Raw genomic sequence first — 63,576 nt, 5'->3', positions numbered from 1 at the left:
GTATGGGGTTGCGGTTGAGATTGGGCCACGGGGGCCCGTGGCTCCTTTTTTGATTTAGGTTGGGTGGGAATCCTAGATGGTAATGCACGCTGTCTGCCTTCCTCTATCAACTTCCTCCCTGTATCCCAAATACTGCTTTTGGCCTGAATAGCTTCTCCATTTTAGAGTTAAATTATGACTTCCTGGGAGTTCTTTCAGGATTATTTCCATATATAAGGGGTCAGAGGTCAAGCAGGACATTTCCATGCATGCCAAAGCCAAACTTTGTTTCCCATCTTTAATAGCTTGGGCCAGTTTCTGGGTTTTAACAACCTCAGGCCCGGAGTAAGCCTCGTAGAGGAAAATAATTGCCCAAGAGTCATTCTCTGGTACAGAGCAGCCCCTGTTTATGTGAAAAAATCCAGTATAAACATGGTTACTTAGAAGCTCCTGGGAGACACCCTTTTCTTTACAATGGCTGTAAAACTCAAGGTCTGTTTCCTGTTCTTCTCTCTCTGGAATGAGATATATCAAATCTCTGGGACTTATGCCCTTTTTGATTTTGCATCGAATTTTGTAACAAAAGGGAGCTACTCTCATGCTGGATGTCATACATGGGATTAAAAAGTCCAGACTGAATGGGGTTTGCGAGTGTGGGAGATTCACTCCTATTTGTCTGAGGCGACAATTGTGGAGTGTGTTGGCCTCGATGAGAGTACATCAAAGCAGGTTTAGACCCCCCACTAAAGGATGACATCCCATGGGGATGTTCTGGGAGTCTATGAACCTGGTGGGGGTGTGAATTTACATGACCCTGTACCGCCTCATCTCTCCTAATGTTGCCTTCTCTAAAAACATCATAACCTGAGTCTAGCCTCTTTCCATGTCTTAGGAATTTTATGTTGGTCAAGGACCACAGATGCTGTTGGGGCTGCCCCTGTCAGCTTAACCTCTTCATTAGTTACTGGGTACCACTCAGCTAGCAGTCCCTCAGGCTCAACATTACCCCAATCTGTATCTATTTTATCGCCAAAGCTGGTTTGGGGGTTGTACGGGTAGCCATCTGAGGTGTACCATGTCGGGGGCTCTGCTGGGAGACCGTTGGGGTTATATTGACGCTGAACTAGGGGTTTAGCTCTTTTATTATCACCTCTAGCTATGGAAGCAAGCTCATGGGCGAACGTGACATTTTGCCGGCCCTTACCTGGGGGGAATTAGGGAACTTGGTGCCGTGGTCTCTCCACTGCCCTAGGTATTGAGGTTCTGCGCGGCGTAGTTAGTTTTCGTTCACTAATATCAGGTAAATTTGCTTCAACGTTGTTATTAGCAGGGCTGCCATAAGGAGTGTTATTATTAGGAGTGCGTCCCACCTGTCTCTCCCTGTGCTGTAGATCCTGGACTTCATCCTCACTCTCTGACTCCCCCTCAAGTGATCTGAGCAACCCATCATGAGCTTCACCTATCTTTACCCTCATGTAGCACTTCAAAGCTGGAGTGTCAACCAAAATTCTTAGCAGGGGTGGACAATCTTGGAAAGGTATGGATAGGGCTACTGCTTGTAACAACCTTTTAATCTGAATCCCCTGATAAGACTTCCCCTGTGTCCTACAATGGACAGTTATCACCCTACTAGATTCCTCTACTCCCCATCTAACGACTTTCCTAAAAGAGGACCTCAGTGATTGTGCCAAGACTGTAGGGTCAGGCTGCTGATTTTTGCTATACATACGATGTGCCACTACTGTGTGAGCGCAAGCGATGTAAAGTTTGTCTGCTCTATTGCCTGGAGGCACATCCTCAGCCTGCCCTTTCTGCAGCGGCCCCCCATGAGGACCCCTGTTGGTCATTATCACTGATCTTGCTCTCTGTGCATGGGCCACACCCAATAACCTCCTCACCTCTGCTTCGTGATTAGGAATGGCTGTCAGGTCTGGCTCATGAAACGTTATTAATGGTCCTAAGCCATACTTCCTCAACTTGGTCTAGTGCTTTAACCTCGATTAAGAATCTAGTGTCGCTTATCTTAAAGATGTCATCTTCCTGTATGGCTGGTGTGTATTCCTCATCAGTGAGGTGCTTGGAAATATGAGTCTTATAAAAAACATCCTTCTCTGCTAACATTAACTCAACCGCTGCCTCATGCTGAACAAGCTCCTGAGTCCATTGCCTGTAATCTTGACTCTCCTTAACACATAACTATGTTTAGGTGTTCTCCCTGTTCCCTCCATGCCTGGGTGAAAGCTTTAAGTGAGTCAAATGAGGCGTAACCAAACTCTCCACAACCAAAGGGCGTCATTATCACATAATTCTGTTGTGTTCTTAAAACCATCTCTCTGGCCTTAAGCATTGCTGCTTCATATCCTTGCCTTAACACCTGCACTGGGTTCTCTCTCTCAGTCTGAACTTGTGGATGAAGTACGGTATGCAGAACTGCTTTTATGTTAGGTATCTGGGACGATGTGGTCATAATTACTTCATTCGAGAAAACTCTGTTCCCCTCTCTCCCCTTAGCTGATATGATCCACTACATTTCCGACTAATGTAGATCCTTAAGTATGGAGGAAGAGCACCAATAATAGCTTTATAAATAAGGATGTGCCAGTGTTTCAGTCTACGGGATGTCAGGGAAGAGCATATAAGGTGCAGTGGTGCGTCAGGGTTTTGAGGTTTGTTATGAATCTCAGTGCCCCGTGGTAGACAGTATCCAGAGAACTGAGGCACTGAGACGATGCATTCATATAAATAACATCTCCATAGTCTAACACAGACAGAAATGTAGCAGAGACTAATCTCTTTCTGGCCTCGAAAGAAAAACAGGACTTGTTTCTAAAGTAAAAACCTAATTTTATTCTTAATTTTAATTAAAAATGTGAGGTTTAAAAGAAAGAGAATTGTCAATGATAATGCCAAGATATTTGAACTGAGACACAGATTCAATCTCAGAACCCTGTAAAGTGGTGATAGGAGGGAGGTTCAAGTGTTTGGTGTTTGCTTTCGAGATCATCATTCATCTTTTCAGCATTTAAAACAAGTTTCAATTCATGTAAATTACATTGTACAATGTTAAAAGCAGTCTGGAGCTGACAAAGAGCCTGATTTGGGGAGGACGCAGAGCAGTAAATTACTGTCATCAGCATAAAAATGGAAATTTGCATTTAAAACATTGTGATTAAGATTATTTATATAAATGATAAATAACAATGGCCCTACAACCAATCTCTGTGGCACACCCTTGGATACATTAGGAGAGCTAGAAGTTATACCTTCTGCCCTCACACACCGTGATCTGCCTGATAAATAGTTCTCAAACCAACAGACGGCTTGATATAGACCTATATAGAGACCTATACTATAGAGTCTTTGTGACAATAAGGCATGATCCACAGTATCAAAAGCCTTGGATAAGTCAATAGAAAGTGCTGCACAATGTTCTCTATTGTCTAAGAAATGTATAAAATCATTTACTACTTTTAAGGTGGCTGTTGTAGTGCTGTGTAAAACCACTTCGTAAAACCAGATTTAAGGTCAGATAAAATATTATTAGTCGCTAAAAAGTCCTTTAGTTGTTGACTTACCAATGATTCCAGCACTTTATTTAAGACAGACAATTTGGAGATGGGTCTGTAATTGTTTAGGAGAGTGGGGTCACCCCCTTTCAACAGTGGGAGAACAAAAGCAGATTTCCAAATAAGGGGAATTTCATTTGTCTCCAGGGATAGATTGAAAAGATAGGCCAGGGGCGAGGCGAGGACATCAGCTGCTAATTTTAGTATGGCTCCAGGTTGTCCGGACCTGCTGATTTTCTTGTGTCTGAACTTTTAAGGGCTTTATGAACCTCTGAGACTGTTACTGGATTAAAAGTAAAGGGTTGACCCTGCCAGACACGACCTTCAGAGCGAGCAGGGGTTCCTTAAGGTATGTTCTGAGATTCAAACAAGGAACCAGAAGCAATAAAATGTTCATTAAAACAACCAAGCCTTGTCAGAGATTTGAACAGAGTCTTTGACAATACAAGGTGGAAGCTCTATCACATTTTTATTTCCAGCTATTGATTTAATAGTTTTCCAGAATTTAATTAAGGGGATTATTTAAGTTATTTGTGGTTTCAGTTTGGAAATAATCAGATTTGGCTTTTCTGATTTTAACAGTGGACTGCATTTCGCAGCTGCCTGAAGAGCAGCCAATCCGACCCAAGACCTGTACTCCTGGCTTTTGAGCATTCCACATTGCGCTCGTGAAGTAAATCAGAGAGATTTGATGTGAACCATGCATTATCTCTGCCTTTTACTCTGTACTTTCTCAAGGGGGCGTGCCTGTCAATAATTATAATAAAACCATCATAACACAATTTCCAGATATTTTCAACATCGGAAATGAGATTGATTTTCTCCCAATCGAAGAGAAACAGGTCGTGAAAGAAACCTTGCTCCACAAAATGTTTCATATCACGCTTTATGATGACACAGGGTTTTGTCTTAGGGACTTTTGTATTCCTTACTGTAGCAATGACACAGTGGTCACTGGTGTCATTTGCAAATACAGAAGCAGTGGTGTATTTATGAGGAGTATTTGTAAGGATAAGATCAATTAAGGAGGATTTTTCAGGAGATCTCAGATTCTGAGTCTAGTGGGACTACCAACAATCTGAAAGAGATTTAAGGAATTGCAGTATTTTTTAAAGTCCTCTGATGCTGGACAAAAGCTGCATTAAAGATGGTAAAGCATCACTGACAGCTGAAGGTGGTCTGTAGCAACAAACGACAGTGATATGGAGAGCTTTTGATACTTCCAAGTCAAGAGCCAAAAGTTCAAATTGTTTTGTCAGTGATATAGAGAGAAAAATCTTTACATGAAACTTAGATTTAACAAAGACTGCAACACCTCCACCCTTTTTAGGTCGATCAGTCCTATATACATTGTAGCCATCAATATTAATATCCTTGTTTGGAATGGATTTGGTTAGCAGATATCACTATTAAATCAGCATCAGTTGAATGTGCCCAAATACAAATCATATCCATTTTAGCAATCAAGCTGCGCACATTCAAATGGATGAGACCAAGACCAGACCTCGATTTAAAATCTGCAGGAGTGTTAAAATTAACAACAGAATCTGGTCCAGGGTTAGGTTGCACATTTCCTGAAATCAACAATAACGGTACAATTAGACATCTACAGACAGACGTAGGTGGATTATTTGATGGCTCTCTCTTGGTGTTTAAACCGAATACAAGGTCAGGAACACGGCTAGCATGGATAATAAAGTTGTCTTATAGAGCCATGAGGCTGATCAGACGGGCCAAGTCCACAGACTTGTAACTATGAAATTGCATTTATGATAATATTTCTTACTTACTTTTCTTACTACTGTAAAGTACTATACCTTTTTTTTTTTTTAAATGTATTAATTACATAATGCATTATTATTGCATCTGATATATTTACTATAATAAAATAGGTTGAAAAGCAAATATAATTTTCACATATATGATCAAATCAAAGATTAATTTGCATTGCATTCTTCCTTTGAGGAGCTGAAAAAACGATTTTAACCAAAAATATGTTGACACTGTGAGGCACAAAACACAGATCTGATTTAATATTTAATAAGAAACAACAGCGCTGAAGGTTTTCATGGTGTATTTACATCATTTGAAGACACTCCTAAACCTAAAAGCAATGCATTGAGTTATGTTAAGCATACAAGTGACAAAATATGCAAGTAGTTATTCTCTATTTCATATTAATAACCATGTGACAGATGGCTATATATTTTATACCTTTAAATCATGTTTGTTGAAATATAAATGTATATACTAAAATCAGTAATTAATGCTTGTAATGAGCAAGAATTACCAAATAAATAATAAACAATCTTAATGTAAATATAAAATACAGAAGTATGGCCACCATTAAAACATTTATCATGGAGCAGCATGTCTATGTCATCATACATACTCATATGCTACGCTGCTGATTCTACATACATACATTTTAGGAAACCATGGTTGATTACAGAGCCCAATAATCGTTATTTTAATTAACTTTTTGTAGATCTGAGTCTAGAAGTGGTGACAGTCTTTGGCAGATTTTCACAAACTATATTCATGTTAGCAGACATTGTCAAAACTTTGTTTATTTTTTTAAATTACTCAATCATACAAAACACACAATCATACAAGTAGACTTCACATGTGAACACAAGCTGGGGTAGTTGAAGTGAATACTGTGTGTATGGCATTTATTTTTTTTCTATATTTAATTTAAGTTGAATTTGGAAAAATATCAATGTCTATCATACCAGAGATATCACTGAACAATTAAAGCATGTTAACCAAAATGCATTACTCAGGAACATATGGATGTCTTCAAGAGAGACAAAACGAGCCATATATTCAGTCTTTCATTCAGTACACACTTTGTAGATATTCTTGCATTTTAAGATGCAATCAGTAATATCCTACTGGTGACGGACGGCACAAGTAATTGAAGTGTTCTCTTGAAGAAATAGAGCATTGCTGGTCTTCATGCTAGTAGTTATTTTCTCTGATGGCACCACCTTATCGGAGTCAGTTTGCACTCTGAAAATGTGGATACCTGCCAGCATAGAGATACTTTCAAGCGTTATAGGAAATGTAGGATCCAGCATTGAGCTTGACTCATACTCTGTACTTAAAGTCAGGATATTGAGGCCTCTGATGTGTCAATGACTATTCTTTCTGTTTTTTTTGTGAGTCCCTAAACATTAAACATATAAATAGTAAACTTGAAATATGTAGATCAAATCCCAATATAGAATTTGTTAAAAAAAGAAAAGAACTACGGGGTTATGTTAAGCATATAAGTGACAGTATTAGTAACACTACAGAGCCAGACTTTAGTGATTGCACCTTTATCTAACAGTTATAATAATCGTTCACCAGCAGGATTCCGGATTAGAGAGTGATAAATAAAACCATCTTCTCAATCTCTCATCAAATGCAGGTAATGAGCCGATTAATCATTTATTCATGAACATCAGTCCAGGTGTTGAAGTTCAGTATCAGGTCAAATGACTGGAGAGGAAGCCACATAAACTGCTCATTATTCCATCACAGCATTTAAGGACATAACATGCACCTCGTAAAAATGTAATATCAAACTGTCGTGTCAGTGGGCACTTCCAACTGCAGGACGTTAAAAGCAGCCAGCAAGTTACTTTAGATTGTTAACTGGAAGATTAGGATGGTGAATATATGGCCCAGTATGCAATGTTGCAGTTCCCTTAATAAGCATACTAAACAGAAAGGCACCATTGATATTTTTTCTGCACTGAATTATACTGTCAACTGTTGCTACATACTAGTGTATGGCACTTTACCTACGAGACATGAGCACATTTGTACATTTTTTATAAAACTCTTTATTTACTACATCACTAAAATAAAAGTTTCATTTTTCATTTATCTTTACACAGCAAATAATTTATAGAAAATAAAGGTTTAATAGTGACTATTCCTTTTTTTCCTCAACATAAAAGGATTTGCAGCGATTTCTTTTTACTTTACACAGCAACTGGATCTTGTTTGGTGGTGGAACTGGATGACTTGTCTTGCAGGTCATCTTTTGGTGATGCTGGGTTAGTCCTGCCGCTGTCTATAGCCCTGAGCAACAGGGTTGTCGTGCTATCTGTCGTAAGGAAGGGTGTGTATTCCCCCTGAGGCTCCTCTGTTTCGATCACTAGCACTCTGTCCCCACTGGACTCCATATAATGCAGCACATGGCCATTAAGGACGCTATTGGTGCTGCAGTTGTTGATGTTGTTGTTTGTATTAAGTAGCTTTTCATGAGATGCTGAGAACATATGGCTGACAGCTGTGGTGTCATGGTCAGCTATGGTTTGGTCATAACCATTCTTCATAGTAAACAGTGGGCTAGGTGGTAAGCTATGTGCCACATGGCCATGGTTGTAGTGTGCAGAGGTCCTCTTCTGTTCATCTCGGCTTAAGGACTGACGTGTGTTAGACAACAGCAGGGGGCACTCCTCCTCACCAGAGGGACTTAAAGCCACTGAGGGGACAGAGATGGCCAGGCTGGACAGGGGGGCTGACATCTCTGATGGAGGAGACCCTGGAGTTGCAGGAGAGGTCCGTGACACCGGGGTAGTCATGGCAGATACAAACCTGAGATGGAAAAAGTAAACATGATAGAAGTGAAGTGAAGGAACACATACAATTACTGTATATCTAATGATACTGCATGGTGAGTAAAGGTAGTCATAATGTATGATGAGCCCCATCAGTCAACCTCTAGTTTAGAACTAGTCCAGAGTATCCACAAGACACTTATAATTCATTATCAGTCACATTGATAGTGTTTTATGACTGTTGATGTAATGCATCAGAAAGCATTATTTGTGTTTATGAGTGTAGTCATAAAGCATTATGAATTAATTATAATTCACTATGAATGCGCTATAGATGTGCTCTTCCTAGGAAGTGTTACTGTTTTTTTTTCTTTTTTTCACTCCCAGCAGAAATCTGAAAAGTGTGTTTGTTGGGACCAACAAGATGTTGCTGTCATGCTGCAAGTAAATGCGTTCTTTATTCTGCTCCATTTGAATGGCGTTTGCAAAGACTAGCAAACATCCATTTCCTGTTAAGGCAGACTGGAAGCATAATCACCAGAGAGTGAAAGAGCATGAGAACAGCAACATACATACATGTTGTGCTCTTTTTCTAAGCTCTTTCCCTGAAAGAGAGCAAATGCATAGGAGGATGCAGAGTCTTTAATCACTAAAAAATACCTTCAGTAACATCTTTACCACCATCCACATCATGCAGACCACTATAGCAAGTGACAACTTATTTTTCAGTCCTGATTGATACCACACATGGCATCTCAACACAAGTTCAGTGCTCTGTAATAGTTAAGTACAAACATGATTCTGTACAGTACTTTGTCCTTGTACTGAATGAAAACATGACATGCACCCATGTTGAACCTGGTTCTGGCAAACACAACAGTATGTATTGTAATTTTTATTTGTATTTTTTGCTTTGCGCATTCACATTCCCTCCTCCGCTGTGTTTCGCGAAGGGCGGGACCTCACTCACGACACACACACCTACTGTCAGAGATAGAGCAGAGGAAAGGAGAGGAGTGAACTAAAATTAATTTTTAGGGATTTCTAGTTCATTATCCTTTCTTTTCTTGTAAGAGATTTTTTTCATCTTCTAATTAGTGCTTTCTCTGCCTCCCAGTGAAAAAGAGGTTCTTGAGGAATCATTTAATTCCATAAAGGGCGCCCACTCTTGCTTGATAAATGAACTGAACTCAGAAAACACCATCTAGAGCAGGGGTCACTAACAGGCAGACGCGGTCGAAGTCCGGACCCAGACGCCGACCTTTACGGACCCGGACCGGTACTTCTATTTTAAGAGCGCATTTTATGTGTATTTTTTAGCTTTGCGCATTCACATTCGCTCCGCTCTGTCTCACGAAGGGCGCCGTTTCGCACACACCTACACACACAGACAGGGGAGGAAAGGAGGAAAGGAGAGGAGTGAACTAGAGAATCACCGCACGCAACCCCCCCCCCAGATACAGTAGATGCAGTTGGGTTGAATTCGGAGCACTGCCAAAAATAGCCAGCAAGAACATGGATTCTAAAGTTAAGTTGACTGCGGGGGATGATTAGTCTGAACAAAGAGAATGGATGCAGAGGCTGAGAAGGTTGGAAGTAAGTGGCAAGGGTTTTGCTGTGAGATTGGGTACCTGTTTTTGTGTGCATTGATTAGCATGAAAACATGGGAATGGGAGGTAGCAGGAAATAGCTGCGGGTAACCTTTTATTCAAAAAAGCTGATTCCTGATGTAGCGATTATTGGTGACTGCCTCTGGTTCTTTGTAACCAGAAGCAGGAACCGCAACTACTGCCAACTTGTGCAGCCCGAGAGGCCACCCACAGCCATGCTAAATCCCCGCCACTCAAATGTGATGAAGGCCAACATCTAACAACTCTTGAAAGATAAAGACTTGAGAAAAGACATTCTGAATCAAACTACCCACCCTTAGTCAAAGGGGGGATGAGATGTCCCAGCAACATGCTGAGAGAGAGAGAGAGAAAAAGAGATGGAGATAAATCCAAGCATCAGAGGCAAGATCCAAAGAACCGACAATGTCCAAAATGCCGAGGTCCAAACATAACCTGCTAACACTCTCGGCACTGCATCTGTCCATCAGAACTGGTTAGTACCGATTTTTGTCTGGATCAAAAGGACCGATCTACAGTTCGGGATCCTTGGTGAGTGGATTGTTTGTAAATTTGTAAGTAATCCAAGCTAGCTTTAGTCTGACTTTTAGATTAAAGCAAGTTTGTGGTTAAGCTCGGTCTGTCTAAGACAAACAGTACATGATTTGATTTGTTGATAAGTAGGCTTGACAGACCTTTTTTTCACTTTCAGACTTATGGTCCTGATCTGGCGTGGGGGGCATGGCTTCAACTGAGAGGGGCGTCTAAATGTGAGTGACAGCAAAACAAAGAAATCTGAGGACCTTCCTCAATCATGTGGCCTTCAGGAAACGTAGGTACCTCGAGAAGTATATTCAACACTTTCTATACACCATATTCCTGTGATTGGCAGTAAAAACACTGACACCAGTGACAAAGTTCCGTTAAGCAAGCTGTCTGAGACCGTACTTGGTACCAATATCAGTATAAGAGCAATAAGCTATGATAGAGTGTACAGTTCAACAGCCATACTTCAATGATGTTTCCAACTTCCACATAGCACTGTGAACGCAGCGTAATATTTGCTTGGTGATTGCGACCGCTCCACCAGGACAACCTGCTCGGTATTTTTAATAGATACTCTGGAAAAGGAACCTAAATATTATGATAATGGGTTATTTTTGGTAGCACAGGGACATTAACGGAAAATAAGTTTTTAGTTGGGGAATTTAGACAAAGCTGGAAATTAAGCATTGCATGAACTAGCTTTATGCTATTAGCTGTAGTGTTAGTGAATTTTACACTATTTACAGTGTCCAACTCAAGTTTCTTAACGTGTATTGTCTTTATTAACTGTGTTTGCCAGAGTGTTTAACGTTACTATAATTCGACAGTGGCTGCAGCAACACAGAGCTTTATAAATGTGCTCACACAGAATCTCTCTCTAAATATAATAATGCTCGGTAATAACTAATGTCAAGTTATTAGAATCACATTATCATAGAGTTAGTTTCCATAACATTGTTAGTTCATAACCTTTGTTAAACACAAAGCATGACTAAATATATCTCTATATACAGTATATGTAGATGTTATTTCACATCATCATCATCAAAAGGACATTTAAAAGTGTAAATTGACAGTGTGAGGCTGAGGCTACATTTTCCTCATATGACAGTCATGTTACTTGACAACATTGCCTGTTTTAGCGTGTTTGCAATGCTTCTTAGAGATTGCTCTGCTGTAAAAAGCGCAATGTAAAAAAAGATCATTCATTCATTAAGCCCACATGTCTGTGAGGCGTATAAGAAAAATGCAGCGCTTTCAGTTGACTTTTTAAAGGCATACTGCGCACTCGCTGCCACCGGTGTTTAACTTTTCAAAAAGCGCCAACTGCTAATCAAACAGCTGATTGCTGTGTGTGCTCCACTTAGAGGTTGTGTCTTTAGATGTATTATTCTATCTACAAGATACTTTATTCATCCTCTTGGGGAAATTCTGATTAGTTTTATAATACTTTAGTCTTTAGTCAGTGTAAACTGATTTGGGAGCAAAAAGTAATAATATAAAAATCGAATCCAAAGCGATAAGCAGACTTGCTTTCATTTATTGATAATCACCCACAGCCTTAGGACAATTTGTGTGACTGTAACCTGACGGCTCTGACGTGTCACGCGACAACATACGGCTCAAGAAGTTGACAAAGTGAATATATATAATAAGATTTGATATAAGTCGTGTGCTTTAAGAGCTGCAGACAGTATGCATTGCCTTGCGTTGCTTTGCTCTGGGTACTTTTATGTATGCTGTGGGTTATTAGATGTAAACATAAACCTATTTACCACTTTGAATTATGATCTTATATTTAGTTTTTCATTCTGTTATGGCCTCTCTGGGAACCATCACCTTATCGTGGTGGAGAGGTTTGTGTGTCCCTATGAACCTGAGAGCTGTGTTGTCTGGAGCCTAGTGCTCCTGGTAGGGTCTCCCAAGGCAAATTGGTCTCAGGTGAGGGGCCAGACTAAGAATGGTTCAAAAACGACTTCATGAAAGAAAGGGAAAGGAAAGGAGAGACCCTGCCCGGAGGAAGCCCGGGGCCCCCGTCTGGAGCCAGGCCCAGAGGGAGGGCCCGACAGCGAGCGCCTGGTGGCCGGGTTTGCCATGGAGCCCGGTCGGGCACAGCCCGAAGAAGCTACGTGGTGCCTCCCATCCATCCATCCTGTGGGCCCACCACTCATGGGAAAAAACGCTGGGGTCGGGTGCGCTGTCACACGGGTGGCAGTGATGGTCAGGGACCTCGACGGACCAGACCCGGGCAGCAGAGGCTGGCTCTGGGGACGTGGAACGTCACCTCTCTGTGGGGGAAGGAGCCGGAACTAGTGCGGGAGGTGGATCACTACCAGTTAGATCTGGTGGGGCTTACCTCCACGCACAGTCTTGGCTCTGGAACCACACTCCTGGATAGGGGTTGGACTCTATTCTTCTCCGGAGTTGCCCAAAGTGTGAGGCGTCGGGCCGGGGTGGGGATACTCACTAGCCCCCGGCTGAGCGCCGCTACGTTGGAGTTTATCCCGGTGGACGAGAGGGTCGCCTCCCTACGCCTTCGGGTTATGGGGGGGAAAACTCTGACTGTTGTTTGTGCCTATGCCCCAAACCGCAGTTCTGAGTATTCGGCCTTCTTGGAGACCCTGAATGAAGCCCTGCAGGGGGCTCCAGTAGGGGACTCCGTAGTCTTGCTGGGAGACTTCAACGCACACGTGGGAAACGATGGAGACACCTGGAGAGGCGTGATTGGGAGGAAGGGCCTCCCTGATCTAAACCCGAACGGTCGTTTGTTGTTGGACTTCTGTGCTAGTCATGGAATGGCCATAACAAACACCATGTTCGAACATAAGGATGCTCATAAGTGCACGTGGTACCAGAGCACCCTAGGCCAAAGGTCAATGATCGATTTCGTAATCGTATCATCTGATCTGAGGCCACATGTTTTGGACACTCGGGTGAAGAGAGGGGCGGAGCTGTCGACTGATCACCATCTGGTGGTGAGTTGGATCAAGGGGTGGGGGAAGACTCTGGACAGACCTGGTAAACCCAAACGGGTAGTGCGGGTGAACTGGGAACGTCTGGAGGAAGCCCCTGTCCTGGGGGTCTTTAACTCACACCTCCGGCGGAGCTTTTCAGCCATCCCTGTGGAGGTTGGGGGCATTGAACCTGAGTGGGCGATGTTCAAAACCTCTATTGCTGAAGCTGCGGTGATGAGCTGTGGTCTGAAGGTCTTAAGTGCCTCAAGGGGTGGTAACCCTCGAACACCGTGGTGGACCCCGGTGGTCAGGGAAGCCGTCCGACTGAAGAAGGAGTCCTTCCGGGTTATGTTATCCGGGAGGACTCCGGAAACAGTTGCAGAGTATCGAAGGACTAGAAGGGCGGCAGCTTCTGCCGTGTCAGAGGCAAAGCAGCGGGTGTGGGAGAAGTTCGAAGAAGCTATGGAGAAGGACTTTCGGTCGGCACCAAGGTGCTTCTGGAAAACCATCCGGCACCTCAGGAGGGGAAGCGAGGAACCATCCAAGCTGTGTACAGCAAGGGTGGGACCCTGCTGACTGAGAAGGTTATCGGCCGCTGGAAGGAGCACTTTGAGGAACTCCTGAATCCGACTAACACGCCCTCTATGGTTGAGGCAGAGCTGGAAGCTGATGAGGGATCATCGTCAATTTCCCTGATGGAAGTCACTGAGGTAGTCAAACAACTCCACAGTGGCAAAGCTGCAGGGGTTAATGAGATCCGTCCAGAAATGCTGAAAGCTTTGGGTGTTGAGGGGCTGTCTTGGTTGACACGCCTCGTCAACATTGCGTGGAAGTCTGGGACAGTGCCTAGGGGTTGGCAGACCGGGGTGGTGGTTCCCCTATTTAAAAAGGGGGACCAGAGAGTGTGTGCCAACTACAGGGGTATCACACTTCTCAGCCTCCCTGGTAAAGTCTACTCCAAGGTACTGGAGTAGACTTTACGGCCGGTAGTCGAACCTCTGATTGAAGAGGAACAATGCGGATTCCGTCCAACTCTTTACTCTTGCAAGGATCCTGGAGGGGGCCTGGGAGTACGCCCATCCAGTCTACATGTGTTTTGTGGATCTGGAGAAGGCGTATGACCGGGTCCCCCGGGTGATACTGTGGGAGGTGCTGCGGGAGTATGGGGTGAGGGAGTCACTTTTGAGGGCCATCCAATCCCTGTACGCCCAAAGCGAGAGTTGTGTCCGGATACTCGGCAGTAAGTCGGACTCGTTTCCCGTGAATGTTGGCCTCCGCCAGGGCTGCGCTTTATCACCAATCCTGTTCGTGATTTTCATGGATAGGATATCGAGGCTTAGTCGTGAAGGAGAGGGGTTGCAGTTCGGTGACCTGAGGATCTCATCGCTGCTCTTTGCAGATGATGTGGTCCTTATGGCATCATCGGTCTGTGACCTTCAACAGTCACTGGATCGGTTCGCAGCCGAGTGTGCAGCGGTTGGGATGAGGATCAGCACCTCCAAATCTGAGGCCATGGCTCTCAACAGGAAACCGGTGGATTGCCTACTCCGGGTAGGGAATGAGCCATTACCCCAAGTAAAGGAGTTGAAGTACCTCGGGGTCTTGTTCGCGAGTGAGGGGACAATGGAGCGAGAGATTGGCCGGAGAATCGGAGCAGCGGGGGCGGTATTACAGTCACTTTACCGCACCGTTGTGACGAAAAGAGAGCTGAGCCAGAAGGCAAAGCTCTCAATATACCGGTCGATCTTCGTTCCTACCCTCACCTATGGTCATGAAGGCTGGGTCATGACCGAAAGAACGAGATCACGGGTACAAGCGGCCGAAATGGGTTTTCTCAGACGGGTGGCTGGCGTCTCCCTTAGAGATAGGGTGAGAAGCTCAGCCATCCGTGAGAGACTCGGAGTAGAGCCGCTGCTCTTTTACGTTGAAAGGAGCCAGTTGAGGTGGTTCGGGCATCTAGTAAGGATGCCACCTGGGCGCCTCCCTCGGGAGGTGTTCCAGGCACGTCCAGCTGGGAGGAGACCCCGGGGAAGACCCAGGACTCGGTGGAGAGATTATATCTCCTCATTGGCCTGGGAACGCCTCAGGATCCCCCAGTCGGAGCTGGAGGATGTGGCCCGGAGAAGGGAAGATTGGGGTTCCTTACTGGAGCTGCTGCCCCCGCGACCCGATCCCGGATAAGCGGTAGACGATGGATGGATGGATGGATGATTCTGTTATGGATTTGTCGAGGATTTATTGTTCTTAACTTAAAATTGAGACACCTCTCTGAATTGAGGGGAATGTAATTTATATTTGGATCTGGTTCTGCTAGATATATTTACTGAAGTGTATTTGTTTAGTTCTAAATTACTATACACATTGCTTATTAAAACTTTATGTAATATATTTATGAATTATTTTATGTATTCCTCAGTGTGTTGGCCCCAATGATGTATCATTTTGGTGAACAGTATAGTGTGAGCCAGAAAGCATTGGCATCATATACTAAATATAATAAATATCAGCAATTGTGTATAATAGGCTACATTACTCCTAATAGCTGTATGTGTGCCTTCTTAAAGTTATTGTTGTCTTGTTTAAATTTATCAACCAATTACCTTGTACTTTAAGGCAAGTCCCTGTCGGAGTTGGGTGTGTCTCTGCACTTCTTTGGATGAGCACTTAAGTCTCTGCTGCCACCAGTGGCATTCAGACGACCTCGGCTGCCCTGTGTGGCACGTTGGCTATTCTCCGCCAATGACATCACCGAGACAGACTCAGTGTCAGACAGAACACTGTTGCTCCAGTCATTACTCCAGCTGCAGAGACAGGGAGGGGGTCGTTTACATGGAGACAGGTTTCAGACAGGCCTTTAGACCATGACATAAATATATTGTGGGTCAAATTTGTGTACCAGAGCCTTTCACTGTATTTCATTCCAGTTTGCTCACAGCCTGCATAAATTCAAAGTTGGATTCAATGATGCAGCAGTTATCATACTATATTGAGAGAAGTCTCTGCGAGCGTGTGCGTGCGTGTGTGTGTGTGTGTGTGTGTGTGTGTGTGTGTGTGTGTATGTGTGTCTGAGTTTTGGTTATCTGGCCAACCTTCAGACCTATCTACTTGACATTTGGCGTGTGTGTTGCTGAGGACTCGAGGTAGTGTAGTTCCCCACATGGAGTTATTTGTATTTGTATCAGTGGTTCTGAAGAAAAAATCAACAACCCGGTCTGCCCGCCTAGACTTTAGTTAATGCAATAGATATGAATCAAAATCCAACAGTGTAGCCACATCCGCTAACGGCCACTATGGGACGATGTGTCTTATTTTACAAAATAGCGCAAGTAATGTTCAGCCAATCAGGATTGAGCCTGCCAATATTTAAGAAAGTAGACCCAATAAAGATGCCGTTCTGTTCGATGGATGAGACAGCATAGTTATCCTGTTCTAATAATTATAATAATGTTAAATTATACAGTTAAGGATGACTTGGTCCACAGGAGGCACAGCAATCACCCAGGGGGTTTGAATCCTGGTACAGTACCTCCTGGTGAAACACACAAGACAATTGTGTGCATGTAGGGGCATTGTTGAAGTTTCATGTTAGCAGCTATTGGTCTGTTTCCAGCAAACGTCTTCTTGGAGTTTTGCTGTGACAGAACTAAGATTCACAGTTTGCCCATCCTGAGGCTGAAAATGGTTCAATGTAATTTCCTTTGTTAAAGCAAAATTCCTACTTCACCTTGCAATCCAACTGATGACATGCCATTGTTGTGGCTGGGTGACCTTCTCCAAATTATCATATACATTCTTTTATCCACTGACTTGGCAAATAAATGACAGAACAGATATTTATTCCAGCTATTATTGTATAAACATACAGAGACGTCCCATAGTGGCTGGGCTGTTCGGTGGATTTTGATGTGTGTCTATTTGCACTTTTACGCTAACCAAAGCCCAGCTGGGTGGACTAGGTTTTTGCAGTTTTCTACTGAAATGCTGATTGCTAAATAACTTCACACATAGCACTGCACTCCCTTGGGTCCTCAGCCACACACATGGCAAGCGTGAAGTAGATCAGTCTAAGGGTTGGCGAGATAATCAAAACTCAGATACACACACACACTCACAGTATATGGTATGATAATATGGAACATGAAAACCTTGTTTTTAATATTGCTGTGTGATTCTTATATTGTGTGATCCTTTGTGTTTGACTCCTCATCATCACACTCATCTAATGATATTTCTGTACTTAAGTGCAGGCTTGAGGCCTCATTTATCGCTTTCCTGACAAGGACATGATTCAAAACAATTCTTCAATTCTTTGCTATTTTTCCATCATTAGAAAACCTCAGCATTAACAGCAGCAGTTCAGACTTGTGGTTCACATGCAAAGTACTTCACTGAAACAGAAGTAAAATGTTTGCTCTGTGGCTCCGCGGATCACTTGCTCACAACGCTGTGTGGAGAGAGTTTAAATGGGTTTGGCAGCTTTCAATCCAGGAGAAAACATCTAGGTTTATAGCAATAGCTAGTATTTAAAATGTCTGGATTGGTCCTGATCTTTATCCTGTGGATCGGGCTTAAGACATGTATACACATTCATTTCAGGGTGTATATCATTATTTATCATTATAGGCTTTGTTCGGTTCTTTTAGGTTCTCTTTGGTTCAATGTTCTTTTTCTGGGCTTTGTCTCCCCTATGAAAGGCTCGTGTGCCACTGTGTAGTGCGTTGAACATGCACTAGTACTGCTTAATGTGTCCTGCCTAAACTGTTGTGCTTGTGTGCTAATATTGTTTAGTTCAGGGGTGCCCACACTTTTTTGGCTTGTGAGCTACTTTTAAAATGACCAGGTCCAAGTGATCTACCTGTATTAAAAATGCTGCGACGGGGGTGGGGGGGTGCTGTCTGAGCTTCGTGCGACGGGGTGCTGTTGCGTAGTTCACTCCTCTCCTTTCCTCAGCTCTGACTGTAGGTGTGTGTGTGGGAGTGAAACAGAGCGGGGAAGTGAATGTGAATGTGCAAGTCAGGAAAAAAACAAAAAACTTGGGGTGGGGTTCCGTTGGGGGAATATATATACTTTTTTAACGGTGCACGATCTACCCGCACAACACTCGATCAACCTTTTGGGCACCCCTGGTTTAGTTGTTCTAGTTTTGCTGTAGAACCACATTAATTAAGAGCATTGAAGATATCATCCCAGCATCCCTACATTCTTCAATGCACCACAGTGGTCAAAGTTCCCAAACATCTAAAGTTGCATCTGAATTATGAAGTCTTCATTACATTCAGTGTCTTACAAGAACTATACAGAACAGAGGACAAAGATACTTTTGACAATGACAATAAACAAGAGCTATTGTATGAACACCACGGCGGGTGTAACAAGCATTATTTATTTAGTTGTATTTACTATTTATATAAATATTTATCTGACACACATTACATGACATACACACAGTATATAGGACATAGAGGTTTGTTTTTATGTATGTTTTGCTGTTTATGTCATTATACTAATCAATGTAGACAAAGTTGAACTGCAACACATCCCACCACCAAACTGTGCATACTGAGCTCTAATTTAGTCACACCAAGGCACAATGCCAGGAGATGATCTATTCTTTTTTATTTTATCGCCAACATGGGAAGAGGTTGCACATATTCGCTTTCTATTGGTATAGGCCTATTCCGAGTTGTTCTCAAAACCAGAGACACCTGTGTCCTGAACAATGGTGCATCAGGAAACATTTTACAACAGTAAAACACAGAAACTTCACCTAGAACAAGAGGAATTGCTTTATTTTAGTTTTGTAGCTGTGAAGAGTAGCTGGGCTGATGTGTGATGCTGAGCAAAGTGACAAAGTACTGACTAATTAAAACCAAATCAAATTTACCAAACTGACAAAATATATTTTAAGTTCTTTCTTACCTTTGGCTAGAGATGTGGGTGAATGTTGTGGGTTCATGCGCAGAAAAAGTATTTTTGCTTGTGGAGAAGGTTGTTTCTGTCTCCCTCTCAGCTGCATGCTGCAAAGTTGTCCCATTACATTGCTATAAAAAGAAAGAGCAGGAAACAGATTAACAATTGACGTGCATGTAAAGATTTATCATGTTTTTAATCCGTTTATTTGATACCAACAAGTAACAGCATACATTGTTAGGCTGCAAATCTTGAAGAGGCAAGTTAGAAATCTGACATCCTCTGGCTGAGCTTGCCAGGTTGGGGCCAATACCAGTGTTGTTCCTCTTATTCCTCAGGCTCTGTCTCAGACGGTCATGGAGCTCCTTCCTCCGCTTCCTGTTTGTGAAGAAACAAAGTATTCCAGATTAAAACTTGACAACATGTCTGAGGGTAAAGTTATCATTGTAGCTCAGGAGATACATTTACCCATTTTCATCTAATGTCATTATGGCTTGACTGTAGAAATGTTAATTCATGTATTTTACTTATTTTACTTATTGAGGTCAGTATAAAATAAACTCTACAATGTTGTTAATGCGTCCAATAGCGCCACACAATCCAACATCATTTTGTTTGGCTGTATCTCTGATCATTGCTGATGATGACTAGCTTTAGGTATTTGTGAAACGCTGGTTGCCTAACATAATTGTCTAAAGGAGGTCAATGCCTGGATGTCTCAGTCTGCTGTGGCTAAATAACAACAAAAGTAAGATTTAACAGATATATTACACTGATTATGGAACAGTCTCCCTCTGGTAATCAGGTTAGCAAACATTACTTTACGACAAACATTACTGAGTATTTTAAATCTCTTTCTACTTATATATGCCATTGTATTGATGTTTCCATGCCCATACCCAACACAGTTCACAGTTGAGATTTGGGGACTTGTGGGAACTATTGGACACTATATTAAAATCTTTAATGCTGCATTCTCATGGATTCAGGCGCCTGGTAGACAGCACACCGGAGATCATTTTAGTGGATGAGAGCAGGACAGTAAAATTAGGTGAGGCCAGCAGAAAATAACTTTTACAGTAGATGGTTTAAATAAGTTAAAATATTTAAACTTTTTGCAGTTAACAAAAGGTTTGCCGCAAAAATATTTATTAATATTAGCTCCTTCACACAAGGAGAAAACATGGACAACAAGAAACTAATTATTTTGATGCAAAAGAAATGTATGATCAAGATATTACAAGAAGCTTCTTGTAATATCTCGGTAGGATGCACTACTAGAATAATTAAATTGAAAAATAATCACAAGTTTCCCTGAATCCATGTGAATGCAGCATAAGTCACAAATGAAACATAAATATGTGAAATTAATTACTTTGTTTTGCAGTAAGCAACCACACACATGATTCCAACGACTAGGAGTGCAATGCAGATTCCTGTTATTGTTAAAATGCGTTTCTGATACAGCTCCTCAGCTTCTGAAAAAGAGGACAGTCCAATTTAAAAACTTCAGGTGTACAACACACACACACACACACACACACATACACACACACACACACACACACACACACACACACACACACACACACACACACACACACACACACAGAGACACAGACACAGACATTAGGACCATTACAGCCATAAACCCAAACAATAAGAAAATCTCTGTAAGGACGTTTTTTTAGTTTACAGCAACCAACAGCCCAAATGCATCGTTATATTATTTGCTATTATTGCCATGATTGGGTTGTAATCCACTGAGCTGGGAGTCACAGTGGCCGTCATTCATTCAGCTTTCATAGCAGCCAAACATGGTAATTATGACTGACAGTTAGTCCTATTCTTTTCAGTACTTCTAAATGTAGTCTGTCTGAAGGACCAAAGCATTAACATCAGTGCTTAAAGTGGTACTCCAGTGATTAAATATTGCACTTTCATAAAGTTGGGAAACTAGTGAGAGATAGTTTTAATGGTCATAATGGAATCAGCAGAGGCAGAGATATCCTAACTTTCAGTCCGAGCGCCACAAACACTGGATTCTACACTTCCCATAATGCATCTCAATAGTCTCTTGACCTGACATCGTAGTGACGTCATCAGGGTTATTTTCCCAGACTTGACATTTCTTATATTGGAAACCATTATACAGCTGTTTCCAAAATCAGTGTCCCTTTAATATAATAATCAGATAAGAGCTCCGCCTCAGAGCCAAAACAATGCATTGCCCTGTATTTGCTAATTGCAGGTTCATTTGTTTCCATGTAAGCCAACAAGTAGCAGTCAGCACAGGAATTTAGGGGGATCCTCATCAAAGTGTTTGTTTAAGTTTGTTTTTATGATGATGAAAGGATCATCAGCCAATGAATCATCAAGACGTCATATATTTTCAACTCTTAAATATTGATTCTGGTATTGTCCTTATCGATGTATCGATAGCGCTCTCAGCAATCAAAGAGAAATTAGTCTAACATCTATGAGACGCAAATCCAGCTCTCAACCGTGGCTCCTGCTTGTCTTTATTGTCCTATAAACCTTGGAAATCATCTCTTGAGGGATGATGAAGGTAAAGGTAAGAGACAGTGGTGCGTTCTCAAAGAGGAACTGAGTTAACTTAAGTGGGTCACCTTACTCTGACGGAATATAGAGATGCCTGCCAGGAATTATACTAATTTCAAAGCAGCATAATGTTAAACACTTTGATATCACATGATCTTTCCCAGGTGAGCTCAAGTCCATTAGACTGTTTCCCTTCGCTTTTCTTTTTTCATTTTCATTTTGCAAGTAAGTTTCTATCGTTCTTTATGATGATTCTCTATGGGACTTTTGGAAGTCCTCCAAATGTGTTTCAGCAGTATAAAACTAAGGTATTTTGTATATTGACAAACATACTGTGCATAATAAAGTTTATTTGCATATTTCTTACAAAATGCTTTTTTTTTTAAGTGTGAATTTCACCAACCTAAAATGCTCATAGGCTCTTTGTGGAGGAACAGAAGTGAACTAGATGTACCGTGTAGGCCAGTTTTTATGGTGTAGTATATTAATTAAGATATACCACACCAACATGAACCTTTAAAATGGGAGAGGCGTGGCTTCTTTTTTCCCACAGATAATGCAATCAAATAATAGACTGCTCATTTATATAATATCAGTGTTTCATAAAGCAGCTGCAGAGAGTGTTTAGTGTTTTTCACAGTGTTTAAATTTGGTCTTATGCCTAAACTCTGTAAAGACTCTGTAAATGAGTCTTGTCAGCCGTAAAAGAGAACCTATTAGAACACAGTAAGCTCCATGCAGTAATTATTTATATATTATATATACAGTAAGTATTTTAAATCAGTTAACTGTCCTACAGCTGGCATTGTTCAAGAATATATTGTATTCCATTTTAATTAAATTCTCTAATTAACTAAACAAAATATTGACACTAATTAATGGCAATTTTCATCTGCTTTCTTGGGGCAGGTTGATATTACGAATTTTAGTACATGTTTAAACAATTTAGCAGATATAAGACGACCCTGGCCTTAGTAAGGTGAAAAGAGGCAGAAACTACAGAGCTGCTATAATGAAGAGGGGCTACAAGGAACAGTTGGAAACATACATCTAGTGGAGATGAAAGAGGAAGGCAGATGGAAGGAGATGGAGGGAGTTAGGAGGACAGCGATGCTGCTCTGTTATCTCATGCTGAGCACTAGTTGCAACAGAAAATGCAAAAAGGGAGCGCTGAAGGGGTGTGAACACACAGCATCAGAAATGTACAGCCTCTTTCGCTTTCATGTACTCCAATGAATCATCAACATTTGGACTGTTTAAATCAAAAAGACACATGTGACATTTGACGTCAGAATGATAGATGACACCACAGTGCTTTGTCACAAATAACGTTGATGTGTTAATATGTGATATCCTATTTGTTCTGATGGTCATGGCTGTATGATCCCTTCATCCGGCAAGAGAAAACTATCTTTAGTAGAGGGGTTTAGCTTACAGTCTTACATCTGCAAACTAGGAGGAAGGAACAATCCATACCCATAAATTCAATCCCAAGATGTTCTGTCAGTGCAGAAAGGTGACAAAAAAAAGAAAATTGGATTTTTCAGATGAGATTATAGTATTTGTAGTTTCTTACATGTGTTTTTAAGGTAAAAGAGATGTAATCAGATTTAGCTTGATGGATTAAGGGTAACACATCATTATACACACATTATACACTGTAGACGTTATATATGAACTTGTAAAAACATAAAGTATCTCAAATCTATCCTAAAGGTACAGGAAACAAATAACACCAGGGTGGTATGTGCATTTCTATTAAATGTAAATAAAAACGGGAGCAACAAAGCCACATGGAATAGGTTGCTATGGCAATACACAAACATGGCACACATAAACTGTCAAAAATACTAGTTAAACACAACAACAAACCAAATGGAAAGTTTGGGTGTGCTTTACACTGATTAAGTATCAACTGCCAGATCTGACTGATTTTCACTCTGCACACACATTCTTATGACATTTTATGGTAAAAGATCTGCCAAATGTGTCACCTGTAATAGTTCTTCACTGTGCAGTGAAGTAGGCATGGGTATTCTCTCAACACTAATAACAACACCACATCAAAGGAGAGATCCTGGACCTTTGTTTGTGATGAAACATTGCCAAACTGTTTTAAGTAGAAGTGAAAAAAATAACGATGATAAAAATGAAGTTTAAAAAAAACAATAACGAAAGAATTAACAGACTTTTTTGTGCTTTAACACCTAGTTTATAACAAATTCACCATTTTCAGTTTCCTGTACCTTTAAAATGTTGGTGAAAGTATATATTCCAATTACAACACCAATAAGGTTGTTTGTTTTTTAAAATGTTGTCCTGTAATGAAAATACCTAAAATGATCTGAATACAATATCGTACATTATGTATCCAACTAAGGCACGACTACCGCACTGATGTGGCTTGGTGCATGCACTTCCATCAGTGTGCTTGCATTTATAGACCACCATGCCAAACAGTCAATAGACAGTCAGTTAATGGGATAGGGATACACTCAAAAGTCAACACTAAATTTAGCATGCTATGACGATCATGCACCATTCCCAACACATACATAGGGATCATATTAAGATTTTAAAACATCTGAATCTATTATTGATTGTTTTGAAAAATCAATAACACAAAACTTAAAATACAATAAATGTAAAATAAAAACATTTGCAGAGCAAACATGTCATTAAGAAACTAGAAAGTGAGGGACAGTGAACCGCTCCTCCCTCTGCTGCTCTTATCTTGATCACACTGGTTTTGTTTTTGCGGTGAGTGCTGTCTTGTTTTTCCTATTTTAAAACGTCCCTCACCAGAAAAACGACAATGCTTAAAACAACCTTGTGGTCATGCAAATAACGATTTCCTCTCTCAGAAGCAAAGGTGGAAGTGGTTGAACTTTGTTATAGTGCTAGAAAACCTCTTAGAGAGGAAGTAGGAGGTAGATGGGTGGGCAAAGTGTCTGACTTTGACACTAAAAACAATTGTTGACACCTCATCCCATCCAGCAGTAAGTGTTGGTTTCCATTAACGATGAACCGTAACAAGCTATTTTTATAAACCCGTGTGACTGCCCTTGTCAGAGTCCACACTGAACGCACTCAAAGCCAACAACTGAAACACAGTTCTTGCTGGGAACTGTGGGACAATAAAATACCTGTTAACTTTTGTCCAAAGTGGCTCCTAATAAGTGCATTCAACCTCTGTAGGAACAAGAGCTAGATATCATCAACATGTGTACTGTAAATGCATCTTTATAAAACAAACAACTGCAATTGCACAAAAGAATACTTACCAGGTGTAGCAAGTGGTGACCAGAACCTCATTCCCCCATAGAGAATTGAGTAAACATTTCCTACCTTTTTCTGTTTACATGACCCCTGGGTCAAGAAACAGCCTTGCAGGACTTATGGAGGATGATCAAAGGAAAGTTAAGTGCCAACTGGGGATAAACCTAAACCAATTTACCAATTTCTGACCTGCTTCAATAGGTCATGCCTCGCACCAACAAAGCATCGACCCCATTAAGGGCCAATATCTTACAGTCCATATCTCCAGCAGGATAATAGTCTGACTCACTGGACGTGGACCGCGGGTGTAAGCCTGTCATTGGCCGCGTCGAGTTTGGCTGGTATTCTCCTACCCTTATATGGGCACCATCGCGGCTTCCAGTGCTTAGCGCCGCACAAGATGATTGTGATTGGTTTGAAGAAATACAAGCAAGCCAGAGCGATTCTTTCCTCCTATACCAGAGTGATTATTGCTGTGCAGATACAGTAGGTCTGGCTACGCGAGACTAGCAGGATAATGACCCCAAACATGTATCAAAAAGACCCCAAGAATGGATGAGAAGAAAGCACTGGACTGTTCTGAAGTGGCCTGCTATGACTGAATTTAATTAAAATTCTATTCTTCTACTCAGTAAAAATACTGATCTTCTTTTGATAGGCCGAAGTTGTGTGCCGTCATCTTTTGTACCAATCAATGTATTTCTGCAACATATTTCTGATGCCTCAATTAATGTATTTACACTACACAAGAAAATGGGTTCAAGGATGAGAGTCCCTCCACGACATAAGACCAGGACTATTCCAATGGGACTCCTTTACATGGCTCACCACAAACCAGTCAAAGCCTTAAAATGTCTGCTTGCACACCTTAAAGACAGGATCCCCACTGAGAAGAAGACTGCAGGGATGTATGACATTATCATAACATCAAACTGGGTAAACACTCCATCAGTAAATCAGCAAGGACCCAGGACAAGAGACTGATCAAACATCAGAAAGAGACAACATGAGCTGTCTGTGAACACCATACCAAAACTGATCACAGCCTCCATTGTGAAGAGGTCTAAGCCATTGACTAGCAGTCAGTGAGGCTATCAACATCCAAAGGCCACATATACAGTACAACCACCTGGTATCACATGATTGAAGTTTCGCACCCATAATGACAAGTGATCCATCTCCATGACTAATGAGACAATTTAATCCACTAAGTTTTCCAAAATGTGGTCAGCAATGTCCTTACATTGTTGAAGACAGTCTGGGCAGCCCTTGCAGCTTCTTTCACAGTTAAAGATTTGATCATGGACTCCACATCCAAACCACACCCACATTTAGGCGTCTGAGGTGTGACCTGAAATAAATCTGGACAGGGACCTCACCACGTAGTGATCTAGTAAAAGTTCAGCATGTCTTTTAACTCTTGAATCACAAAAATTGGTGTCAGGTTCAAAACTAAGATGTTTAAGCATCCAAGCACTGAATATGAAGATTTTACACCTTTCACCATTCTACATGGACTTTGAACGTTGTTCAGTTGTCACCAATTCTGTTACATAATCTTTTGACTGCAGTTACAGTGGCCACCTGTACAACTGTACATACTGTTGGCTACCCTTCATTGGGGCAGCAGTGAATGTGTGCCATATCACTGGCTGAGTGCTGCAAAACACTTTCAGTCTCTAAGTTCAATTCAACAGCAATAATATCATGTCCAATGGAGCTTCACAGTCAGCCTAAGTTTAAATGAGCAGAGCTGTATCTTGTGTGTAAGATGTAATTCCTTTTTGGGAGGAGGACAGTTACACTAGAGCCAAACAGACTGCTCTATTCTTTCTTTATAATTCAGCTAACACCCTTTCTGTTCCGGCTTTTTCTGTGCAGAGGCCACTGCTTAAATCGTAAACATTACCAATTGCTTCTGTGTTGTGTAGCATTATTGCAACAGAGTCACTAATTGGTGAAACAGACCTTACAAGATGTTAAGCAATCATAGCTGGTGTGGCAGTGAGGTTCAGGGCATCCATTGTTCGACATAAAAAACATTCCTTGCTCATGCTGTCACTTACACAGGTAGATTTGTGATGTTGGGAGACTCAAGCCTGAGGCCTGTAAGACTGATGATTGTGGAGAGGAATTGGACATTTCAGCATCTACCCTCTGCAGCTTCTCACATTAATATGTAGCACTTTGAGAATTGTGACATGGAATATATGCATGCTAAAACATGTGGACAGAGAGAGAGATCACACAAGTGCACAATACTAAACAAAGTGAAACTATACAACATAAAACTATTTACAATTCTGTGGTTCATGAAAGGGCACATCTGGAATTTCATAAAGTCGGCTTTACTACTGATATCTAACTCCCTTATTCCAGATTTCCCTGATGCAATTATTGAAGAAAATGACACACCCCCATGGCCAAGAGTTGTTATAACTGTGGATGCAGAAAAGGGTCAAGCCAGAACATCTTTTATGAGACCACTTGATCAGCTCTGCTCAAAGTCCCATAATCCAAATTTTTTTACTTGTGCTAATGGAAGCTTTGGATGGCTATGGTATGACCCACTGCCACCTAACTACCTGGAAGTTCTGAATATGAAAAGAATATTTAACAACATGGAAACGGATGCGCTTATCATACACCAAGATTGCCCATAATGGGAAGCTAGTTAGTCATTGTCAACCCAGTTCTAAAGAGACCAACCTGTGCTACGTATAGGAAAGATGAGGAAGGTACAGTAAAAGCAGCAGAAACTTTAATCTGTAGATGTAGACATACCAGTGTCACTGTCTGCATGTAAAGAAAGTAATAGCTGCTGGAATTGCCACCAGCAGAGTGTACAACAGTTGTAAGTATAGTGTATAACTTCAATCACTTGAGCCACCTCTTCACCAGACTATCTGACTTCCTTACTAGCAGGTTAGAACAAGGTCAGTTAAGTTATGTGTAACCAGACAGCTTTGCCAAAATGAGCACAGTTTCAATTTGCAATTTGATTTCATTGGTTTCATCAATAACAGCTAAAGAAATCATTCAAAAATATCACTAAGACAATAAACAGAACTTTCTTGTCATCAATAGTTAAAGTTGCACTTGATCTCTCAATACATCAATGATGTTGTGTCTGTGTGCATGTGTGTGTGTGTGTGTATGTGTATGTGTATGTGTATGTGTGTGTGTGTGTGTGTGTGTGTGTGTGTGTGTGTGTGTGTGTGTGTGTGTGTGTGTGTGTGTATGCGTGCGTGTGTGTTTGTGTGTTTGTATGTTTGTATGTTTTCTGTGACTTACAGCTGACTCAACAGTTAAGGTCTCTAACGTATCTACATTACCGATAAACTGACCTTGTGTCCCCCTTGCAGGTAATTGCAGCAGTTATTATACTTTCAAGAAAATGTCACACGTTAGCATGCCTACACTTGCAGTTCTAAAGTGTTGCTGCTGTTATATTTCTCAATGCTGGCATAGGTTGGACTGGAACTGCATAACCAGAACTATAGGTCTGAAGCAGCTGGCCTTGCAGTTCTACAAGTGCTTTCTATCAAAGACACTATTTGTTCTTTCTTGATTTATCTTTTCAGTTATATAAATAAATAAATTCACTATCAAATAAACGGGTTCTAGTTAACGAAAAATTAAAATATTGTTTTCAAAAATATTGTTTTCAAAATATCCAGAAATTGTTGGAACACTTTTACAACTTGCAACTAGTTTGATTGTGTTCTAATATAATTAAAAAGTATGTTGTTTATATATAAATAGAGGTATATGTTTAAACATAAAGACAGAAAATATTTTTCAGTCATTTGAAATAGACATAAAATTAATATAACTTCTACAACCCCACATGCAGCTTTAACAGAAAAACAACACAAATAAAACAAACTTAAACATGCAAAACATTTTGGGCTGCATAAATCACAGATCTACAGAACAGGTACACAGCACACAAACTGTTAATTGAGCATGCTCCAATCCAAGAACAGATAGAATAGGAAATAGACATACTGTAAAAGCTGGCCATTACATAGTTTTGGCAGCGATCACCAGTAAATTCATTTGGACACCTGCACAGGAAACACAAGAAACAGACAAAAAGAGAAAAGGAATTAGTTTATACAAGAGCTGTGCAAAACCCACGACAGTCATCACTGGTGTTGGCAGAAAGGGCAATCTAGACCAAAATACCTAGCTATAGTTAAGGGTGATTATTTGAGAAACAGTTCTATTTTGCACAGGCACTCCACTCAAGCTATATAGGTTTGAATACTGTAGTAGCAGCAGACTGAAATTTGCATGTACGTATGATCAAGACAAGCCTAGTCTTGCTTGAACATAATACTATATAGGGGGTGTCATGACCCCACCCAAACAGCAACATAGGCCCAGATGCATGGCAATCATACAGTATGGCAATCAAAAACAGCATTGAGGGCTCCCAGTAGAGGTTCTGTTAGTCATGATGTTCCAGCAGCCCAACTAGTGATCCCCTGGGTCTCCTGTACGTAAGAGTTTGGACTTGGAACATCAAAAATCATCACTGCTTTACCAACCATACAGTGGGCAGTCTAGTACTGGGAAGAAGTTCTGATGCAGGGAATTGAAGTAGAAATAAAAACAGCATGGATGGGGTGTGATGAGATGTAAAGTACATGCAAATGTTAGTGCACTACTCACCAGGAGAGTGTGCTTAAGCCTTTAGACCCATTTAGAGGGCTCACCCATGAGCTCATAGAAATAAACAGCAGGGTCAATGCCGAGCTTATCATCAGAATTGTATCCCTGCATAAAAGGGAAACATGGATTTCTCCAAAATTTCTTGGAGAAAACATGACGGGGGTGAAACACCAGCAATGACATGTGGGATTGAAGACAGTTGTGTTCACATACGTTTTTGGTCTGAGACATTCTTAAGCACAGCTTGTTCACATCGGTGCCCAGTGAATCCCGCCAAGCATCTGGTTGATGGGTAGAAAGGAAAAAGATAAATAGTACTCAAATGTTACACACAAGACATGCGAACAGATTGACAAACACAAAGACATCCAGTGTAGTCACAAAACATGACAGGTTCCAGGATAAAACCCTATTTCCAACATTGCTGTTTTGCAGGAAAAGTTTTTTAATTTCCAATTCTCAAAAAAAATTCTCACGTTCCACAATACCTGGGCATGCTATGTTTAAGGTAAATATTAATGTGACTCGTGTCACCTCCTGATCTTTGGTTACCTCCAATGAGCCGGGAAGGGTTTGCACCCTTTTTCACTTGCGGGTGAAGGGGTGAGTGTGCCAGGTGTCAAACGGCAGGTAGAGGAAACATTCTGGTTATGTGTTTGTCTGTGATACAAACTCCTGGTTTCCTGCTTGAGTCAGATGTGCTAAACACCCATCCACCACCCGGCCCGCACACCCTTTCTGTACTTTCTACCTCGCTAAAGAGCACACTACTTCCCACATTGACACTGAATGCTAGTAGTAGTGGAGCTAAATCATGAGGTGCAATCGTCCAATATAAATGTAATTCTTGACTGATAAGGGTAACCAAACTACAGTGTGTTACAGAGCTAATCTGCTAGCGCCCTTCTTTACTTCTGTATTAGCTTTTTGAATTAGCTGTTTGATTCAATGCAATTTTATTAATTTTGTATTGTTATACTATCATTGAAATAAAGTTTTTTGCCTTTTCACTACAATACCATTGTACTTTTCCTTTTCCTTCCTTGTTATCCTGCGAGGCATTTAAAACAGTTGGTGGAAGTTTGCTGACCACCTCACACATTAAAGAATTTGAGTGAGAGTTCTATGATGTTCTCTGGTACATGTTCAGAAGGACAGAGGTCGATCTTCTTAGGAGAAGGGAGAGTGTGTGTGTGTTATTATTCCACATTACCAGAGAATTCCTACACTGGGAATCCTGGCCCACAGCACGTCTCCAAGGTTTACTTCCGCTTACTCAACTATTCTGAATGACTCTCACACCGACCTATGTGTCACTGGGCATTCTTAAGAGGACTGGCATCACAGACTGGCATTGAGGGGTGTGGAACGTTATCTCTCTGGCTGGGAAGGGAAAAGAGCTGCTGCGGCAGGTGGAGCGGTACCTACTAGAAATAGTAGGATACACGTCTACGCATAGCACTGGTTCTGAGACCAAACTCCTGGAGTGGTGCTTGACTCTCACCTTTAACGGAGTTGCCCAGGGTGAGCAACGGCGTGCAGGTGTGGGAATACTCGTGAGTCTTCATCTGAGCGCCTCTGTATTGTCACTCGTGGAACAAGATAGTCGGCTCTATGCAACTGCATGTTGCTGAGTGGAAGTCTTACTGTTGTTTGTGCTTATGCACCAAAGGGGAGGGGGAGGGCTGATTGGGAGGAAGGGCCTGCCTGGTCTGAACCCGACTGGTGTTTTGTTATTGGACTTCTGTGCTAGTCATGGCTTGTCAAACCACATGTACGAGTAAAGTGTCATTCATAAGTGTACTTGCTACCAGAACTTCCTAGGCCAAAGATTGATGCTAGACTTTGTGGTCGTATCATCAGATTTGCAGTCGTATGGCTTAGACATTCAGGTGAAGAGAGAAACAGAGCTGTCAACTCATCAGTACTGCTGGTGAGTTGGATCAGACGGTGGGGAAGGCTGCCAGACAGACTTGGTAAACCCAAACATGTATTGAGGATTAACTGGGACGGTCTGGCAGAGGCCTCTATCTAAGAGAGAATAATTTCTAATACACCCCAGGGGAGGTTGGGGACAGGGAATCCGAGAGGGCCATTTTCAAAACCTCCATTGTCGAGGCAAGTTGTACTCGTGGCAGCAATCTAGGAACAAAGTAAGCCTTTCGGGCTTGGTTGGCCCAGACATGTACCAGAAGGTACGACGAGGGTTGCAGTTCAGGGAGGCTATGGAGAAAGACTTTCGGATGGCCTCAAGAAAGAACGTTTTTGTCAATGTAATCCTGTTTAGGATGACTATGACCATGTCATATTTTAAGCTATTTTACAGTACAGTCTTTCAGAAAACTAAAGGGATAGTCAGTAAAATTATGTTATAACTAGGGCTGTCGAATTAGCGTGTTAATTTCGATTAATTAATCAGAAAAAATAGCACGACAAAAAAATTAACACAGATTAATCTTAGATGCTCCTGAGCGCATTTGCCGACTTTGCAGCTCCGACAGCACCCCCCCTCGCACCGGAGCTCCGACAGCACCCTCCCTCGCACGGAACTCTCACAGCAAATATTGATATATGCGATTAATCTAGATTAATTAATCACAAAGCATGTAATTAATTAGATAAAAAAATGTAATCGCTAGACAGCCCTAGTTATAACACATTCACAATTTCTCAAGTTTAGTTATAAAATGTAGTTATAGTTGTTGAAAGCTGAACTAGTCCATGCATTTGTTACTTCAAGGCTGGATTACTGCAACTCCTTAGTATCAGATTGTCCCAATAAAATAATCTTTAATTAATTAATTCAAAATGCTGCGGCACGTGTATTGACAAGAACTAGGAAACAGGATCATACTCCTGCTGCTCTGCACTGGCTCCTGGTGAAATACAGAATACAATTCAAAATCCTTCTCCTGACCTACAAAGCAATTAATGGTCAGGCTGCAGCATATTTTAAAGATTTCATAGTACCTTATAAACCAACTAGAGCATTGTACTCCCAGAATGCAGGCTTCCTTGTGGTTCCTAGAGTCTCTAAAAGTACAATGGGAGCCAGAGCCTTCAGCTATCAAGCTCCTCTCCTGTGGAACCAGCTCCCAGTTTGTGTTCGGGAGGCAGACACCCTCTCCACATTTAAGGGCAGGCTAAAGACTTTCCTCTTTGATAAAGCTTATAGTTAGGGCTGGCTCAGGCTTACCTTGGACCAGCCCCTATTTATGCTGCTATAGGCTTAGACTGCCAGGGCGTACACCTCTATCTTTCCTCCTCTCCTTCTCTATCTGTATGCATTCACATCCCTTAAATGCATGTTACTAACTCAGCATCCGGGGCATCATCCCCGGAGTTTCTGTGTCTCTCATCTGGCAGGTTGCCATTATTAAAGGTTACATCTGGATCATGATCCATGGCTGCGTCTGTTGCCCTGGTCCTGCCTGACGCCCACGGTTACATCTCTTTTTTTGGAGGCACCGGGAAGCTTATTTCTTTTTTACATCATCCTGGATTCATGTTTTTTAAATACGAACACATCATCACACCTGTACACACGCTATCTATTGCACGTCTGTCCGTCCTGGGAGAGGGATCCCTCCTCAGTTGCTCTCCCTGAGGTTTCTTCCATTTGTCCCCCTTTAATTGTGAGGTATCTTTTAGGGAGTTTTTCCTTGTGCTGTGCGAGGGTCTAAGGACAGAGGGTGTCGTATGCTGTTTGATTGGATTTTGAACCTATATAGATCCAATAAGGTATTCGACAGAATTTGAATATGGTCAGTGGATTCAATACAGCATTCAGATTTGATAAAATGCTCTCAAACCTGAATCCTCACACATCATTGTCCCATGATGACGCACTCCTATAGTTTCTTTGATGCATAATAATCAGTCTCTCTACCAACAGCAGGTTTCACTGTATGTATGTTTTCTTGATTACCCATTTTCCATCCATCCATCCATTAGCCATCTTATCCTTTAGAGCAGTGTTACTCCTGCGGCTCGCCAAGCTTTAATTGGTGGTTCGCATGGCAGTAGGCTAAATAAAGGGGTGATAGATATGATTATATATAATAATAATAATTGATTGAAAGTATAGACTAGAAACAAGATATTTAAACTTACTCGGCCCGACTCACTGCGGAGTTGCCAGTTTTGGTTGGTCTATCCAGTACTACAATGGCGAATGTGCTCTTGGACGGGTAGATACATGGTGGGCTAGTATAGAATTCTTTTTACTTACGGTGATTAAAAATATGTTATCATAAGCATGCTTATGATTATGGACATTTGCTAAATTGGAGCATTTAAATTGGAGGATACTACGACCATACTGGCTTCCCCCGTTAAAAATAGAAAGGTACGAGCCATACAAGACGAGCATAGGAAAATTCAAGAAAAGTAGACAGAGGAATTTTTATTTGTCCTCCACGAGTCGAACCCTTCGTGCTTAACCCTTTAACACGGAATGTGCAAACAAACCCGCTCTGGTTTCAAGCGAAGTCATTTGGAGCGGCATTTCCAAACGACGCATTCAAAATTCAACGAAATTTACGCACCTGGAAGAGAAATTAGGAAAAACTAAAAAAGAGCAGCTTTCTTATTTTCTTTCTGGACAACAAAGGCTCAAACACAGGACAACTAATACAGCTGAACTGAGACATCTTTTAAAATCGCATGGATTTTGGCTCGGGCCTTCTCAGTCTTCTCAGTGAAAGACTGCTTTTTGGCTTCAGCAGAAATATGGTTTTAAGGTAATTAAGTAATTATTATTATTATTATTATTATTAAGATAATCCTGCTTTTAATGAATGTATTGGTTGGCTGCATTGCATATTGTATGTTCTGGGTGGGATGACAGATTAATAAACAGACGGGAAAAGAAAGTGGCTCTTCTATTGATTCTCATGTAAAAAATAGTGAAGATCACTGCTTTAGAGGATTGTGGGGGGTCTGGAACTTAGCCCTGCTAACATTGATCTGGCAAGAGGTGAGGTATACCCTGGACAGGTCGCCAGTCAATCACAGGGCTGACACATAGAGACGGAAAACCAGTTAATCTAACCTGCATATTTTTGGACTGTGGGAGGGAACCAGAGCAGCCGGAGACAAGGAGAACATGCAAACTCCACACAGGTGGATTAACACCCATAACCGACAGTGCTAACCACTGCACAACCGTGCCGTCTGTGCCATTTTTGTGCTTTTAATTCTTGATTCATTTGATGTGTTATTAGTGTCTCTTTTATGTTTGGAATGCTGATAGCCACTGAATAAAATCTTATCTGATAACAAACTGTTTCTTACAAAAAACATTATCAACAGAATGTGAAATGGTAACAGTGTTGAAGTTATGTCGAAGACGTCTATGTATTGTGTTGCAGAGATACTATCGACTGAAATTAGCATGCTAACTGACTGTCCCCGGCCTGTCCTGTCTTGTATTACCACTTGTTCCTCTAGAGGTGATAGTGAGTCTGCCAGTCTGCCCTCCCTACAGAGACGAAGAAGTGGAGCTGCACCGACCACTGCATTGACTGTCTTGTCAATAATACAGCCATGGTCTCTGTCTTTTGTTTATTGGATAACAATGAGATGAGAAAACAACCCTCACCCTTGTCTCCGCAGCCGCTGGAATGCTGTTTCGCCAGGAATAGAGCTGTCCGCAGCCCCGGGAGACGGACGTACCTTTTATCAGCAATTAGGTTGAGTTCAGGCATAGCACCGATGGTCTAATCCCAGAGATAAACTTTCTGTTGTTGCCTTTACACAGGTTAGACCCAGTACTCCATTTGCCAGCTGTGACTTCCGGCACTGGGGCTTGTGCTGGAGGATCTGCGACCGGCTATAGTAGGTCGGCTTGAGTAAAGGTGGTTCTCAGCTCCCATCATGAGCTTAAGCACCCCTCCCTCAGACCTCACTGCTTCCTGGAGCAGGCTGTCCTCCACCAAATCCGTCTTGAAACACAGAATCCGTCTCATTTTCCACTTTTGTGTGTGTGTGACCTTTTTGTTGTGTTATCACAATTCATACACTTCCAATGTGTTTATGATTAACTTGTTTACAAGAGCACAATATTGTCTATCCTCTCAGTCTAGCCTCCTAATTTTGCTCTCAAAATGGACCAGATTGGTGCATTTAACTTTTGAGTGTAGCCTACAAAAGTCAGTCGAATATGGTGCAGCCCTAATTAGTACATTAGCAGGATTGTAGCTCAACATGGACATGAAATCAGTGCTCTGTGTGTGAAAGTGCAATAAAAACATTCTTTCAACCAATGAATAATTGTGATAAATTATCATGATCTCAATATTGATCATAATAATCGTGACTATTTTGACTATAATCATGCAGCCATACGTTAATGCCACAGTAAACGCAGATGGGTAAAGTACACTACAGGCTGATGCTTCACGTGAAGATTATAAGACAGCAGTGTTATTTTGTTTCAGCACTTTGATGGAATTGTGCATATTCTTGCCCTGCTGTTTGTTAAAAGTAGGCAATATTAACTGATGACTATAAATGTAGATTGTATGGACCCAGTAGTAGAGGTGAAATGCTGCCCCCTATTTCTTTGGAGCAGGTGGCTCGTAACTACACACTGCACCTTTAAGCAGTGTGCATGTTTATGCACAGTAATGGCCTTTGGAGGATGTTACATGTGCAAAACTGGTATAAAGTATAAAATATCAGTATCTTATTCACATCATTGAAATGTGTTGCATTCTTCTGCATTTCTACTTTTTGCTTACATTTTTTTTGTTTAATAAAATGCTGTTTCCATCATATTTCTGATGTTTTCATTAATTGATGTTGATAGTTAAATATACCGTAACAATCTGTTTGCATTAATCAAGATATAACAGATATCATAAATCACAGTAACTGCTTATAACATATTCAGTCAGACAAAAACTTGAATCAAAGTTAGTATTATAACTAACTCCATGTCATACCTGCAAAGAAAATTTGTGCTGCCTGGCATGATTTCAAAGGTGTAGCACTCCCCTCCATTAACACAGTAGTTCCTCCGACTGTCACTGCAGCGTGTCACATGACTGGAGGTCTTGGCTGTAGTGGTGGTGGTGGTGGAAGCTGCAGAAAACAACCACAATTAGTGCAGCAAGAGAAGAACACGTGAGTTACACTGAGTTTATAAAGTGAAAGCAAATTGTTAGCCAAAAAGTGTGGAGAAAACACCAAACGATGCATTCCTGCTTGAAGAAAAGCTGGATCTGAAATGGCAGCTGCAGTCAGATTGGATTCAATTCAATGAATATTAATGGTGACCCAGTTTGACTGCAAATAAAACATTTAAAATGTCCATAGAAACCTCTCAAACCCCTATCTCACTACTCCACTACTACTATATGTTGAGTATATTCCAAACACTCATATTTCAAAACACACATGTCCCTAGCTGACTACAACTGCCATACTCAACAAAGAAGCAGGCTACACACTTTTCAAAGCCATCTTAGAAGCCTATGAGGAGTGAATATGTGATACTTTACACTCTACATTTATAGAAGGACATGATGTAGATCTAGTAAGGATCCTTTTTTTTCAATGAAGATGTCTTCAGGAGATATTGTCCCTTCCAGCAAACTGTCATTTAGCAGTAAAACTGTGCACATGTTGTTGCTTACTAAAGAGAGGGACAGTGTTATATTTAATTTCAAACACTTCCAAGGAAAACAAAATGATGTATAAGTGACGATGAGTGAAGTCAGCAGTGACATGTGGAAGAGCCTTTTCCCTGTCTGACTCAGATGGTCACTGAGTGAAAACTCTTTCTTCTCTCTCTGTATTACTGTCCAAACACCTGTGCCCTTAAATCTATAATACACTATAGGCAAAGCTCAGAATATTTTATCTTCATGTCCTCATCTTCATATTACTTGCAGAAAATGCTAGTTCAAGAGACTGAGAAAACGAGTTTTGGGAATGAAACAATATACAATACCGTTGCATGATCTCATAGTACAAAAACTATAAAGGTGGAGAGACTTTAGTAAGTCAACCTGAAACATTTCCACTCACTTTAGAGTGTACAGGCCACGTAACCTGGATGACTTTGGACATCAGTAGACTGATGAATAGACATGCTCATCATATAAATGGTCAAGCAACAGATTTGTATTAGTTTCCCTTATTGAAACAATTTCCTAAAAATCATGATCATTACTCATGGGTGATATTGCACCATCAAGCCCCTCTTTTCATTCTTTATTGATATACATTTACTTTCATGAAAGCAGATAGACCACATGATAACTAAATATATATGTTTGAAAGAAAAGAAAGAAAGTAAGTGAGTATAATACTTCTTACATATACAGTGAGGGCAGTATCTCGGCATTACACAGCACATTTCAGCAACGAGTAGCTTCCTTAGATAACTGATAAAAGACTGAAGGACATGAGTAGAGATGCACATGGATCAGCGTGTAAGACATGCAGGCTGCACAAAGCTTGAACCTGCATTCCACTCCTGTCTGTATTGCACATGATCTCTTAATGACAGCACTTCAACTGATGCTGGAGCTTCAATAAATAAATGCAGTGAATGTAATTTGGTGTGGAAGCTTTAGCTCAAGAGAATATTAATTGCACTTATTAGTCATTTTTTTGAACATCAAAACATCAACTTGCTATCAAAGCCATAACTGTGAATGATTTACTTTGGAAATGTCAATCCATAATCAGTGGATGTATTAGACACAAGGACCAAACTATAACATCCATAAATCAGCAGCCTCTATGGATTGTAAATATTGTTATTGGGCAGCAGTTTAGCAGTGTCTGCTCAGTGCAGCGGGGCGTGTCAGAGGTGCCACAGTTACCACAGCTGAGGGCTTTCTGTTACACTGCTTGAAGCAGCAGCCATTTTTGTCTTCATCATGCCCGATGGAGTGCAGAGATGAATGCAGGTTTCTCTGCTTAGTTTTTGCTTGAAGATGAGAAACATTAAACCAGTGAGCAGTGACACAGTGCTGGAGCATAGCCAACAGGCCACTTCACTTCTCTGCTGTTCAGGCTCTTTTGGCAGAGCTGGGGTTGCATTTGCAGAGCAAGCAGTCTACTGCAGTGGGTGGTGTTTCTGTCAAGTGTTTTCAAGGACAAACCATGATGCACTGCACCAGCAGAAAGCTCGCTGTGCACGAGTAACTGGAAGCACAGCAGTCACATCAGTGCAGGTGAATCTAAATGTGAATTAAATACTTTATTGTATTTGCAGATTTTGTGAAGTCATTTTTAAATTGGTAAAAAAACAAAACAAAAAAAGCCTTCACCACTTTACGTTTAACACACTGACTACACGCCTATTTAAAATGGTTAACAATAGAAATGTTCTAATAATATTTTGGGCATCTGACTATCTGTGCTCTGTTTCCAATTTAAGAAAGCTTGGAAACATATTTGTATTTATCTATTTATTCATTCATTAACAAGGTGGTAATGTTTTGGATGTAGTTTATTTGTCTGTTTGAAAGCAGGATTACTGGATGAAACTTAGTGGAAGGGTGTAGCATGGGCCAAAGAAGAACCCTTAACAATTTTGGAGCAGATCCAAATCACAAGGCGGATACACAAATGATGTTTCACTTTAGTTAACCTTGCCAGATAGGCATAGCATTGGCAGAGGTCTGCACTCTCCGAGTGCCCTTCTAGTTTATTTATGAGAATATACTCTAGCAACCAAAAAAAAACAGAAACCCTGCCCCTGCAGAAATAGACCATGTCAGCCAGTTCACAGACGGCAAGGCAACCATTCATTCTGGAGTGGCACCGAAGCAATCCCCTGTGCTTCTCATTACTTTATTCATTCAGATTTTCCAGCAGTCATTCTCTCGCTGACATGGCCTTTCTTACAGCAGGAGCTACATTGTTTTCTGTTCTGCTCCTTTCACTTAGCGGTAAACTAATCTTGATAACAATTCATCACTTCATGCATCCGTTTCACGATCAGCACATTGTAATGGGAAGGCAGTCACGGAAAGGCAGTCAAGGTTACGAAAATGTGACTCAATGAAATCTAAAAATAGATCTGCATCTTTGTCTTAATGTCACTTTGAAACACAATGACTTTACTTTAATCTCTACCAAAGCACAATAAAGGAGAGGGGATGTATTTGAATGAACAACAATGAATCTTTTGCTCAGCTGAAATAGGTTCAATAAAGAGGAGCAGCAGCCTCAAGTAGTGAAGATATATCACATGTGTAGCTGTCCTAAGTATATACAGAGGGCAGTGTGACTGTTTGTAAGGTCTGTATCATCTGTATACATTACACAAGCAGAACACACTGGTAGGGAGAATGGAAAATAACCACAGGACAATTAACACAAAAAGGCTTTAAATTATATTGAATCTTCCTATAATGTAGCTCCTTTTTATTGTTATGCTTTAAAAGCCCCTATTGGTGAAACTCATGTGATTATATCATCTTTCAAATGGAAAATCTGGGCAAATTATTTTCTTCAGCGTATTCAATGGTAAGGGAGGAACTCACTATAAATGATCAGGACACATTTATATTTTCATTAATCATGTGTGGTATAAACCAAGAACCAAGTCTTAACAACACTTGTATGTTGTGGCACAGTTTGAGTGCATCTTATTGAGTTGAGGAAGAGACACACCCATCTTATGGTTGAAACTACCACTAGAGGGAGACTGTTCTCTCGGAGCGGCCCGGCTCACTTTCAGAGCTTTCAGTCCCTACACTTTTCCTCCTCTACTTTGATGAGTATTTTTAAATGCTAACTTTCACATGCAACATTGCAAAAATAATGAACCAGTAAAAACCAATCTGCATTTGAATTTCATCAGACAGTATGATGTCTCCATGCTTAGAAATGACCCAAGGTCAAGATAATGACCCCCCAGCTGTGAGTTTATCACTTATTTTCCAGGAAGAAAAAGGAGAGCTAGAGATATATTATCAACTGCAAAACTCTGTGAAGTCCTGTAATCACTTTATGGGAAAATTAAATGTGGGGGTTGACCTTTCACCTGATAGACAGTATTTGGGATATTTAAGTATCATTTGTTTGTGTTTAGTTACCATCTTTTATTCCAGCCACTTGCAACTTAGTATTTATTTTTTAACATTAATTTGTTGCATTTGACTCTCTTCCATAAAGATCGAGGTAAACATTTTTTAGGCAACCAGAATATCCGGAATTACTTAAATTTCATACTTTGATTTTACACTGGGTATATAATTGCTGCTAAAAATGTTCCTGGGTAACAATCTGCACAGAATGGAGAACCCAAATGCAGACACACTGGCACACTGGCAGGTGGGCAGAGTAAAATGACTTTGTTGGGCGGTGATGACAGGTAGACATGCTTACATACAGAAACATTAATATTAGGGGAACAGCTGAGAGGTCGGCACAGCCGGCACCTGTCAGTGGCCGAAGCAACTCGAGTTTAGCCAGCACAACCCCAGTGTCAGAAGTCACCCCTGCCTGTTGTCGCACTGGGTCCTAACCTTTGAATGGCAACAATAGAGAGTTTGCAGTTCTCCGGGGATTAGATCATCGGTGCCGTGGCTGAACTAGAGCAAAATGCTAACTGTTAACTGAAGCTATGTTGATCCCGGCGGCGGTGAGGACAAGGCACGACTTTGAATGTAATCCAATAAACAAACTATAAACTGGAGCTACAGTGACTCACTATCTCCTCAAGCAGGGGTCGCGAGCCATATGTGGCTCTTTCGATAACGCAATATGGCTTGCAGACATTTTTGAGCTGACATTTTTTAACATGATTAACAAGTAATAAATAATTATATTGTGTCATTTTAAAGAAAAACATTTAGCAGCGGATTTGTTTTTAGTTCTCCCCTCTCTTTCCTACGCTCTGTCTCTGGCTGTAGGTGTGTTCACACGTGTGTGTGTGTGTGTGTGTGTGTGTGTGTGTGTGTGTGTGTGTGTGTGTGTGTGTGTGTGTGTGTGTGTGTGTGTGTGTGTGTGTAGGGGTCGGAGCCCCATAGACCGGGGGTCAAACTCAATCACAGAGAGGGCCAACATTAAAAACTGGGACTACGTCGAGGGCCAAACACGGTCCACATTCATTATTATATTATTATATTATATATATATTATATTATATATATATATATACCGGTATATATATATATATATATATATATATATATATATATATATATATATATATATATTTATTATTATACACATATTGGATAAAGTGCAAAAAGATATGGAACATATTTAAGTCAACTGCAAACGGATTGCTGAGCAGTTCAATTAAAATATCTGAGCTGCAAATGCGCTCAGTTTATGAGCAGAATGCGGTCTGGAACACAGCGGTGGAGATGTTTGTCAGTGTTTGGAAACACGTAGTGACCAAAGTTTCCTTCTGCATCAGAGTCTCCCACAGAAAGCTCGGCTTAGAAAGCTCTCACTGCATCATACATGTCCTGTGATCACACGGCCCTGAAGCTGCAGGTTTAACAGTGAGATGCTTCGTTATGTCACACAAACAGTACAGCTCACATCGTCCCAGAGATCTGTGGTGTGTTTCCCTTTGCTTTCCAAAAACTTTAATTTCATTCACATATTTAGATACTTCCTCAAATGTCTTTTCCCGTGGTTGTGCCATGCATTGATTTAATTACCAAAACCGGCGGCCCAGTTATGACAGACATATGATATGTTCTCATGGGCCGGATATAATTGCCTTGAGTTTGACCCCCGTGCAGTAAACACTGAAACGTGCACATATATGAGATAAATAACGTGAGTGTTTAGTTTATTTAATAAAAGAGCACCTGTTCAATGAAACACTGATACCGCTATTAGTACTCAGAGACGTGTTATATTTAAAAATGCACACATAAAGTTGCATTCAAATTTATTAAATATATGGCTTTCATGGAAATACATAAAAAAATATTTGGCTTTTATGGCTCTCCCAGCCAAAAAGGTTCCCGACCCCTGTCCTAGAGCATAGGTTTTCAACAGGGGGTCCGCGGAGGTACTGCAGGGGGGTCGCGAAATAGTTTGTAGATAAAGCAAAAAATATGTATTTATTTTATTACAAAATTATTTTTTGTTGCTTTGCGCATTCACATTCCCTCCTCTGCTGTACTTAACGAAGGGTGGCGACCATACCTGCATACCAGTGGTGACACACCTACAGTCAGAGACAGAGTGGAGGAAAGGAGAGGAGTAAACTAAAATACATTTGCGCCACGCACCCCCGCCCCCCCGTCGCACGGACTTCTTCAAGCCTCTTCTGTACAATATATACAATAGGGGGTCCCTGCACCACGCTACACCCATTTGGGGGTCCTTGTCCTGAAAAACGTTGAAGACACCTGTCCTAGAGCATAGGTTTTCAACAGGGGGTCCGCGGAGGTACTGCAGGGGAGTCGCGAAATAGTTTGTAGATAAAGCAAAAAGATTTTTATAAAAATAAAAATAGTTTATAAAAATAAAATAAAAATGCACATTCACATCCTCCCCCCCCCCCCCCACCCCCAGAGAGTAAACTACTGTTCCAGATACCTGTGACGAAATGTTTTGTGCCTTTGTAGTGCCCTGGGTTAGAGACTCTCAGTCAATTACAGGACACATTTAACTAAAGATGAAGACACTGGCAAGCCGTTCTCCAGCATAAACACAATGCAAAACATGACGCTGAATGTCAATAGATAGGAGGAAATCCCCAAACTCTGCAGTTTAAAAGTGATGAGTGCAACAGTAAGTGAAACCCAGAGGTGAACGCTTAGGTCAGCTGAAAAATTGCATATCCAGTGCAGTCTAGCAAACATAGGATGCAGCCAAATTGTATAAATGGCAGGCTTACATGTGGAAGCTTGATAACCTGTGATTCAAACAGAGGCATTCTGGCTGAGTTTCAAGTTATTGTATGTATATTCATTCCTGCTGTCACCCATCAGCTGAGCAGCTATTGTAATTTAGACTAGCTTGCTAGCTACCAAAGAAAGACAAGTTAGCATATAGCTAAAGGGGTCAATCCTATGTTCCCAGGGTCCTATGTTCCCCAGATTTATATGTCACAAAATGGGAACATGACAAAGGGTCCTATGCTACCCAGCTCTATATAAAACCTTTTGAAAATTATACTTAACCCTCCTAGTGTGCTAAAAATGGGAACATACCTTGCTTTCGTGGGTCAATATGTACAATTTGTTTTATTAATCACAAAACACTCAAAAAACATTTTTACCCAATAGGCTATAGTGTTTTACCTCATAAGTAACTTGTTATCCATTCAGAACCACAACATTCAAATGCCCTGCTGTTGAGAATATCATCAAACCAAATTATCAAAAATATGGTAAAAGCTGATCCACAGAGAACATGTTTAAACATATGGCATGCAGCAAAACATTGTGGGTAGTTTTGTGGATCAAACCAAAAACAAATTCCACAGAACCACTTAGACTCTTTAATATTCTATGCCGGGTCACCACACATGTAACCATGTTTTAGAGACCTTCGAAATAAAATACTATTTGAGCCATTGGTTTTGTTTTGAAGCCTTGTTCCAATAAAAAAGAACTGGATGACATAATGAAATATTTTAACATTAAACGGGTCAAAGTTGTCCTTTTTCTCTTTAATTTGGAATGTCTGCTCTGCCTGCACTGCAGTCCCTCTCACTACCCAGACAGTATTCGTAGGAATTACAATTGAATTGGATGATTCAGCAGCTCACAATTTATATCTAGAGCCAACGTTTAGTGCTAATGCAGGAAATAGTGTGGAAGTGAAAGGACTTGTAGCACATCCCACTATCATGTAGAAGACAGGAGTTCACATCCAACACATGCTTTCCTTACTCTTAAAAGGTGCCTCTGGAGTTTTCTTTACAAAACTGTTAGTCAGTGTTTCTCACCAAAACTCATGTCTACCCTTGAGGTCTAACAAATGTATTGAGTGCATTTCCTTCCTCATAAAACATATGCCATATTTTAAATTTAAAAAAAGAATTATTACAACAGTCTTCTTCTTCTCTGCGTTTGTTTGTGTCTTACCGTCAAGTGCAGATAATATAGAAATAATTATTGGACGTTATATAATGTTGTCATCAAACATCATCTGGGGTTTTGCAGAATCATCCCATATCACATACTGTCTGGAAACAGAGGTTGTTGGCCTGTAGAGGCAGTGGACAGCCATGTGCTTCCTTCCCATTGTGTGCCATTATCCACATTTGTACGATACATTGAGACTCCAAGCACATGCAACATAATCCTCGGAGAGAGACTGGATAGGCACAACGTACAAACTAGTGCACTTGAAGGATACTAAGGCCTTCACACTATCCTCATAAGTACATGGACCAACTAGTGTGAGTCACTACTGCAGCACACAAGACACAAACAGATCACTGGCACGTATGAAAGATTTCAGAGGATTTGTGGCAATTTTCTAATCGGTTTCTCCACAATATATTAGTAAAACAGACTTAATGCCAATTTACTAAGAGTTTCTTTAAGATGTACTGATGTCATTGCCATATTGACACAGAAACTTCCACAGTCCAGTTGCTCCTGTTAGTAATCTCTCCTCTAATATATACAGTACATGCATATATACATTAGTCATGGACCACTTTGTAACTTCATGTTAAATCATCATGAATTATTGACAGCTGTATTATTAATATTTTAGAACAGTTTCAGGTCTCTAACATACTAACACTGCTACATCCGTCACATCTCTGTATGCTGGTTTCTGACAGCAGGACTGTGAACTTCTTCTTTTTGTATTGAAACACACGGAGCAGAACACAGACCGCCTTACATGGCAATTTTACAGCTGTCGATGATGCTAATGATGAAATCTCATGACACTTGAATCAATTAGGCTGCAAGGAGAGATTTATGAGAAGATTTGTCCATTTAAGTTTGTTGAATCTCACTTGAAGCACTCACACGAACAAACCTCACAGTACGAGAAGTTTAGGATAAGAATACAAAGATGTTCTTGCATCAGGCCCATTCATCTCTTCCCACCAGCAAACACAACCATTTGTATTTGTTGGAACACATGAGCAGGTACTGCTGCAAGAAATATAACACTGACTGTCTGTGATGCAGGCAAAAGCCTTACCTTTGCACCACCAGTGTGCCCAAATGTTTCAGTGGTTTTGTTAGCAGTAACTGGTTATCAAGCTTTTTTTCCGTGCTGCAGATTAAGAAAACAGTGTATCCCTTCACTAAGGCATTGGTTGGAACCTAACACCCTCTCCACCACCATCACCTTAGATAAACTAACCCAGACAGTGTAAAAAAGCACACAGTGATGTGACTACAACAGACACGTCATAGTGGCGAGCCGCTGGCAGACAGACAGTATTAGTGGGTTGTTTTTCCCTGCGGCGGAGGGATGGAGTGGGCATCAATTAGCCTCCAGCAGGCTCTGACCTTGAAATGGAGCACAGGAAAACAGGAAGTCTCCCTGTACCACAGCCTGGAGTTCCAGTTTGTGTCCCACATCATATATTGATTTTCACTTTTTCATATGACTGAAAATGTGCATCGGCACATTGTAGGGCTCTTGCATATTGTATGCTATTGTATATCCATGTATGGTAGTGTGCCTAGAAGTCATTGTGGTTTGATTTAGGGAGCATTAATACTTTAGAAGGAAGGAGTGAATGTTAGAAATGATACATTCACTGAAGGGGTATGTTTGAATAGAACAGTTGTTTACACCTACAGTATCTGTGGAGCAATATTTCAGAGGCTTAGTCATGGGCCTCTATGCTACACTCTGCAAGTCACAACGTGTCTGCTCTCAGGCAAAGTCCTGACTCTTCCTGACACTTGATAGAACGCACCATTTACAAAGTCAATGATAAAACTGAAAAAAAAGATTTGAATCATTTGTATAAAAACACTGACCTTATCTGTACAATGATGAAAATCACAGTCCAGTGTTAAGCAGGACTGTAGCTTGTACCCCCTGCCCGTGATTACATCCTATGTCATGATACTAGAGAGCAGTTTTGGAACAAAGGGACATGCAATCCCAGAGCTTTCACTAAACTAAGTGCTGGGTACTTACAGATTGTTGGGATGATGATGTCGTTTAATTCCTGTGTTGTCTGAGGGTGGGGAGTCTGCTTTGGGACGGTGGGACGTTCGGCGTTGTATTTCAGTGTAACAGAGGGATCAGAGTGAGTCACTCGTGGGGACTGGGGCACGTACGCCCCTCGTGTTGATTTCTCTTCCATTAAAACATCAGGACGTCCTGGGGTAATGGCGGTGGTCAAGGAGACAAAAGACGGAGATGAATGACGAATTGACACAGTTAGTCCCAGCGTGGGGCTAACTGATATGATAATAGGGTCCTGTCCGATGCGTTTTGGATCTAAGTGTGTGGGTGGTTCGTACTCAAAGATCTTATCCACAAAGACCCATTTGAGGCCAGCTGTGCAGAGGGCTAAACTCAGCAGACAGGCCAGGATGGGAAGAATGCAGATTTTCTCCGAATGCAGGCAATTGTTAATCTGTTCCATCTCTATGCACACACAGCAGGTCCCTGGCAAGGCCACAATTCCCAAAGCCCCCAAATGTTCCCCATCACCAGCACCACCTCCCACTGCACCCTCCTCCCCACCCTCACCAGCTGCCTCTGTCTCCTCTGGTTTCTCCTCTGGGACTTGTCCAGTATCAACAGTAGAGCTGGTGGGGGAGGCTGATCCAGGAGGGGGAGCTGGCCCTGCAGAGAAGTCCTCCATTCCCTCAGTCATCCTTCCAACTGCTGGATGAAGGGTGTCTGAACACCTAAACTATTAACTCAGAGCATCACACAGTGGCTGTCTGCCACCAGTCTCCTCGAGTATGTTTTCCATCATGAGGCGGCAGAGTCAGAGCTGGGATTTCAGAGGAAGGTATAAATGCTCTTCAGAGTAAGTCGGACCTTGTTAACAGTCTGGGAGGTATGTAGACAGCCTTCTGCGCACGAGGTAGAGGAGTTCCTTACTCATGCTTTCTCACAGGAAACGCAATCAGTCTATAAATAGAATCGTCACATTGGCTGCAGGCAAAAACAAAAAAGATTTCCAGAGAATCGGATTCCTTAAATGTTCTGCATGCTCTACTAGAGAGCAGTAGTGGAATAGTAGCACTCACTCACCTGAGCACTTGGGCAGAAGAGGCGGTGTTGACGTGATGGGACAACTGCAGTAGCTGTAGTGCAGAGGACAGGACGGCCGGGCACTGCAGTGGCAGGAGGGACATGCTGTCTTGTCTGTGGAGCTCCAAGTAGCTGAAAGGCTGAATCATCAGGGAGCGGCAGGTGCCCTTCCTCTCAGCACAGCTACAGAAACAGATGAGTAAGGGGAAAGAGAGAGAAAGAGAATCATAGAGAGTACAAGGGGGAGGGGGGGGGGGCTGCAGCAGCACAGAAGGGCAGAGAAGACGGGATACTCCCCTTTTTCTTCTCTCACCCCTCCTCTCTCAATCTTTCCTCTCCAAGTGGTGAGCAGGGCAGCCTTTGGCCTCCTCCCTCTCTGTCTCTCTTCCTGTCTGGTGGTGTCTGTGCTCTCTTTGCAGGCTGCTCCCAATCCCAGCACAAAGCATCCAGCTAAGCAAGTTCCTACTTGATCCAATTAGAGTGCAAGTCAGCGAATCACAGGCTGGCAAACTGTTGTAGCCGCCCCCTCCAGCACCACTCCCCATTGATTATGCTGATACTAAAGGGTGTGTTTTTTGTCAAGGGGAAGGAGCCGGGGAAGCAGACATATGATCCACCCCAAGAGGATGCAGCCATTGTGTTCTACTCTTCTCAAGTATCTGCATTCATTAGTGTAATAACAAGGCAATTGCATTGACAGAGTAAAATATATATTTATATAGATATACATACATATATATATATATATATATATATATATATATATATATATATATATATATATATATATATGTATATGTGTATATATGTATACATGCCCAGCACAGGTATGAACAATATAATGAATGACAGCTGAGTGAGGTGTAGTTCAGGCTGGCTCACTGTCATGGCTTACTGTGAGTCTTGAGTAGAACTGAGCCATCATTAATGTTATTAGTAACACCTGTACTTGACCTACTGTGCCAAGTCAAAGTGTCTGCTATGAAACAGCCTGTAGTAATCAAGATGGTTGCTACTGAACACATGTACAAAGGTAAAGGTAGAAATAAGTGTCCTGATTTTGTTAAAAGGCCCAATAGTGGATCATCACTGCTGGACTGGGAGGACATTTTGGGAGCGCAAATTGCTAGCTTGTTAGCTATTGTGAATATAGTCCGAATACCAAGAAATTACTAAATTAAACACAAAACAAATCTGTCATTTCAGCTGGCCTGAAATATAAACACAAATATTCCAGATCCTTCAGTCATACTTCCAACATTTATTTTGGTATCCAATTTGTTAGATAGAGCGTGACAGTGTGACAGAAAGCCCCCAGACCGCCAATAAAACTATTAACTCCCCAACCCCCCACCACGTGGGCTAATAGGCTAGCAGGACAATCTTCTGGAGGAGTCGGGGCTTAAATAAGATGAAGACAGTCACAAAGGTCAGGTCACCGCCACACTGAACACTGACACTGTGGTGACCCTTTCCAATCCCCGGATAGAATTAATACCAGTAATGGTATCTGTGGGAGAGGACTTCCTGTCAGGCCCCTGAATTAGAGACCAGCATATTGATTAACTTCTCAGCATTTTCACCCTTTATGGAGGCCAAAAAGAGACACAAGACATAAATAAATGAATAGCAAATGTGCTAAAATAACTAAATCAATCAATCTGCAATAAATATTTTTAAAATATGTTTAAATATGTTTATTTGCACATGTATTTATGATTTCTCTCTCAATCAGCCATTTTTTTTTCAAAAAGTCAGAGTATTCATCTTCAGCGATGTAATCCAATAATCTCATAATCCTGTATGCCACCATTGCGGTTCACCTCTGCAACCACCCAGACTGTTCAGCCAGTGAGAGCCAGGAGGGACCACGAGAAGGATGTGTGGAAATAAATAAACGTGAAAATAAAAAATACAAAATACAAACATTTTCAAATAAATGAATGAATACAGAAACATATCACATGATTGACTTATTGATTTATATTTTGGGTCAAAAAGTTGTGTTTATTTTTCATTTTTTATGCATCATTCATTTATTTTCTGTGATACTTTTGGGACCCCGAGTTTTAAGCATTGCTTTGTTGAGAGAAACCACCACTAGCACAACTAAAGCAGGTATACTTGTCCTAATGTGTTCTACTCAAGCAGAGGGACATGGGAGACATGGTACTCAATAGTTTGAAAGATTCATGGACGAAAATATTAATATGTTTTCAGATAAATTGAGAGGCAGCTCTAATATACATAACATTTCTTAAAACATATAAACGTAATTGACCGATTTTCTCTGTGCAGCAAACATTGAGGCTAGTTCAGCGGATGACGACTGGAGGTCCTCCTTGGAGGCAGTTCTGAGGCCCAACATGACCCAGTTGCCGTCTTTGGGGCTTGCCCGAAGAGCATAGCCTGTTAGCCTGTGGGTGGTGGGCGGTGGAGTTTAACTCCTCTGTTCCAGAGCCGTTCACAGGAACCGCCGTCCAGAGATGGTGTTACAAAGAATCTGCCACAACCCGGCAGTCAGTGATGGCAGAGTCGGCTCAAACAGTCGTACTTGAGAATAGCTGTCGCAGAAACAGTTGGTGGAAGAGGAAGTCTGGTTTGTGCTTTCCCATGAGCTCCAGCATTCTGTCCATGAGCTCAGATGACTTGCTCTCGCCAAGTCCTTGTAAAGAGAAGAGCCGGTTGGTACGCTTAGTGTTGGAAAGTTCAAAAGGATTTCAACAGGTGAAGCTTTTTACATTTAGTAAGTGCTGGAGGGTTTTTGAGGAAGCTCGCCACTCTGGATATTGCTGAACTCCTGAAGGCCGACACCACATGATAAAATTGGGTGATCTACCGAAGTGCAAACTGTGCGGGTCAGGCTGAAGCAGACAATTTCCAGATCTCAGGCAGCTTGAGGGAGACTGCATTAGTTGTCATGTTTGTGAAGAGATGTCTTTGGAGACGTCTAGCAGACAACTTCTCCAGAGATGAACAACTTCTCTCTTTGACTACACAAAGTGTGTGTCTTATTTCCACAGCTAACGCTCAAGAAAAAGAACCGCTTAAAGGCGTTACTCTGATCACTCTGTTACCATAGTAACACACTGACCGTGTCTGTTACTGTGAAGGTAAAACAACGCAGAAAAGGCACATAAGGTAATTGCTTGTGTTGAATGACAGATTTTGGTGAATTATGTCCTTAGAGTCCACTGCAGGCTTTTAATGAAACTTTTGTCCGTGCTCTGCCTTAGTGTCTGAATAATTGTTTGTTTTCTCTGACCACCTGCCAGCACGTGAAACTGATTGAGCACCTTAACATTCCTTTTGTAATTTTAACTTTGATTTTGGGGGCCTCTGCAGTCCATGTGGGGCTGCAGCTGTGTTCAGGCCAGATGTAGCCGGTGGATGTGTTGTGGTTGTGAAGTGTTGGTGATCCCACACAGGTTAGATGGGGCAACCATAGCACGTGCAGGGGTGAGCTGAAGCTGTCCTCACACTGCTGTAAATGGTTCAGTGTTTTGCCGGATTCATTTGTCCGGATGAACCAAGGGGCGAAGGCTTTAGAGGCCAAGCTGAACCTCTCACACTGATGACCTGAAACTATGCAGTGAATGCACTGCTACAACTTTATGATCACTTTAAGGGATAACCTCAGTTTATTATGACTTGGGTCTCATTTTCATAGTTTTGCCAACCAATATTTAGCAATAATAACATTGTACTCCACTCGATAAGTGACGGCCCATCCTGGGGCAGTAGCTCGATTCTTTGGTGGGGGTGTCAGAAAGAAGGATGCTGCACCAGCACATGGAGGAGTGGACTCTGCTCCTCCATGTGCTGGTCATGCAGAGGAACACTTTCAGTAGTAGAATCAAAGTGTCCAACTCTTCTCATCTCACACACCTCACACAGAGGTGGGCCTCAGAGACACGGGTGCTGCGCTGACTCCAGCCTCCATTTCAGCTCCGATCGACTGATCTCTCTCTGATTACAATCACTATAACGCTCTTATTTACGAGCAATAATTGGACATTACATGCAGTATCACACAATTGCACCTTTATTATTATTATTTTTATTATTATTCACATTTCATATGTGCACTCTTTCCTACTTTGTACTGCAACTATTGCACATCAGTTTCCCTCAGGATCATACAATTAAGAGCAGGAAGAGGAAACTACAGTTCTTACAGACTGATGGTTTATTTTCACGTACATATTCCCTTTGTCTATCCTATCATTAGTAAAAATATAACACATTAGACGCAGTATCTAGAAAATAGGCATCATGTAGACATGTGAATCAACACTGCTCATAAAAATTAAAAGATTGTGCAAAACGTTTCTTCAAAACAATATGCACACAACATGGCCGTCCTCAAAACACAGAAACATCTGACACATTCCCAAAGTGAGTCATGATTCCCTGGTGTCAGCACAGCACAACTCTGATCATTATGTCCCGCTGTAAAGCTTCCCTTGTAACACATTTAAACCTGCAGTAACAAACACATTTACAAAAACAACATGAACCTTTTGATACGATGAACTTGTTCGCAAACAGTTCCTTATTTCCACATCCAGCCGACATTTGGAGCGATGTCTCCGTTCACCTGATGACTGAGTCCAATATTCTCTCTTTTAGCTCCGTTTCTCCACCAACTCCTGTCTGCTGTTGGTGCTGCGCAGGCAGTGTACACTCTGTGCACTCCGGAAACAGCTATGTGCTATGAGAGCTGTGCGAGTCAAACAAAAGAGCTGCAGGTTGGAACAACAGTATCATGTCGGAAATGATCTATAAAAGGTTTTCTATCATAGAAATACCGCTGGCTGGGTTGCATGTAAAACTTTTTTTAAAAATGATAAAAATCAAACCAAGACTTTGGATTCTGCTATTCCCCTGAAACATAACGTTTACAAATCACAACAATAACTCTTACTACAGTAAGTGTGTGGCATTTGATCTACATACCACAGAAACAGACATTCAGACTGGCTGGAGGCTGCTGATGTTTATCTGGGCATTGTTTTGGTGATCATGACATAAGTTGGATAATACGCACTGGGCCGTTATGCACTCCATTATTCTACATCCAATCTCAAGAGATACCCATCTGAAATCTCCGGCGTCTCACATCTTTAGATCTTGCTTCTGAATGTTTAAGAGTGCCGGTGTCTGACTGCTTGTCTACATGAAGAACTGAGCCAGCAGGTTGGCCATGCCCAGCAGGATTAGGAAACTGTGGAAGATGGCTGACGGCCAGCGGAGCAACCCCTGCCTTCTCATGGAGATCATGTGGACTAAGGAAGGAAAGACAAACACTAAAGCCAATCCACATGTTGCTCCTGAAAACCTGCACAGGGAGACAGAGAGAGAACATCAGTACAGAGCCTTTAGTACACTTTCACAACAGCTGACTGATGACTTGGGGTCCATTTTATTCAACAGCAATAACCACTTAAAACATGAAACACTCATGTTTAGATTATTTAATTAAATCAAGAATGAATGTCCATGCTCAATCACTTGAAACAAGTATGTTATGTGAGCAGACGCATGAAGGAAAATACTAAATATGAGAAACTATGTGCCGCGTTTTGGGCACTAATTTGCTGAATCATGGCGCAACAGATGGACAATCCCACACGAGTCACTTATTTGAATGGTATAATAAGCGTCCAGCAAACATGGGGTGCAGGGATACGAAGTTAGATGCTACTAATTCTTCTAGAGAAACTGTACTAGGAAGTGATAGATAGGCGGTTTGTACCATAGCATGTAAAATCTGCAAGTAGGAATTATAGCTCCCACAACACAGGACCACTGGATAATTGTTGCAAAAACATTTATTTTATTACATTATTTTTGGGGGCATTTAATGCCTTTATTAGTGATCGTAGAGAGATGACATGAAACAAGGGGTCAGAGAGATGGGACTGAAATGTACTAAAGGCAACTTATGGCCGGCGCCTTCAACCCCTCGGCTAAAGAAAGGAAAAAGTGACTCGTATGTTGAGACTAAAAGAAGCAGAGCCGAAATGCTGCACATGTACATGACATTTTATTTATTGTGTATTTCCTAAGCAGTGTTTTACGATTTGAAGAGAATTTCTTGCCAAAATGTGCTCTCCAACAGCGACATACTGACAGGCTGGTGAGGGAACAAAGGCACTGAAGAAGCTTGTGTTGAAAGGTTTTTGGCAGCCAAAATATGCAATAATTGACATTTATGGACCATAAGAACAAGCTTTCATTTGATTTGGAACCAGAGTGATTTCATTTATTATAAATATTTTTAAAACAGATAATATACGTAATAATAAAAACATGAAGAGTCCAACTAGCTACTGAGGCTCTGAGGGAGCTTAGTAGTTGCATCATGGGTAACGCAGTGTTTACAGCTCGGCCCATACTAGAGATTTAAAGTGAGAATATCTGCCACTTCATCTTTCATCAGTCTTCTCCAATTCTTATTTTATCAAAATATTTAATTACTTATTTATTTCTATTATTATTATGTTTTAATATTTGTATTTATCCATCTATGGTATTCATATAATAATAACCAATCTAGTCCTCTATATGTGTGGAAGCACACAGACATGATTATTAAGGTCGAGCTAGATTAGATCTACATACTAAGTTATTGTCACTGCTGCCCAACAGCTCAGTGATCATCATCATCAGGGTCGGGATTGTTTTCACACAGATAGTTTTGACCACTTTATGTTGTGTTATGTTATGTTATATTATGTTATGCACATTGCAGCCACAGGTTGGCTTCTGTTGTGATTACAAATGTCTGACAGCACTTTATTCAAGAACATAAAAACAATCGACTGATTCATTCATTATTATCATACAGTATATGTGAAGGTGGAAGGTTTAAACATACCTTATAATGGATCCAATATTTGGATAAAACTTGGCCATCAGGACACCAGATCCAACTATTAAGATGTTCAGAGCCAGAACGTGGAAGAAACTGAAGAGAGACAATTAAAACATGTCATTTGTCAGGAGACAAAACACCGTTAGTGAATAAATCTGTACAAGTCTGTAATCCTCAGTCTGAAGTCCAACAAACTGCATCTTTATTGAGACCAGGAAATGTTATTTCTCTTTTGAAATCATTTTAATGTGATGCACATTGTTTTGAAAAGTGCTGAATAAATAAATCTTCACTTAATTACTTCATCATTTTTATAGTAGCTTTTTGAATGCATTCAAAAAGCTACTATGCTAAGCTACTAAGCTACTTCACTATGAACCTCGTAAGTCATAGGTCTTCAACAGGGGGTCCGCAACGCCCAAGGAGGTCCGTGGAGGTACTGCAGGGGGTCACGAAATTGTTTGTAGATAAAGCAAAAAAAATTATGTTATAATAATTATAATAATTTTTTGGGGGGATTTATTTATTTATTTCACATTCCCTCCTCCGCTGTGTTTCGCAAAGGGCGGGACTTCGCTCCCAACACACACACCTACAGTCAGAGACAGAGCAGAGGAAAGGAGAGGGGGAACTAAAACACCGCACGGACCTCTTCAAGCCTCTTCTAAATGACCTGTAATGTAATGAGCTGTAATTCTATACAACATATACAGTAGGGGGTCCCTGCTCCAGTCCTTGGCCTGAAAAACGTTGAAGACGATGCATTTGTGACCACCTCAGTCATAACTTACGACGTAAGTTATAACTGAGGTGGTCACAAACGCATCATCATTAGGGTTGTCACAATACCAAATGTTCATTATACAATTATCAATGCATGAACATTAGAATAACAAATATCACATGCTGACAGCAGATGGAGATCACTGGAGTGTAATGACGGTGTGACATCATTTTTGGCTTAATACTAGAACCTGATCAATACATTGCCCGGTCCAATATATCATCTCATATGACCTCATCACAGATATGTTGGTAACAACGTGTACATGTCGGCTGATAAGGCAGAAGAAACGGCAGGAGACAAATGTCAAATAAAGGTTTACAGTTATTTTAAAAGTGTCCCCATTACATAGTTTGTCCACCGGAGAGTATTGGTAAGTATATTTTACACTGTAAAATGTTGTGGTCACTATTCTTCAATAATCTACTTTATGGATCCATATCAAAAATATTTAGCTGATGCGTAAAAAACGATGACCTTATTGACCAGGAACAGTCCAGACAAATGTTGGGAGAAGCATTCAAACATGCAGTACATGCATCCGACCATCAGCCACGAGCCGGGAACTCTTATTACACACCAGTGTGTGTTAGTCTCCATACTTATTACACACCAGTGTGTGTTAGTCTCCATACTTATTACACACCCAGTGTGTGTTAGTCTCCATACTTATTACACACCAGTGTGTGTTAGTCTCCATACTTATTACACACCCAGTGTGTGTTAGTCTCCATACTTATTACACACCAGTGTGTGTTAGTCTCCATACTTATTACACACCATTGTGTGTTAGTCGCCATACTTATTACACACCAGTGTGTGTTAGTCTCCATACTTATTACACACCAGTGTGTGTTAGTCTCCATACTTATTACACACCCGTGTGTGTTAGTCTCCATACTTATTACACACCTGTGTGTGTTAGTCTCCATACTTATTACACACCAGTGTGTGTTAGTCTCCATACTTATTACACACCAGTGTGTGTTAGTCTCCATACTTATTACACACCAGTGTGTATTAGTCTCCATACTTATTACACACCAGTGTGTATTAGTGGGAGCACAAATGATTCCACTGGGCTTCCATGTAAATCTGTTAGTACATATTTGGAGGATCCAGTCGTGCATTGGGACACAGCTAGTGTCAGAATGAATAATGTGGCACTTTAATGGTGAATGAAGTAACGAGATCGTCATTCAGTCTGAATTTCAGGGTGGTAATATTGAGGATATCTTTAAGAGCTTTGTCGTATAATGTTCAATGATAATATGCCTCCGCGCTACCTGGGGTAATGATTGCCGAAGATCTGGCCCATCACCTGGACCCGCACCAAGTATCCCAGCAGGGGGTAGACTGTGATCATCTGGAACAGCAGGAAGGTCCGAGCCACAAACACCATCACATCACTGGTGGGGAAGTTATCTAAGAAGTTCTGAGGGAGAGAAGGAAGCAGCTGAGGGTCTGCTGGACTAATGTGTCGGGTAGCTGCAGTGACAGTAGGAAATACTTTAAGACATTAAAGCCATATCTGTAGCTGTCAGCAGTTTGTAGTCGTTTTACAAACCTGCTTTTTGTGATAAATCACAAAATCTTTGCTGCGTGACTTTAATGCATACAACCACAATTGTTATGATGGCCCTACTGTATATCAACTATGTGCAGTTCAACCACTGGCTTTCACTTTCATATGAACAAGAGAAGCTTTTCTTTTTTATTTCCTGCATCCTTAGAACTCGTCAACCATGTGGATTTTAAATCTTACAAAGCGTTAAACTTCTTGCTCTTCAAACATGTTATGTACTATAAACCTTTCCTTCGTTAACAAGACTTCATTATTGTAATTGCAAAATTAAGTTGCTATAAAGTCAATTTCATCCATTTGTAATTAAAAGTAAGTAAGTACGTAAGCTAATATTTAAGCTATTTTATCTCAACTAATACTTCTTGTCAATAATAACAAGTTTAGAGGTTTTACGTGAGTATCTGGATCCATAGAGTACCTACATCATGGCTAGTAATATGAAACCGTCACACTAATAGTGTTATAGTGTTGCAAAAGGTTTTAAATAGACGTGTGGCTGATATAAATGGATATGTATTGGCCCACAGAATACAGGAAAAAAAGGATTTTGCTTATCCGCCTCAAACAGAAGTTAAATGTTGAAACAGTGGCTCTTATGGATCTGCAGCAGAAACTAAACACTTGTTCTTGGCCAAATCAAGTTCTAGTTCAAGTTTTGCAAAAACATAATACAAATCAAAAACAAAAAGAAGATCAGAACACTGAAGTGTAAATCTCACTGGTTCGATGCAGTCTTTGGAGAGAGGCGGTGAGGGGAAGGCAGCAAAGATCAACACTCCCACATACAGATACGTCAGCCCAACTAGAAGATAAGCCACGGACAGGTCCCGCACCTAAACACACCAAAACACATTCACCTCAGGCTCAGCATCACTTACTGAGGATCATAAACCATGTTGTGACTAAATGTATTGGGTAGACTCTTTGCTTCCTGTTTCAGAATTGGACATTAAAAGGCATTGACAAACACTCATGGAATTAATTCACTCAAAACACAAGTTGTGAGACTGAACTGTTATCTGAACTAAGTCAGCAGAGAACAGATTCAGCAAAATGCATGTTTGCAGTGTGTGAAGCTGAGCAGGAGGCTGGCTGAATAAGCTCACATTGTTCTCTTGGTGCTTGTTGCTCTTCATCAATGTGATGATGCAGTTGTGAATGAAGAAGGCCAGAGTGAGGACACCAGTGAACTGAGGGAAAAGCAGTCGGAACTCTGAAAGAACCAATAATAAGGCAGAGATTATACATTTGCTACTGTACAGAAACAAAAGATTGTGTAAATGTACCCCAGTGCTCCCCTAGTGGTTATAATGTGCATGACTTCCTACAGTCAAAGGGTTTATCCCTTTGGGAGCATCAATGTGTTCAAATTCCAAACTGCAGCTTTCTGACTTTCAGATTATGAGATCTGTTGCATGCAGAAGTTAAACATTTGGCCCTCGGCTCGCACTAGAGGAAAGTGCATGGAGTGCCCAACATGGTAAAGGTTCATCTTCTGGGGAGCACCAGTGGCAGCGAGTACATTTTTATGTTTTACATATTTTATTTTGTTGTCATTAAGGGGAGAGAGACTTTTGGCAACATTTTGGGAGTTAGGGAAAAGGCCCATCAGTGACCCATTAATAAAACTGATCATATCAAACTGCATGGCGATCTGGGTCGATAATAGTTCAGCTGTCGGCCTGGAGGAGGTGGCATCATCAAAGGACCGACCAATATCAACACCCCTATGCCAGCACGACAAAAACACTTCATCATATAAACTCTGATCAGATACAATATCCCAATGTATCCCATGATATACAATGATAGAGTAACATTTCCAAACATCTATTGAACAATTGATAATGGCTGATAAATAGTAAGTAATTCTACTCAGAAATGGCCTTGTACACCCAAAGACGTTAAAGGGATAAATCCTGCAGTGTCACAGGAAGGACCCTTTACAGCCGTAGACATTGACTACAGTAAGCTAGAGTACGTCTATTGGTTTCATGCCAGTTGCTGTGGCAAGACAGAAGCCTTACAATGTGCAGGAGGTTTACCTGGAACGTAGAACTGTGTCGAGTCAAACCAGTGGAAATGTAGGTGGAAGCCGAGGCGGACAGCTTTAATAGTGACCAGCACAATCAGGTAGATCACGGATATGGTGCCTGGATAAGATGGAAAGATGCAATAGATGGATGAAGGAAGCAGCACACAGTATATTCAGAAGGAAACGCAGCGGACTGCTCCAGAAATCAGCTTAACAAACTCTGAAGCTAACCCTGAACTCTGAGTTAAATACCCTGAGATGGGAGTGTTGGGGTACAGAACAGCTGATCAGAGCAGAGAAAGATGGAGTGGAGGTAAGTCGATAAGTTAAGTCCACACATTCATCATTTACTTTCATTTCCTTATTGGTGCATTTAAAGTAGTGGAATCCTACTCTATTAAACATATACAAAACTTTAAATATATAGTAATGAATTCCAACTTTACAAAGACACTAATGTTCAATTATGAATTACACCGTCAGCAATATTATAATTCAACTACAAATGTATCATTGAGGTTGTAGTTTGCAGCGGTATTAAGTGTACTACATAAAATAGAGAGGTGATCCTAATTATAAGAATATTAGAAACAATGCAATGCAGTCCAGTACAACACCACCACAACTGTGACCTGGGTAAGAAACATGGTTGAATGAATAAATAAATAAAGTTGAACATGTGAAGAACATGTGCAGAGCTGTTGTACTTCATTACATTCTGTGACTATATTTCAGCATGTAGTTATTTAAAGATAGTCACTAAGATGCTGCTGAAACACATTTAGACTGTTTGCAGCATATTTAATAAACTCACATTTAAACTACTTTTTGTCCAGGTTTGAATTATTTTCAGCTGCACCACAATCTGCCTTTTTCAGAACTCCTCACATAATCTCTAATGATAGACAGATGACTGATGTGACAGAAACTTTGGGTTTGTTGAAGAAAAGCTGCCAGCGAGGAGGTTAGGTTCAGAGAGCATGTTACCATGGTAACTGACCCAGAGTTAAAGTGATGTCATTCAGGGTTAACAAACTCAAGAGTTTTTACTAAAGCCGCTAGAACAGAAACTCCAGCACATAACACTGCTTTACTATGTATCCATGACATGCTGGCTGATGTAGCTGCTTGGTTACATCACACACATGCAGTCAGATGTTAGGTTTCTTTAAACTGAAGTAAGGGATGTTTCAGTCATACATCCAACACACTGGCAACTACATGGCTGCCAAACAATTAATGTAGCTGTAATCTTTAGCTAAGACTCAAAGACAAAGATTTAAAGGGCACCTGGGGACACTTGGTCAAAAGTGAGTTAGAAAGAAACTCTGGTGGCACACTGGGTGTTTATATTTCGGTTTTCCCAAGAAAGGCAATGTCTAAGCCTTTTGACTGATCACAAACACTACCACCCTCTCTTCACCCTCTTACCTAAGAAGGTGAACCTTGCGAAGAAGGAGGCTGAGCGGAAGCAGAGCAGCGGCAGCAGGACGATGAGGTAGAGGGGGACGGTGTTGGTTTTGCTCCACCAGTGTTCGAAAGAGCTGAGAACAGTATCATTTCCACTGTTACTGAAGTAAAGTGTGCTGATGGTGTGGTTCTCTCCAGGGTCAGTCTTTGCGTATGGACAGATGACTGGTGAACAAATCAACAAAGCATTACCATTTGAACTGTCAGGTTATTAAAAGTAGAAATAGGTTTTTTTTCTACTTGAAATTTAGGAAACTTATGCAGTGCTCGTTTGGGCTGCTTCTTGGGTTTCGAAGTGAGTTTATGCATGTGTTTATGGTAGCAATGCTACAGTCCACGCATCAGAAGTGTAAGTGCTGTTATGAAATTTTTTTTTTTTTCACCTGGTTAAGTTTTATAATGGGTGGGAAAACTTGGAAAGATACATAATGGGTGGGGGGAATCAATTGTAATTTAAAACAAATTTCCTGCATTTCTACACCAACAGATCTGTCAGTATCACATAGTGACATTTGTGTTTCGGTAAAACAGCGCCCCCACCAGCGCATCAGTAACCCTTCAGGCAGAGAGTGGTACTGCAACACGGGAGATGGTGAGAGGAAAAAGATGCTAAAATCGGGAAGACACCACAGTAACTGTAGAAAGCTTTCTGTTGTGTGAAAGTGGTGTTAGTGAAAAAAATGTCACTCGGACTGCTTTTCCCTTCTGTCCATTTCAGAAGAGAAGAGGGGTGAACACCTGGATATAATTACAGTAATACTTTAACACATGCTCTTTGGTGGTTTATGTGTTTGTCGAATTACAGGAGATGCTTTGACAGATTCAGAAAAATATTATTTAATTAAACATTTTATCGGCACATTTGGTTGGTAATTAGAGCAGCATTGTTATTTTCCTCGTTTGTTAAAACAGAGTTTTGCTGATACAGACACCAGCTCAGAGCCGGACTGTGCAGCTGGCGAGCGGAGAGCCAGAGAGGCTGCTGCCAGAAGAGCCGCTGACTGAGATTAGTGTTTGTCAAAGCAGTCCAAAACTGTGAGATATGTCCACGATCATTTTAAAGTTTTGAAGACCAAAGAAAGCCTTTGTCAAAATTCAGACAGTGTCAGGAATTTAGGACCAACTACCTCACAATTTCACTACTGTTAAAACCAAAATCCAGAATGAAGTTAAAGTTGAAAGTTGGATAGTGTCAGTGACTTACCTCTATCTGAGCCATTGGTCCCAAACTCTGAATCTGACACGTTGACGTTGTGAGCATAGTCTGTAGACAGGAGATCAGATCAAAACAAAAAGCTCCTCTTGCACATTTTAGAGCTACAACCACTAATGGGCTTTTGATATTTGCCTAAACTAGTGCTGTAGAGACAATATATGTGTGACAGTGGAATCATTGCTTAAATGTTACTAAAGAGCCACATTTTACTAACTAAACCTTTAAATTCATAACGCCCTCCATGATATGCCAATTGACTGAGTGGTGAGCACAAGGTGAGGCACACTTTGGAATGATATGCTAAGCAGGCTATTCTCAAGGGCAACACACAGCAGCCATGTTGCAGTGTCAGGACATTTGAAGCACAACGCACACGCATTGCACAGGTACAGCAGGGACAAGTGTTTTGATGCGTGTCAGACTCCATTGATGAGTGTTTCCTTTTAAAGTGCTGAGAAACAGAACTATGTAATTATGAGATACCTCTTTTCTGGTAATAATGAGAACATTGTGACTTACTGTAGATAAACTGTCCGGTGTTGTACAGGAAATTGGACATGAGGACCCAGTAAACCACCATGGCTCCAATAAGTGACACCATAGAGAAGATCAAGCTGGACCACTGGCCAAACTTTCCAAAGTAGTGCCGACAAACATCAGGGAACTCCCAGTCGGATGTGTCCACGTAGGCTGGACCAAACACAGAAGGAAAAACATACATGTGGCATTCTTTTGGACGTGTCACAGGCCATATCTTTGGGAAAAGAGTATGTATGTATGTATGTATAAATATACACGTGTATATATATATATATATATATATATATATATATATCTATACACATATATATATATATATATATATATATATATATACAGTGTATATAATATTATATATATATTATATAATTATATATATATATACACTGTATAATATATATAGATATATATATATATATATATATAAATATACACATATATAATATATATATACAACAATATATTTATATATATATATATCTATATATATATATATACATCCCATTATATAATATATATATATATATTATATATATATAATATATTATCTATCTAATATATATATATATCTATTATATATACACACATTATATTATATGATATATATCTATATATATATCTAATATGTACATATATACATAGATATATATATATTTATTTGTATCATATATTATATAGACACATATATATACACATATAGAGAGACAAATATATATATATATATATATATATAATATATATATAATAATACATATATACATATATATATATATGTACATATATACATATATATATATATACATACATATATATATATATATATATATATATATATATATATATATATATATTTTGTACATATATATATAGACACATATATATATATATATATATATATATATATATATATATAGTATTCTTCATGCTCATGCCTTTTACAGTACACCTTTCACAGCAAAATATTCCACAATCATAGTTTGAGTAGTATATAGCTACCAGTATATAGCTTTCCCTGTAGCATTTTGCTGAGGCGAGAGGATATGCAGGTCAAAGGTACAATCATGTGAGCAGAAACACTTAAGGGAGTCAACTATAAATTCCATGGTGCGTTACTGAGAAACATCCCATCAGCGAGTTAAAAGTCTGTTAAGCCTTTTTTAAATAATTGCAGCAGTTTAAATTCCTATTAGTCGGACCTATTTTGGATGAATTCTGCAGCTATGGCACTGTGTTTTGCTCCTATTGAATAATTCTGTGTTTGTTACAGCTCTGATTTGCAC

General features: G+C 40.8%; 2 protein-coding genes across 4 annotated transcripts in view; both read right to left on the bottom strand.

Moving 5' to 3' along the window:
• Positions 1-5,602: 5,602 nt before the first annotated feature.
• On the bottom strand, positions 5,603-47,221 carry nrg1 (neuregulin 1). 2 transcript variants are annotated; one of them, XM_029444000.1, is made up of 7 exons: positions 46,713-47,221; positions 36,590-36,728; positions 29,856-29,923; positions 20,497-20,596; positions 19,355-19,499; positions 19,131-19,252; positions 5,603-8,141 (listed from the first exon to the last, which is right to left on the bottom strand). In XM_029444000.1, the coding sequence occupies exons 1-7, from the start codon at positions 47,164-47,166 to the stop codon at positions 7,523-7,525; spliced, it is 1,647 nt and encodes a 548-aa protein (XP_029299860.1). In that variant the 5' UTR covers positions 47,167-47,221; the 3' UTR covers positions 5,603-7,522. The 2 variants fall into 2 exon arrangements, with proteins under 2 accessions (XP_029299860.1, XP_029299859.1); XM_029443999.1 differs by lacking the exons at positions 36,590-36,728; positions 46,713-47,221 and adding exons at positions 28,974-29,032; positions 29,643-29,747 and having other exon boundaries at positions 20,497-20,599; positions 29,856-29,874.
• Positions 47,222-51,813: 4,592 nt separating this feature from the next.
• Positions 51,814-63,576, bottom strand: part of slc38a9 (solute carrier family 38 member 9) — a 20,444-nt gene continuing 8,681 nt past the window's right edge. Inside the window, exons 7-16 of one of the 2 annotated variants that reach the window (XR_003833216.1) lie at positions 62,276-62,446; positions 61,745-61,804; positions 60,502-60,705; positions 59,081-59,188; positions 58,142-58,248; positions 57,755-57,868; positions 56,737-56,885; positions 54,670-54,759; positions 52,909-53,127; positions 51,814-52,509 (exon numbers count right to left, since the gene is read on the bottom strand). Coding sequence is in view for 1 of the 2 variants with exons in the window: in XM_029445290.1 (XP_029301150.1) it covers positions 52,962-53,127; positions 54,670-54,759; positions 56,737-56,885; positions 57,755-57,868; positions 58,142-58,248; positions 59,081-59,188; positions 60,502-60,705; positions 61,745-61,804; positions 62,276-62,446 (1,169 nt within the window). In the remaining variant the exon portion in view is untranslated. Of the gene's footprint in view, positions 53,128-54,669; positions 54,760-56,736; positions 56,886-57,754; positions 57,869-58,141; positions 58,249-59,080; positions 59,189-60,501; positions 60,706-61,744; positions 61,805-62,275; positions 62,447-63,576 lie in introns of both variants that reach the window. The other variant, XM_029445290.1, reaches the window with a different exon arrangement.

This window comes from Cottoperca gobio, chromosome 12 (assembly GCF_900634415.1).
Source record: "Cottoperca gobio chromosome 12, fCotGob3.1, whole genome shotgun sequence".
Lineage (NCBI taxonomy): Eukaryota > Metazoa > Chordata > Actinopteri > Perciformes > Bovichtidae > Cottoperca > Cottoperca gobio.
This window is presented reverse-complemented; position numbering and strand designations above follow the sequence as displayed.

Bases quoted from the DNA above. Each gene is read 5' to 3' on its own strand.
- nrg1 (XM_029444000.1), bottom strand. From the start codon at position 47,166: ATGGAACAGATTAACAATTGCCTGCATTCGGAGAAAATCTGCATTCTT. The intron at 19,500-20,496 runs GTAATTAATTTC...CTTCACAAACAG, and splicing joins GTTGCTTACTGCAAAACAAA to GAAGCGGAGGAAGGAGCTCC. The intron at 8,142-19,130 runs GTAAGAAAGAAC...TTTCCATCTCAG, and splicing joins ACCCACATCTCTAGCCAAAG to GTTTGTATCTGCCATGACTA.